Below are 72,089 nucleotides of genomic sequence, written 5' to 3'. Positions count from 1 at the left end.
GTCATTGTAATCTCACCTTCTGTTCAAGTGACAACCATATAACTTTGGATTTCAAGGTAGAAAGGCCGACGTGTCCCCCTCCCATGACCTTTGAACTATATCAGCAGCATAGGTTGCAGGTCTATTCTTGTTTGTGCCCCCCACTTGCTGATGTATCCACAGCTCATCTGCCCAACTCTTGTTCTAGCTCTACCATCTCTGGTGCCCTTTTTAGGAGTGGTCAGTCTCCTCCAATTGAGGGAGGGATACTAACCTAACAATGATTTATACAGTATAAAGCAAGTTTTACCCAAAAATACAGTTTAAATTGAATGTTTTGCTAAGCCCCCCTCCCCATTCCATACTTTCTGACTGGCCTCTCCTTATAATTAACTGACTCACTTGTTACTGGCCAATAGGAAACTGCTGAAGATAGAAATATGCAAACATTAGAGATACTTCCATACTTCCAGAGAAGTGCACAGGATTAGAATCTGCACCATTCCATGTTTATTGTAGATCATCCCACCCTATCCCTTGGGATGGAGATAGATCCAAAATGAATGAGGATGGGTGGGGATGGATGGTGATTGTGTCCTTCTACACACCTTTACATGGCGGGTTTTTTCCTATCAATGATTAAAGCTCTTATTCAAACACAGGAAGGACATTGGCGGTCATCCATAGAGAAGAATAGAGCTTGTCATGAATTCAAGAAAACTCTTCTGGTTTTAAATTAAATGCAGAGTGTTGAGCTATTTTGCAAGATGCAGATCACCACTCATCAGTAATTAAAGGGTTCAAATGACAGTTGCTGCCCTTTAAGTGACCCAGGTAAATGTATGTAGAATACAAAGGGGTGTGTGATGTCTATCATTCAATTAGTGACAGATACTGCTGTACGAATAAATAGCTACTACTTGGTTGCACATCATGTGGTAAAACTCCAATACTCTAATATGGTGTTTTTCAACCAGGGTTCCTCCAGAAGTTGCTACGGGTTCCTTGAGCAATAAGCAATTTTTGCCCCTCAGGTCACTTTAACTGATACCAATGACCTTTGGGGCTTTCTTTTCCCACTGGCCAGCCATGTAAGAGGCATTCTTCCTATTGTTCAACAGACTAATATTTTGTGAGCTGTGGATATGGTATTTATAGCAGGATTTCCCTGAAGCCCCGCAAAGTCGAGAAAAGCTGCCCTAAAAGGTTGAATTAAAGTCAACTGTAGCCAAATTTTTATTTGGAATCATGTAGAATAGTTTATTCTTTTCAGTTTTGTGTTTCTGTTTGAGACTGTGTTGGGAAGATTTTCCCTTTCTCTCACTTTCCCCATGTCACCTGTAAGACAGAGGTGGGGGTCATGTTGTCATACAGACACAAACAGCAACATGTCTTAAAGGTAAGGGAGCAAAGGGCATTCCTCCCCAGGAAGAATAAGACCTCAATGAAAAACTGACCAAGGCTCCAACCCTTTTCTTGACTTTAATCTTTTTTCTTTTTGATTGTGTGAATTGAGTCACATCAAAAAGATTTTTTGAACCTTAGTTCCGATGGGCATTTGTCAATGCCCCACACATCAATTTTTAACAGCTGGACATTCAGGAGCATTAAGTTTTGTTTTTCACCACCATTTGTGCACATTTGTTGAAGATTACTAATAATAACACCAATACAAATTTGCTAAAGAGGTTGGAAGTCTAAAGATGTTGTTTGAGCAACAGACCACAGGCTTCAAAACCACAGGGCAACCACCCCTCCTTCAAACACCAAAAAAGGGAATGGATTACTATTGCTCCTAAAAATTTTCTAAGATAACCATGGCTTTGAATCAGTTGGGGACTGGTTAATACTGGTGAACCGCAGCTACATCTTTGTGAAAAACTCCATCTTAACATAAGCGAAGACAGCCTAAGATACATAGATGCTAAAAATGACTAACAATACACTAACTTAAATGAGTGTTTCTCAACCATGGTTTCCTGGTTATTCCAGAGTTTGCTAGCGGTTCCTTAAGCAATGAGCAATTTGTGTCTTTTGGGTCAGTTTAGGTGACACCAATGATCTTTTTGGCCAACTGTAAGGATTGCAGCCTTCCCGCTGCCCAGCAATGTACAGTAAGAAGCATTTTGCCCACTGACCACCACACTAATATACTGTGAGCTATGGATATTATAGCTGGGGTTCCCTAAAGACCCTTAACTTAAAGAGTTACCCTATGTTAAAAAGACAGAGACAGGTTGCCCTAAACAGTAATGGTGGCTGGAAGTTACTTTATCAATACATTTATCAAACCCCTATCTAGACTTGTTCATACCCAAAGGAACACAGTGCCAATTCCCACCGCGCCACTTTCACTGCTGCTGAAAATATAATTATTCTACATGCGAAATTTCAGGACTATCCAAAAACATGCTGATCCCACTTACCCAAGAGTTTAGGGCTTGTAGGCACAGGCAGATTTTCACTTTTCATCTGGTTTCTGAACTGCTAAAAGAATCATATCTGAAATGACTGTATATGTAATTCAGCAGCTAACCATTTTTTCCACATCAATTTTTTTTCAATCGGTTGTGGATAGATCAGTTGTGTTAGCAAATATCTATTAGGAGTGCACAAATTGTATCATATGTATGAACAATCAATTACATCTAATAGTAATTACTATTGTTTCCATGCAAAAAAAGGATTGGGAGGGTATAACCCTTTACAAATATGTATGCAGTGCTTTGGGGCTTCCTATTGATTAATTCCAAGTTGTGCAAAGATGGCAACGGATCTGCTTTATATGTATTAGACCTTAGCAAACTGACCTTGCAGTTGCAGTCTGTCACTAGATTTGACTCTGTGATCACACTCTGGGGAGTTTAGTGATTGGATGAAAGCAGCCAACTGTTGACATCTCATGTTTCTTGCATTTTATCTGCCCCCTCTAAAGCCCCATTGTCTCTTGCCCCCATGAGACATGACCTTCTTTGGCCTATTGATAGTGTCTAGGCAGTGATTAGATGAGCAGGGAAGTAATCCAAGTATCTGACAATGTATTGGACAGAGTGATTTTTTCCAATAGATGGTGCATTTTGTCTGATTTCGATACTGGCACCCACAGGGTACTTAATGACTGCTAGAGAAAATAGACAGGAGTCAATTTGCATTAAATTGGAGTAATGGAAAAATCAGTCCAGCCTACAAAACTTGAAAAACTTGCTCTGCATTACCGCTGTACTCCTTCAAGCATCCCAGGCAATGTTATTTGCATCCTACCTATCCTGGAAGACGCCATGAGGATATCCCAGCCAACAAGCAGAACAAGGCAATGAGGAGTCATTTCTTTTTATCTTGTAACATAACAAAGCACTGCATAATCTGTGGATGAATGGCTGTGATTGAATTGGTAAACTATTTAGCAGCATGCTAACAAACCTTCTTAATTGCTTTGATGTTTTGTCTATTCTTCATTATGAGGACATCACAATATTAAGGATAGACTTTAATTGTTGTATTAATGGACCTCATTTCATAAAAGCTTATAGTTATAAGAAATATAGCCCTCAATAGCAAACACTTTCCTGGTTCGAGCATTACCTTTAAAGTGAACATCTGGCACTTATCCACAATAATGAAATCCACTGCTTATTTTTATTGATAAACCCAGGATATTTTAAAGATATGACAAAGCATTTAGCCTGTTCCATCACACTGCAGATGTTTATTTCTGTTCATGATTCTGTTCATGAGTCATTTTGTGCTATGATGCAGCCAGATCTGCTTACAAAACAGTTAAAACCCAACATCCAGCAAGAAAGGAAGGGATAAGAAGGGCTAAGAGCTCTGCCAAGGTTTTATGGATATCTGAGTGTCACTGGAACAGTACAAAAATTCTAATATTATTCACTTGCGAACATAAAAACTTGACTACCCCTGGAAAAGTAATATCTGTAGTCCTTTGCACACCATTGTCCCCTGTACTTCTGGAAGTGTATATTTACCCTCTGTGCTGGCCCAACCCTTGTGGCTATCCCCCTGGCTCCTTTGCTTACATTTTATGAAGCTACCTGGGGAAAAACAAAGGGAAATAACATAAGGTGACAGCTCTGAGTGTGATGGAGCTTTTGATATCACATCCAAGGTGGTGGCCAGCACCAGTCTCCAGGCATTCGGATGTCTACAAATGGGAGGCTTTTACATTAAATTAATATGCATAAATTAAATAAACATATCATTTATGGGAGAATGCTTGTTGAAATTAAAGGTCTGGCTGGGTCTCTATAGGTCTTTTGTATTTAGAGGTGGACTCTAAGCATAATGCAAGTCTTCCATTTTTCATGGAAGGTTCACGTTATTGAACTGTGCTGCCAGCATGTGTGCATAAATCTTTGCTTGACAGATGGACTGTGATGGCTTTCATAGGCCAAAATTTGACAATGACCAGTGTGAATCAGAACATATGAACAGACCAATGCACACATAGGTTAACAGCTATAATTATTTAATCAGCCAATGTTACTGTAAGAGTAGCAGCAGAAGGTGGCTTCTTAGGCCTTACGTATTCTTCTGGTCTATCATGGCATAAGCAGCTGCTGTGACACCAATTTCTTCGACAAATGATAATAAAATTAAATTAGCAGATTCAAAGCTTACTCCTTATACAGACAATGAAGCTTGCAAAGCAGATGATCGCTAAGCTAGACCAAACACAGGTCCAGATGGCCAACCATGAGAAAAGGACAGAGACTCCAACTGTTATATGAGGAGCTGGAAACAGATATGTGTCAAAAATGAGGTCATCTTTTGTATACTGAATGCCAGTGAAACCTAGATTACATAAAATGGAATAATGCAATATATATCCCTTAGGTTGTTATTTACTGTTATTAAAACATGGTTCAAAAACAATGGTGTTTTGTAATCTATAACATCCAGATATAGATGAAAATTCTTTGATTTATTGATTGAACTAGAGTTGAATTTTTTTATTTTTTTTTATTTTTTTTTTTTACAAATACTTTAAAGCTGAACTTCAGGCTATTACCCAAATACATGGGTGAGATCTACACTGTCACACAGCACAGTACACAGGGCCAGGGACCTGACTTTTCTTAGCTGCTCTTAAGTAACACATAAGGGTCTTGTCCTTTTCCTAACCGTTGACTGGACAGTAAATGAAGAAGCAATAGAATGTGGGCACACAGCACTGTTCATTCTATGGATAAAAGAGAGGGGTAACTAGTGGCAGGTGCCCTGCTGCGTCCTCCTCCTTGGGATATGGCAGGGGTTGTCCCTGTCTGGATATTTAGTGATCCAACACAGTGCTCAGAAATTGCTGTGCACACACTATATTTCTCCAAATCACAATGGTTCATCTTAGGCAACAATTATCTGTACATAATTATAGGGATAGCCAGAGTAAAGCTGCGTACACACTGCCAATTTTTGTCGTTGGAAAGGATCTTTCACGATCCTTTCCAACGACAAGGGAGTGCAAGATGCATGAACGGTGCTGTACATACAGCACCGTTCATGCTCTATGGAGAGGGGAGGGGGAGAGCGACGGAGCGGCACCCTGCTGCGCGCTCTCCCCTTCACTTTCATTACGATTGGCTGTCGTCCATCGTCCGTGGATCCGGCAGGTCGGTCGTCCGGACGATGGATGACACCGACTGTACACACTGCGATAAAAATCTGACGTGTGTACGTAGCTTAATTGTGCCAAAACTGATTGCAAAATTACCGGTGTTGCCTTTGCATCAATTGTGCAGAAATCAGATTCTAATTTTACCAAATAGATTGCGTAGGGTAAAAAAAATATCACATGGATATGTTTTGATTACATAGCAATGTATTCGTCATGTTGGTGCTGATATGGAGAACAGTGGTTTCTAACCAAAATCAACTAACAACTGCTACTAAATTTATACCTAGAAAGAAAGAAAGTTCATCAAGCAGACAGAACCTAGTTTTAAAATAGACAATTTTAACATATATTTTATGAGAAAGAGAGCATAATGGCAAAAAGTAGGGCAAAAAAGTAAGATAGCAAGAGCAAAATGGCACAGAGAAAACAGAGAGAGATGAACCAAGGTGAGAGAGATGAACCAAGGTGAGAGAGATGTTGTTCAGAAAGAAAATCATGTTCCGAAATGACTCCATTCTGCTTATTTCACCCCTGGGTGTTGTACTTTCCCCCATTGTACTCTCCTCCATCCTGCTATATCTCATTCCCTCTGTCCTGCTAATATCTCCCTCCCAAAACATATTGTCCTGCATTGTGCTAATGCTACCTCCAATGCCTCATCTCCTGCCCCCCACCTTCCCGTGGAGGTCCTGTCCTATACTATCCCCAGCAGGACATACATTATTTGTGTAGTTGTGTCCACCATATCAACTGAAATGCTATGCTTCGTTCACTCCAGAATGACACTCAGCTTATGTGTCAGTATGATATGTTTCTGTAAATGGTCACCTTCCCGAAATGTAACTTTTCCATTCATTTCATGTGTTGTTCAGCATCTATTGATTGGGATATCATTTTACTTGCAATCATTGTAATATAACTCAGAGAATGGATACTGTATCTTTTCACTGCTAAGTAACAAGAGAAGTACATGAGAAATGAGCATAATTGATGACAATAATATGTTCTTTTCTTACTAGTTTGGGTGATCAATGACAAATGCTACCCGTGTTCTGACAAGGAGTTTGCGTAAAAGAGCAGAATACCTCTTTTCACTGGAGTATTCATATTGCAAATCAATAAAGAATGGGATTGAAACCAATGTACAGGAAACACGTCTCACTTGCCTTGTTAAGTGCTAGAACCTTGCCACACCCTGATATTTCTAGTTTATCGGATGGGCGTAATTTCACTTTTCAAAAGCAGGTCATTAATGATTAATGTAAACTGCAACAGTTCATAGGATCTCTCTGAGAAGTGAAAAAACTCTACAATATTATTATTACACAGTATTTATATAGCACCATCATATTACGCAGCCTTTTACAAAGTCTATAGTCATGGCACTGACTGTCCCTCAAAGGGGCTCACAATCTAATGTCCCCACCATAGACATATGTGTTTAATAGAGTCTTAGGTCAATTTTTGGGGGTAAGTCAATTAACCTAACTCCATGTTTTTGGGATGTGAGAAGAAATTGGAGTATTCAGAGGAAACCCACACAGACACGGGGAGAACCTGCAAACTCCATGCAGATAGTGCCTTGGCCGGGATTCAAACCTGGGACCCAGCGCTGCAAAGGCAAGAGTGCTAACCCCTGAGCACCATACATTACCAGCAAGTGTATATATATAGTTTTGCACATAAGATTGTATTCATAATGGGTCTATGCCCACAGAAGGGTGAGTATTTGTCTTCAAGGTCATTTGCAATCATTTGCATGCTTGGAGGTCGGCACATTCAATGTTTGATCTAATAAATAATCTAAAAATAAAACTTAAAGAAAAACCAATAGGTCTCTTCCCTTTATTTTGCTACTCCAGATCAAAAGAACTTAAAATGTATCTCTAGGCAAAACCACTGTTACAGTAGCATGCAATGCACACCCATGGTGATGGTGTGCTGCGTTGATTAAATTTCTTGTGCACTGGGGTGTGCTACCAGTCCATTAAAAATAAATGGGCTGCCTAATGCATTGCACATTAACACACCGCCTGTTAAAACACAGCATAGTGTGTTTGTATTCTAAACAAATTGTGATCCTGAGTTTTTTATGCCCCTGTTGAGGACTACAAGTGGCCATGTCTACACACATTGCACGGGTCCACCTTAACAACGGTCAGTTGGACACAGGCTCTTCCAAGGGTCTGGCCCTTGTTATTGGCTCAATCTGATGAACATGACATTTCCAGTCAAGTGTTCTGATACAATTTGAATAATATTGACCAAAAACATTATAGCTTTAATTGAAAGGATATCAGTACATTTGCATGGTTGTCTTTTAATAGGTTCCCCCACTACAAACTAGTTGAAATATTACAGTTAGATCAAACTCAGCATTCTTCAGTGTGTGGCCCTGTACGTTCTTCCACAAATCACAGGTTGATACTGCACATATGCACCATTAGGAGCCAAGTTCTATATGAGTTCTTGAGGCAACCATTGGTATGGCTTCCCCATAGGAATAAATGGGGCCATGGTGAAAAGTACTGAGTAAGTCCTAATGAGAAGCATTTAAAGTCTAATTTTTTATGGGAAAACTGTACAAAAGTAGAACTGAAAAAACAATTTGTTCAAGGGCCACCCATGTTCTCTTTAAAAAGAAGACTCCATCATTTACTGTACATTACCAGTGGTTAGTTGACCTACGATGCTCTGATTGATGCTCTCCATTTATTCTTACAAAATGGAAACTTTGACCTCCAGTTTGGAATGATGCCTAGGCTGACATGAAGCCATGCGTCCACTACAGAAAGTAAGAAGTGTGTACTGCAGGGATAAGACTGCAACATTTTACTTTTGCCACAATTACAAGGTTAGGGGTTGATCTGTGTTGGACATTTATAAGTACAGCCAATGACTAAAGAGTCATTAAGACATTTGGGTTCCTGTTGTTCCGAAAAACTAGAACAATGCTTACCTTTATCCACAGTCCTGTGGTCTTCCTACCATCATTTTGGTTGGGACACCTTTTCTCCTAAAACTGTTCTTCTTGTTGGTCTGTGACCAGTCTTGTCAACGGCCCTTTAACTAACATCATCATGTACAGTACCAGACCAGTGACCATGGAACTGGAGAGAAGTGAGGTCATTGGTAAGAATGTCCATCCACATAGGATCTAAACTTCTGCTATCACAAGTTAAGGTAAGTGTAACTGTCATCTATACGTTGGGTCATCACTTAGAGGAAATAAGCACTAAATCACCTGGGAAGGAGATGGGTGTGCAATCACAGGCCTTACCTATTACACATGTCTTGTAAAGGCTTATGAACTAGTGTGTGTAACCACAGTGGTCGATTGGAACACGTAGAAGAAGGTTTTCAATCCATAAAATTCATTGTTTGCCAGTAGATTGAAGTCTTTAACTTAACAGTCTTTAATTTAAAGTACTTTTTTAATGGTTCTCAAGTAATCAACTAGCCAAAGTCAAATATCTAACATAGTCAAACTATATAAGTCAAATATCTGTTTCCCCCATTGCACACTTTGGTCTTTTCCACCAGCTTGTATGTCCTGTGATGATGCATGAGCCAGTGGGAGGAACCACTGCATGCAACAGGGTAGCAGGAATTCACATACACCTAATAGTGTTCAATATTTGCAGCAGCTGGGAGCAGCATTGCAGCAGTATTTTAAAACACAGCTGGCCAAAAAGGCAAGTACAGGACCTCTTATTACTGTAGGTATTGCTGTTTGTTGTTTTGACCCTGTAGTAATAGGGCCTCTTTAAAAGGGAAATTGAATGGTAATTTTTCCTCCTTCTTTTTAGTTGAATAAAGGAAGAAAGGCACCTGTTATCTAATTTACTTCTTATAAGTATCTCTTTTGTATCCTGTTCTATGCTCTATTTGTTGCCTATCCCATGAGTAATGAAAAGACCAACGACTTGGCCACCGCCACAAGGCCCTTCTTTTTCATTGGAAGGGCCACCCATGTTCTCTTTAAAAACTTGTTAAAAAGAAGACTCCATCATTTACTGTACATAACTAGTGGTTAGTTGACCTATGATGCTCTGGTTGGGTTGGGTGGGGTTGGGTGCAGTACTGAGTTTTAGAAGTGTTCTCTACTTGAACTCATGAATGGTTTGACAAGCAGCCAACACAAGTTTATATTTAGAGTACTTTACTCCACTCAGGGCAACCTTAGCTTGCCCGTTGGCTTCAAGAGTACCTGTATCTAAAAAGAGGTCTGTATTTCAATTACAGTGGGGATGGCTCCATAAGGCTGGCCTTAAGTTCAGTAAGGCTGACCCCATGAATAAGTAAATAAGCAAGTAAATGATATATGCACCAATACATAAAAAAATCAACAAGCTTTAAAACACAAACACGTAGGTATAAATGGGACCCATATGTTAGAAAGGGCAGGGGGGAGTCTTAGGAATAGAAAGTTATTATGGAAATAGTAGAATAGGTGGCAACTATGACTTATTGTTTATTCTCTTCCAGAACAGTCAAAAAAAAGTGCATGTTTCATCTCATGGAAACACTCTATGTGTATTACGTGTGTTAACCTATTATGGTGCCATTCATCTGGCATCCCAACACACTGAGGCAACACAGCTCTGATGCATATGTTGCACCACAGCATGGTAACGCAATACATTGTGGTGCATTACACACCAAAAAAAGCTGCATGTCCATTTTTTTTTATTTTGTTCTCTTTCATTAGCAGCAAGTTTAAAATGACCTTAATGCATGACACCACACACAGGAAAGAATGTGTATCCAGCCTGGATGTTTGTGTGTAAAGATCAGTGTATCAGTAAGGTTTTCTGCACATTGGTCATTGACTGCTGATTCTGTTATTTATATACGGCAGACAACCACTTCTGTTTCTGCTAAATTTATAGTTTCTAATCCTATTCTTTAATCATTTCCTCCTCAATGTATAGAAATAGCCAGATGGCTTGAGATCCTATAATCTACTAAATCCTGCTTCATTCAAAACTTTTTTTCCGGTTTAGTGATATTCTCAATCCTAGAAAACATAAACAGGTTTAGTGAATGGAAGGAAATAACATTTATGTCAACACAGCCTAAAGCAGTGTTTCTCAAGCTTTTTAACACTGGGGAACCCATTGAAATAACTTTTAGGTCTTAAGGAACCCCTGACAATAATTACTTTATCCCAAGCCTAAAGTATATTAGTGTAGTGGACAGTGTTAAAAATTACTCTTACAATTTTGGCCATTGGGAAAAATGTCACCCTTACAGATAGCCAAAAGACCATTGGTGTTGCTTTAGCTTCTCTAACAGGCACAAATTGCTCATTGCTCAAGAAACCCGTAGTAAACTCTGTAGGAACCCTAGAATTTCATTGAATCCCATTGAGAAACAGCGGGCTAGAGTCACAAAACTATCAAGCTGTACAGAGGGAAATGACTGTGAAGATGCCGGTGCAGATGTGTGCCTGGGAAAGTACAGCACAAATAAAGAATACACATTACTGGTACTGAAAGGAAGCATTGGGGGTCATTTACTAAAGTACATTTCTTATTGAACCAAGTAACCCTGAGATCACTTTAAAAAATTAAAATGCTGATAAATTTGAGACCTAGAATTTCAGTAGCATGTGGTTGGATAATTTTATAGTACGAATGGATATAGAACCATGGTACTTATATAACATCTCTGCACTGTTCTCCATTGCTAAAAGCTAGAAGAGCTCCTGTCTGAGAGTCCCTGTGAAGTCCATGTATACAAAAAAAAAAAAAGAATTGTCAGGGAAAACACTCCTTATCCAATAAAAAATGGAAACTATGACCTCCAGTTTGGGATGTTGCCTAGGCTGACATGAAGCCATGCATATACTACAGAAAGTAAGAAGTGTGTACTGCAGGGATAAGACTGCAACATTTTACCTTTGCCACAATTACAAGGTTAGGGGTTGATCTGTGTTGGATAATTATGAATACAGCCATAGACTAAAGAGTCATTAAGACATTTGGGTTCCTGTTGTTCCGAATAACTAGAACAATGCTTACCTTTATCCATAGATCCGTGGTCTTCCTACCATTATTTTGGTTGGGACACCTTTTCTCCTAAAACTGTTCTTCTTGTTGGTCTGTGACCAGTCTTGTTAATGGCCCTTTCAGTAACATCATCATGTACAGTACCAGACCAGTGACCATGGAACTGGAGAGAAGCAAGGTCATTGGTAGAAATGTCCATCCACATTGAATCCAAACTTCTGCTATCACAAGTTAAGGTAAGTGTAACTGTTATCTCTAAGTCGGGTCATCCCCTAGAAGAAATAAGCACTAAATCACCTGGGAAGGAGGTGGGTATGCAATTACACGCCCTATCTATTTCACGTCCTAAAAAGGCTTATGAACTGGTGTGAACAACCACAGTGGTCGACTGGAACATACACTTGTAGAAGCAGGTTTTCATCCCATAAAATAAAAGGGTATGAAAAATCTACGAATAGCAACACCTACAAAAAGAGAAGAAGCTCTATACTTACCTTTGCAACAGTCTTTGGGCCTGATTTATTAAAGCTTTCCAAGGCTAGAGAGAATGAACTTTCACCAGTGAAGCTAGGTGAGCCAGCAAACCCGGAATTGATTTCTTCAATGTCATTTGCCATTCCAGGTTTGCTGGATCACTCAGCTTCACTGGTGAAAGTGTATTCTCTCCAGCCTTGCAGAGCTTAAATAAATCAGCACCTTTATCTTAAAGTGCTTTTCTAACGCTTCTCAAGTATTCAACTAGCCAGACAAGTCAAATACCTGTTTCCCCCGTTGTACACTTTGGTCTCTTCCACCTGCTTGTATGTCCTGTGATGATGCATGAGCCAGTGGGAGGAACCACTGCATGCAACAGGGTAGCAGGAATTTACATACACTTAATAGTGTTCAATATTTGCAGCAGCTGGGAGCAGCATTGCAGCAGTATTTTTAAACACAGCCTGCCAGAAAGGCAAGTACAGGACCTCTTATTACTGTAGGTATTGCTATTTGTTGTTTTGACCCTGTAGTGACAGGGCCTCTTTAAATGAATGGTAATTTTCCCCCTTCTTTCTATTTGAATAAAGGAAGAAAGACACCTGTTATCTCATTTACTGTTTATAAGTATCTCTTTTGTATCCTGTTCTATGCTCCATTTGTTGCCCATTCCATGAGTAATGAAAAGACCAATGACTCGGGCTGGGCGAACACCACAAGGCCCTTCTTTTTCATTGAAAAGGGATGGGCTTGTGAATGCCTCACTTCTAGCAGACAGAGATCTGTACTTCATCTCTCTGCGTGGAGGCTAGTAGAACCTTCCACTGACACCCCGCGAATTCTCCGACAATGAGCATTATTCCTTACTGCAGCATCCATACAATACTGTGTATCCCATAAAGTGCATAATAAACAATGCATGTGTATTTTTCCGTTTTCATGAACTTCACTGAATTCTTTCTCAGAGAAAGAAAAAAAAATCAACTTTATCCTTTATCACTCTAACAAAGAGCTGATAGACAACCATGTTCTGAAAAGCTGCTGTCTACAAACACAAGTCTATAATACTGTAAATGTTTCTGTGTGAAGGTGAGAGGTAATAGTTTTTTCAAGTTTAGATGTATAAATGGCTTTCCATTTGTGTATTAAACTGCTGAAATGCAGTACATCCTTGGGAGCTATTTGCCATAATGTGCAAGTATGCATAGCATATTCACATATCATGGACTCTTACCTTGTACTCCGGGTTTGGAGTCTTCATCCATCTTGATTGGCTATAATGTAGTTTCTCCCATGCATGCACCTGTAAGCAATTATATTGCGCTAACATGTTACCCAGCACCTTTCCGGGTCACAATCATGTCACTTACTGTTTGAAGGAGCTCACAATCTAGGGTCAATAGTCTAAAACCAATTAACTTTCCGATACATTTTTGTTTTCTTACCCTATTCCAAAACAAATATTATAAAGTGGATCTAAACCATAACTAAATAATACTATCATTGGCTCTGATTCATTGAAGCTCACCAAGACTGAAGAAGATACACTATCACAGGTGAACAAGCAAATATGGAATGGTTCTGGTACAGGATTGAAACAACTTGCCAACTAACAGCAAATTATTTTTTGGAAATCTGTTACAGGTTTTCTGGATCATCCAGATTCTCCTATGATAATTTATCTTCTCCAGACTTGGAGAGCTTTGATAAATCACGCAGTTGTATATCATAAGCAACTGTCATTTTTTTCCAGCTTTGATTTTTGTTTTAGAAGGATATATTCAAAGCTGTTGCTTCATTCTGGCAGCTCTTGCATCCAACAACAGATGAAGCCTTCCTTTGCGCTTCATCCACCATCAAACTTATGTGAAAAATACAAAAATACACCAGGTCCCATGCTGTGTATTGGTAGAAGTCACCAATTTTTGTTTAAAATTGGACATGGACTTTCTGAAGAAATTTGCCCCTGAGTGGGGCTTGACCATAAAATCAAGAGATAACTAAAAATGTGGGTGTATAAATGTGTATACATAGTCAATTTATTGCCTAATGCAGGTACTTTCCCAGTACCAGCATACCTTACCAGGGGGAACACAAAAATTACTGTATTTCAACTTGCCCAAACACATTTTTTTCTCAAAGAACAGTCAAATAATGATCTCTTCAATTAAAAACAAATACAAAGTCTTGGAAAATCTTTGGTTCTCTGCTGTCCCTAAATAGAACAAAGTTGTAACACAGTGTTCCTCTACCTTTTTATGGGGGGGTGGAAACCCTTTAAATAACTTTTAGGGTCTTCAGAGACCCCATTATAAATACTTTGTTCACAGATCACAGTATATAGCATGATGGTCAGTAGGAAGTATGCCCCTACATTGCTGGCCTGTGGGAAGAATTTCGCCCTTACAAATAGCCATAAAGACCACTGGTGTCACCCTAAACTTACCTGATAGATACAAATTGCTCCTTGCTCAAGTAAAACCTAGCAAACTCTGCAGGGACCCTGGTTGAGAAACACTGCTGATATTTGGTTTGCCATCTGCCATTTGGCAGTGCCTGGTTTTGATCCTCCTATGTAAATAAATGTGCTACGCCTCATGCCCTGAGTCTGCTATCATCTCGAAAGTGGACCCAGTATCTATTGTTCCCTATGGGAAATGGCACATGAGCAATAGTGTGCAGTTAGACATCAGGTCATGGTAAATTTCTACATAATGTACATCCTATACAGGGATAGCATTTTTATTAGCAAGTGTGCATGGCTGGATGGGGGGGCAATTGAAATTTATACTTTATAGGTGCAGTTCTTCTAATGAATTAGGTGTGCTGCGGTGGCAAAATATCTAAACACAAATGTAGCAAAGCTCTAGTTTGCTGCAGCTGGGGTTTTTTGAGATGCATTCTTGTTCTACCTGTCTTGGCAGGTATAGGAAGATATTTTTAATATTGGACAGATACAATAACTGCCAATAAAGAATTGTCATGGACAAATATCATGAAATTGTTCAAATTCCCAGTAACATTTCTAAAGAACAGGATACTTTAAGCCCCAGTCCCATTCCAAAAACCAAACCCCAAACCTGGCCACATTTATGTGTCTTTCCATGCTCCTATCAAAAGCAATACTGTAAAATTCTGGACCTTTGGGAGGTGGTGTGCTTAATGAATCTGCCAGGAATCCATTAGCAGTGCAAGTACATCTCTTAACCAGACCACTTTGCCAATGCCGGTGGGAGATCTTAATCATAGACAAAGCAATTATGTGGCATATGAGGGCCCACCATGAAAACAGTCACAATGTCCTCATTACTTCTTAGATAATAAAAAGATTTGGATTAACATTGATGAACAGTATAGGAGAAAGATGACGTGTAAGTCACAAAAGCAGAACTTACTTTTTTGAGATACACAGCCATAGAACTCCAACCATAAAAACCAAGACATCAAAAAATATCAATAGGCCAAAAAATAAATTATAACGTTTACTCCAAGGATTTCCACCCGGAGTCATTTTTTCTGCCATGCCAGCATGATAGCCAGTATCATTTAATTCATTTTTTCTGGCATCAGGTCAACAGAACAGCCTGGAAGAGGACAGACTAGACCAGTGGACTAGAAGCAACACGGTGATGTTCTACTGCTTTCTCTTTTGATCATCATGCTAACATCAACTGATTGGCTCCTTGTTCTGTTTCTATCCTGCTGCCCTCCTGTCCAGAGGCTACAAACGGCTGATACCGAGTCAAACTTAGGTATGACCACTGCTTAATTTTAGGGCTACTACACTTGTACAAAGAAAATGAATTGGATACTCCCAAAAGAAAACATGGTCAGGTTGGCAACCTTTTCCCACTGCACATCAACCCACCCCAGCCTGCTGGGTCTCGTCCAGTCTACTAGTCAACCCAGAGCCAACCTACTGGTCCTTGACAGTTCATTTCCAATGTGATCAGGTCATCACTTACTAGTCCTGTCTGTGTTAGGCTCCGTACACACGCCTCAGGGCTGATATTGGATGAGGATCTGGCATGCGTACAGCGTTTGTCGTCCAGAAGACCGCCCTGACAGATCTAAGGACAACGGATGAGGAACAATCGTAATGAGAGTGAAGGAGGGAGAGCACAGTGGGGTGCCACTCCGTAGTTTACCCCTCTCCATAGAGCAGAACAGCACTGTATGTACTGCACTCGTTAATGCATCATGCAGTCTTTTCTCGTTAGAAAGGATCATAAAAGATCCTTTCCAAAGACAATTTTTGCACGTGTGTATGTAGCCTTAGACTGAAAGCACTGTGTAGTACCATATGATTGATTTTTAAAGCTGACTTCCACTTCTCTGAGCCTTGTTGTGACAGCTAAACGAAAGATAGAAAAATTGGATGTTTTAAAATGTTTGTTTTATTTCCCATTCTGGACTACTTCTTTACTTTTCACAATCAGAAACATGCACCTCTAAATGATCTGAGTATGTGTCTTTATAGAAAACCTAAAGTCTAATTAATGTCTGTGTGCAGCTAAAGAGGTAAAAGGGTTGTTCTATATATATATATATATATATATATATATATATATATATATATATATATAGCCTAAAATAAAAACTATCTGATACACGAAAATCATGTAATAAAGAAGTGAAAAATGAAAGATGACCTCTAATTGGTTGTCATGGTCTGCATTTTGTTTGTCCTTCTTTGCCTCAATAATTAAGCTTAAATGATTTAAAGTACCGGTATGCTATTCATTTACATGGGCACATTTTTACTTGCCAATGTCTGAAAGTAATGTGCTTCCAATTACTTGCTCAACTTGCCCTTTAGATGAAAAAAAAATTCAATAAAAAAACTGGAATCAATAAAGAAAGCAAAGAAAATGAAAAGCAAACAGATTTATAAAATACATCAGACTTTATGGAAGTAATAATGCATTTTTACATGTTAATACTAATATTTAATAGTCAGGGTTGTTTCTTGGCAGGTAGCAGGTATTCATCAATGAACATGGGTCCAGGTGTGCACAGCTGCGATAAAGGGGGAGTTTTGTACATCTGGTGCAAGGTATTACAGAGGGGGCCAGGAATTTATATTTCCGAAAAAAAGGTGGTGGAGTTTCTTTGTCAGAATGTGGAAAACACATCACGAGGGAGAGTCAGCATGTTGGGTTTTATCATTAAGATCATTCAGTATACTGAGTGACTTTGGAATCTTTGGAATGGCTAAATGAATGTTTTATAATTATATAACAGCTACATAAGAACACAAATAAGGCAGGACATGGACATGGGTGGACAGTCAGGTTTGTGATTGTTTTAAGGTGGAATCTAGCATCTGTGCCGTGGTCCTCCAACATCATATAGTGAGTTCTGGTTGGATTCCTGGTGGATTACCCCATCCCAACTCCCCCCACCTTCTAGATTGTTAGCTCTTCGGGGCAGTGTTCTCTCCTCCTAATAATAATAATTAGGAAACAACTGTGAAGAGTGACACAGTTGGACACCTCCTGCTCTTTCACCTTTCTTCCCTATAGAACCCCATTCATTCCTAGGGCCCTTTCAGACCCACTGTGTCTAACTTCATGGTTGACAGCTCCCAGACGCACAGCAAAGTGCTCATGTGCAGCCAAGTGGGGCAAACACATTCACAGGCAACTAAGGCTATGGTACAGGTCTTATTAACAACTAGGAACCGCACCACCATTTGCTGCAGCCATGTGCCAAAAATGGTTCTCAATTGCTCCTATTCACATGGACTTGGAAAGATTGGGCCTGTGGTTGATCCTGCCGCAGACCACAGTGGCTCATCACAGATCTGAAATAGCCCCTTCTGTCTCTGGAGATGTTTGTTTGAAGCAACAATAAGAATCTTTAAGTGGAGACAAATGCCATTGTACAGATTTTTCTTCTGAATTCTTTCTCAAGATCATTCTTGCATTAAATAATGTAAAATATGTTTGCTCTTTTTAGGGAAGGCCCAAAGTCCCAGAATACCTCCTACCCCTTAATACTTCTTGCTGAGTTTGATGAATCTAAATAATTTGCCTTCAACAATCTAATGGCTGATGGAAGAGCTGGTATACTCCTCCCCATTTAGGATGAAGCCTCAATGGGACATTCTAGGAGAACACAGTACTGGCATACTGGGAGGGTACAGATATCCGACACTCTGGGAAGTGTCATATGTTATGGAGTCTGACAGTGGCTACAGTTCTACAATGAACGGAAGGCAGGGGACCTGGCTGACCAGAGAGTATAAAAAATCTTCTGTGCCAGCTTTGGTTGCACATTCTTGCTCTGGATACAGTTTCTGACCATGCATTGTGTGTTGCAAGACCACTTGTAGTCTCCATATGGGACAGGGTGACAATGCAGGAACAGAACTGAGAGACAGTTGTCACCTCTATTGCCCAAATGAGGATCTTCATCTTTTAATTTATGATGCATGTTGCATAGTTATGAAGATTAAAAACAGCTTTTGAAATGACATGTACCTACTAAAGCTTACTTAGGATTAGGGGCAGACATAAAAAAGTGCATGAGGGCCCCATACCCTCCCCAACCCAACAGGGGCCCCAATTCAGTTTGACAGGGGGCCTTAAGTTAGTTCTGCACAGGGACCCACTGTTGGCTATGTCTGCCACTACTTAGGATTTTAGGTCTACTTTAGCAAAGTCTCTAATTGGCCCCTAAAATGTATTTTATCTGGAAGCAAGCCACCAGTAGGTACACTTTCCTCCACTGGCAGCTACAGTCAGAATCCACAGGTAGATTGTGTCAGTCATTTATGTTTGACTCCTGCTAAAACTGATATGCCTTGGGCAGGGCATGGGTGGGTTGGATTGCTCACTTCTTGCTCCAGTGACAAGAACCCATCTCTGCAATTTGGCCTGCCCATTATTAGCCATATTACTTCTATGGACTGATCAATGGGTGGGCACGACCCTATAATTCCCCTTTCAATGACCTCATCATTTGCGTGATATTGACAATTGTATATTAGATAGTACTGAAGGTACTGGGCAATCCATCACGTGGTCCCACTTTTTGGAGGATTTGGCCACTGATGGCCCTTTAATGCTGTGTACAGTTTGCATTGCTGTGAAGGCAAATTTTCTGTTCGGAATAGCAAGCGGAAAATAACATCCTTCATGCTATTGTTCCACCGCCGCATTCCAGATTCAGCCCATGTACAGAGATACAGTGATGACTTTGTATTGCCTCCCTGAATGCATCCCATTCTTCTATCTGCTCAGCAAGTCCACAGCTTATCCAAATATAAAAGGTCCATTTTCAATCACTCTAAATATTTTCGCTGTTATACGGATTTGACATTTGCGTCTACATTTGGGGTTTGATTGAGCCAATGGCATGAGAAGGGTATTGTTGTTTGAAACCAATATCTTCAGTTTAACATCCGTGACTGGCAGACGTACAAGACACTAATTATAGAGAATCTTGATTATCAGTTGAATCATTGACTTTTAATTCATGTACAGATTTGATTTGTCTTTATATGCGGTTTGTACTTCAGGCAAGAGATGTAGCTTTATTACTGAGATAAAATAAAGCATTGGATATGTCGCTTTCAACGTAAGCATTATTGACTTGAGAAAATCTATAAATTATCAATAGACGCTGAACAGTCTGGCTGGAGTTCTCCTTTGGAACCCATATAGGTGACAACAAACCTTCTTCCATTATGGTTATCCATAGACTAGCCATAGATGAGCGGATGTTTACCCAAAAGTCCTACATGGTTATGCTAGGCATACTACGTTATTTTTAATTGATTGCTACCACTTGCAACCAATAAACTTTAGCTGGCTGGTGTGCAGCCTTTTGTTCCTATTTGTGCCAGATGTGGGTAGCTGATGTGGATTGTAGTCAAGCCTGCGTCTGCTACTGGATGGTGGAGCGATTCAATTGTTATGTCACTAGATATATTAGTGAATATTGGTACAATGCAAGAGACAGTAAAGAATACAAAAATTCAATATTAAACATGAAAAATTGAAATAATTGTGAGCAAGCAGGTTCTTTTATCTTGCAGAAGGAACAGGTGATGTCTTTACCTGACAGATCGGCAACAACATCTTCACCCCTTTCCTAAGTTTGGGATCTTCAGCTATCTTGATTGGCCAGGCTGGAATGACGTAACTCTTGCACATGTGTGTGAGAGTTTATATGCTATGTTGCTGCACATGTGCAGCTCAGTGTACAATATAGAGGAGATTGCAATCAGGCAGGTATTTTTGCAGAACTGACATCGCCTGTCCCTTCTGCAAGAAACAACGTGCCTGCTCAGATTTTTAGATTTGGAAATACAAGTGTAATATCAAATAGAAAAATACCATGGAGAGGATATCACATGTGTAATGTGAGCAGTATACTGGGAATATACACAGAGGTCAGAGGTGTAATCTTCCTCCACTCAGGCTGCTTCATTAGCACTGCCTCTTGTTTCTTCCTTTCCCACTGTTATAAGCAAAGGCCAAGAGGTCACAGGAGCCTGTGATCTACATAACAGATTGCACCTACTCATTCAGCCCCTGCTGTTCTCTAGGGGTGGTCTTTATCTTATTAGGTAAAAGGTAGACACATCAGTAAACACAGGGAGGCCACTCTACAGATCACCATGAATAACATCTTCCATTATTAGCATAATCAAATGAGCATCTGCTTCCCCATCCTCACCAATGTGCTGCAGATGAATGGGAAGTGTAGCCATTCATTGCTATGCGCTGTTAACTGCAGCACAATAAAGTGCCATTTGAGAGGTGGAGGGTTTCCTTCAAAGTGGAAGTGGTATAGAGACTGATTTATTGACGCTCTCCAAGAGAGAAGAAGATAGACTATCATGGGTGAACTTGGTTGATCCAGCAAATCCGGAATGTATCTGTTCCAGGATTGAAAATATTTGCTAATAGCAATTTGTTTTTAAGAAATCCATTCTAGGTTTGCTGGATCACCCAGGTTCTTTCATCAGTCTCCAAAGTTCCAGCAGTGTTCTCCCCAGCCCCATTTAGCTGGGCGCACCACCTGGCTCTTTTCAGTTTCTGATGAGAGGTTACAGATGAGTTCAGTCACAATACAAGGGGCCACCACCCGCCTACAATTTTGTCCCACTCAGCCTAAAAATTTCTGGGTTGAGCACTGGTTCCAGGATGAAAAATTGGGAGCCGGCAGGATTTCTTTTTCGATGTCCTTTCAGCAATAAAACATTCTTACTTGCCTGCTCAAATAGTACACTGAGCTGTGCATGGGTATTACAGCATCTCTCTGACCAATCAATATGGCCAAGAGAGCCTGGAAGAAGACCGGATGAACATGGTGGCTTCCATGATGGGTATGTTTCTTTTTTTGACAGAAAAGACGTCACCTGTCCCTTCTGCAATAATGGACCTGCCTGGTCACCATTGTTTTTTTAAAGTTTACATCCATTGTAAAGAATTGGATCTGTCTCTCCATGCAATATTTCACTTTGCATCATCATTATTATTACCATTAAAACAAATGGTAACTCTTGGGCTACGTTCAGATGGCATTTGCCAATCTTATGGTTAACCATAGGGATGAGCGAGAATGCCTTTGACATTCTTGTGAAAATTTCCCTGAACTTCCGATGGGTCAGTGAATATTCAGCAAACTGATTTTGCAAATTCCATTTAAGTGCAGGTTCCCACGCTCCCTGGGTTGATAAGTACAGCCTGGGGAGCGTGGGAACCTGCGGTCATAGCTGATTGGAGGCACATGAGTGCTTCCAATCAACTGTAACTCCAGATGAACTCTGAATGGAGTTACTCTATTGAGAGTTCATCTGAGTTTAGTTCCCACGGTCACTGGGCTGTACTTATAAATGATTAGTACAGCCCGGGGAACAGGGGAAACACGGTCACAGCTGATTGGGTGCACGCGATTGCATTCAATCAGCTGTGACTGCAGTCGAACTCCAGATGAACTCTCAATGGAGTTTCTTCATTGGGAGTTAATCTGAGTTCAGTTCCCACGGTTACCGTGGCTGATAAGTACAGTGAGTACTTCCAATCAGCTGTGACTCCAGATGAACTCTCAATGGAGTTTCTCTATTGAGAGTTCAGTTTCCACGGTCACCGGGCTGTACTTATTATTGATAAGTACAGCCCGGGGAACGTGGGAGCCTGCGGTCACAGCTGATTGGAGGCACGCGAGTGCTTCCAATCAGCTGTGACTGCAGGTGAACTTTTTCTCTATTGAGAGTTCATCTGAGTTTCGTGAGAACACGCCCTTGTGGCGAATCACAAGGCCGTTCTCGCTTACATGTTGTGTAAGCGAGAAAGGCTTATTTGCCGCAAGATCGAAATTAAAAATTTTGCTTGCTTATCCCTAATAACCACTTCCAGGCGCTCACTTACTGCTAAGCAGCTGGGAGCCTTCACTAGCAGTTTTGATCATTGTGTTTGCTGTAGTTGATGACGGCAGTTGCGACTTCTTGCGCTGGTTGCAATTCATCATAGGGTATCTGCTCTCTTGCTGTTGTATTCCAGACTGCTTGGAAACACTTTGCAACTGCTTATAAAGCTAAGTTCAGATGAAGGCGAGTTGTGGTGCGGTTACTCTTGCCTTTGGCCACCCATTGTGAATGAATAGGGGCAGTTTATCAAGAAACGGCATAGTGATTGGGGTGGCCAAGGCAAGTTGCCCACCTCTGGTAGCCCCCTGGGAACACCTGTTGCCTGTCTAAAATAAAGCCTCATACAGACGTCCAATGAAAGTCAGAGGATTGTTGCTGGAAATGATCTTTTATGATCATTTCCAGTGTAAGATGAACAAATGAGCATTATGCACACAGAACCATTCTGTTCTACCGAGTGGGCAGGGGAGGATAAGGACAAGCAGCACCCTTCTGTGCTCCCTCCATAGAGGGTGAATGGTGGTCATTCCTGATCAGTCGGAATAAATGAGGTTGGCAGGACCACTGTACACGTCAGATTTTTGCCTGAGGCATGGTGAAACAGGTTTCAATCGCTCCAATTCCTTTCTCTGATAACCTGCAGTCAAACAATTCCCATCTGAACTTCTCACCAAACTGTGCAATATTTTAGGTTGATTACATGAAAAATGTCAAACTTTTGTCAAACTTGGGGGCAAAATGCTTATCAAATATTGTTTGGACAGGGCTACTAATATATCTTATTGGTATCTACTTATAAAACAGTGAATCTGCCATACATTGAAACATTCCCTGGCAGAGAATCATCAAAGGTCCATGTGTCCCCCAAGAATGTTTCTGTGAATGCCAGATTCACCCTTTTGTGTCATGATTCCTTTTCAATTACAATGAGGAATATGATAAATCGATCACAAATCAATCAAAAAGATCACAATTATTATATTTCCAATAAGTTTTTGAGTACAGACGTCCAATGAAAGTCAGAGGATTGTTGCTGGAAATGATCTTTTATGATCATTTCCAGTGTAAGATGAACAAATGAGCATTATGCACACAGAACCATTCTGTTCTACGGAGTGGGCAGGGGAGGATAAGGACAAGCAGCACCCTTCTGTGCTCCCTCCATAGAGGGTGAATGGTGGTCATTCCTGATCAGTCGGAATAAATGAGGTTGGCAGGACCACTGTACACGTCAGATTTTTGCCTGAGGCATGGTGAAACAGGTTTCAATCGCACCAATTCCTTTTTCTGATAACCTGCAGTCAAACAATTCCCATCTGAACTTCTCACCAAACTGTGCAATATTTTAGGTTGATTACATGAAAAATGTCAAACTTTTGTCAAACTTGGGGGCAAAATGCTTATCAAATATTGTTTGGACAGGGCTACTAATATATCTTATTGGTATCTATTTATAAAACAGTGAATCTGCCATACATTGAAACATTCCCTGGCAGAGAATCATCAAAGGTCCATGTGTCCCCCAAGAATGTTTCTGTGAATGCCAGATTCACCCTTTTGTGTCATGATTCCTTTTCAATTACAATGAGGAATATGATAAATCGATCACAAATCAATCAAAAAGATCACAATTATTATATTTCCAATAAGTTTTTGAGAAGAATGTTGATTAAAAATAGTAGATTGTGAACTCTTTGGGGCAGGGTCCTCTCCTCCTCCTGTGTCACTGTCTGTATCTGTCTGTCATTTGCAACCCCTATTTATTGTACAGCGCTGCGTAATATGTTGGCACTATATAAATCCTGTTTATTATTATAAATAATATAAATAATCGATCAGGCATTTTTTAAAATTTGTTAACCCCACAATGATTATTCAGATGTATTGTTCAATATTATTGAATATCCCTGAAGTGGATGGTGCATGGAATCCAACAGTGTAGCTGACTGCAAGGATTGATTTGAATGGATCAAATGTATTATTACTATTATTATTATTAATAATAATATTAATAATAATAATATTAATAATAAACAGTATTTATTTAGCACCAACATATTATGCAGCAATGTATGGTTGTGATATTGTTTGCATAGAACATAGAAAGGAAATCTCCAAATGCATGGCCAGCATTGGATGGTGAATATACAGAACAACTATTTATTTATTTAATAAAATATTATTATTATTATTATTAATAATAAACAGGATTAATATAGCACCAACATATTATGCAGCACTGTACATTAAATAGGGTGCAAATGACAGACAAATACAGACAGTGATACAGGAGGAGGAGAGGAACGTGCCATGTTTACTCAGGACTGTGTTACATAATCCCCAGATGTGTCTTTTTTATTTTTTAACTCAGCGTGTTTTAATTATAGGTCTTCAGATCGGCATTGTTAGATTCTCCGCCTGACACGGATAAGGCTGCCAGTAAATGATAGTAATGCGTTTGTGTCTAAAAACAAACACTCGCCAGATCAGATCAGGGATTGCATCAAATGTAACGAGATTTGGAATGATGACGTTACCTGACACCGTTATGTTTCAAGCCACGCACACACGTCAGACAAAAGTCCCCTATTTAATGTACAGCGCTGTGTAATATGTTGGCGCTATTCAAAATACTATTTATTATTAATAATAATAATTATCCTAGAATGGAAAATCACTTGCTGACTGTACACAGCTATACATGAACAGATCGTTATATATGATTATAAAACGATGGGTTGTCATCTTTTGTGCATTGGTCGTTTTCAATGACAATCACCTGTCGTGTGAATGAGGCTTAACTCTTCCCATCTAAAGGGAATGTTTCAGGGTTTTGGTTAAAGAGACCCTGTCACCAACTTGCAGGAAAGGATTTTAGTGATCATCTGCAGTGTTTTTAATTTCCATAAATTATTTTTATTTACTTGCAGGAGTACTTCTTATTACTGCCCCCTCCCTCCTTGCATTACATAGTCCTGGGTGTGACTGTGCTGGCCCAGGCCCTCTGTCCCTCCATCCCTATATAACTTTTTTTGTGTAATACTATACATCATTGTTTCTGAACCAGGGTTCCTCCAGGGGTTGCTAGGGGTTCCTTGAGCAATTTGCACCTCTCTGGTCAGTTTAAGTGACTCCAGTGATGTTTTTGGCTATCTGTAAGGGTGACATCTGTAAGGGTGGCATTCTTTCCACTGGCCAGCAATGTAAGAGACATTCATCCTACTGACCCCATGCTAATGTACTGGGAGCTGTGGATATAATAATTATAGCAGGGGTTCCTGAAGGCCTGAAAGTTATTTCAAGTGTTCCCCCATATTAAAATAATTGAGAAAGGCTGCTAAACCCCCGCTTATATCCAATATGGTGGTGCACAGCAGCAGTCTTAGGGGTCTATTTATAAAGCAGTGAATCTGACACTCTCAGGTGGAGAATTTACTGGGTCCATATGTTTCAACAGCACTAATTGATGTTTCAGGGAATGTCAGATTCACTGCTTTATAACCAAGGCCCTATGTATCATCCAGGACTACAGAGTGACAACGCAATATCACTGCACAACAGCAACATTGTCACTGCTAAAGGAAGTGCAAAGAGAATGGATCGATCACATGGCCGGAGGTAACATGTCGCTTCCAGGGACCGAATCACAACATCAGTGCAACTGGGGGCAAATAATGATTAAATGGGAGTGGTTGGTAGAGCAATTGGGGTGATGTGGCCATGCGGTAAATCACTTGAGGTTTCCATTTACTTTACACAAAAGAATAATAAAAACGTAACCTGATCGCCATGCAGCGTCACATTCTTATTATATATTATTATTAATAAACCGTATTTATATAGCGCCAACATATTATGCAGCGCTGTACATTAAATAGGGGTTGCAAATGACAGATGAATACAGACAGTGACACAGGAGGAGAGGACCCTGCCCCGAAGAGCTTACAATCTAGTATCACATGTGATAAAGATGCCTTTCACACACGCTCCCCCTATACCAGCAATCACCGCCCCCCCTATTCCCAGCACCCATTTTACACAAACAATATTTTATTATATTGAAACTGTGCAATACGCTGCAAACAACAACAATACAAATTAACACAACCCGGCTCAATTCAAATGGCTATAACACCATCCCAGGGTGAGCTATTTTTTAGCCATGTGACCATAACACTGATCAGGGCAGCAGGGTGGCTCAGGGGTTAGCACTCTGGCCTTTGCAGCCCCAGGTTTGAATCTCAGCCAGGACATGATCTGCATGGAGTTTGTACATTCTCTCCGTGTTTGTGTAGGTTTTCACCCACATTGCAAAAACATGAAGTTTGTTAATTGGCCTTCTCCTTACACCAGGGGTGGGCAAACTTTTTTATTCAGGGGCCACAATCTGAAATAAAATTTGACAGAGGGGCAGGGCCGATGGGAGAGTGGGCGGGGTTATGCCATCATGATGCTACTGAACGTGATGTCATGATGGCATAACCCCGCCCATTCTCACATCACAGGATCAGATGCAGAGTATATGTTCCGCAGCTCTGGCCAGTGCGCCACCCCCCGCGGGGTCCTTTTCCTGACCATGCTCGGGGTGGCACCGGCCAGAGCCGCGAATCACCCAAAGGGCCAGGCAAACATCCCTATTGGGCCGTATATGGCCCGCGGGTCGTAGTTTGCCCATGCCTGCCTTGGACTGTATTAATGACATATGACATTAGATTGTGACCCCCTTTGAGGGACAGTAAGTGACATGACTATGGACTTTGTACAGCACTGCCTAATATGTTGGTGCTATATAAATACTGTGTAATAATAATACATTTTATTGAACACAACTAAAAACAACACTTTTTTATTTAACTATAGATATTTATGTTTTCATTCTGCATGGAGGTTAAAATCAAAGAAAAAACACACAGGTGCAAAGGGCAAAAAAAAAATTCAGGATAAAAATAGAACTGCCCCTTTAAGAGCTTCCATCCCTTTTACTCTATGTTTACATAACAGTATGGACGCTACCATTGCGCGCTCCTCCGGAGGGGGGGACGCTACTTTATAATAAGGGGCTATTATTACCATATGAGTGATAAGATAGTACCGGATGATTTAAGGCCATCGGGTGACGTTTTGAAGCTCCCGGGTTTGTCTAATAAAAACGATAGGGGAGTTAGTAAGAAGGAGACGTTTTGTTAAACCACGCCTCTTCCCCCCCGGGGGTTAATCTGGTGGTCTGTTGCCACGGCACTTGGAGAGCAGCGGGGTTCCATTTGTTGTCTGGAGGGGGAGGAGGAAGGAGCTCGGTCTGGCGAGTCATTGGCAGCCTCGGAAGGGGAGGGGGTGAAGCGGCATCTCTGAGCTGCCTGTATCTGAGGGAAAGCTGCGGCGAGCGGGAGGCGCTAGCTTGGACGGACGCCGCCGCCTCGTGCCTCGGCCATTACCGGAGAGCTGCGCCACGGAGCGGCCATTGGAGGAGCAGGGAGCTCTATGACGGAGGCTGAGGGGATGCCCTAGCGGCTGTGGAGGGGATTGGAGAAGGAGGACCGGGGGGGATAAACGTTCTCCATGTTTTCCCCGAGTCAGGAGGAGCATTGTGCCCCCACTAAGGAGCCCATCAAGTATGGGGAGCTGGTGGTGCTGGGGTAAGTCCATGGCATTGTATGAATCAGCTGACCCTTCCTTGTACCTCACCCCCTCCCCCCATTCCTTCCAATCTGGGGTTCCCAGAGATCCACAGCCAACGGTGCCCATTGCCAAGCATGGTGGTGAGGTCAGCAAGCTCCCCTTTAAATCCTGTTGCTGCCGTGCCGGTCACATGTTGGGTACCGGGCACCCCATATGCATAGGTGTGCCATATAAATGTCCTAGCTTAACTTTTTGGATTGCTGTAACTAACCCCCCCACCCCCACCTAGGTCATTTACCTACAAAAGGAAAAAGTTGTGATGTAACTAGCCAATCACAAGCAAGGAAACTTTATAACATTTTTGGGAGTTTTTAAAGCAGGGCGATCAATTGTGTTGGTAGGTGACTGGCTTCACAAATCAACCTCACCGTGTCCTCCAATGCAGATCTTTCTGCAAAAATCGAAACATGCCGATTGGGTAAATCCATCAACCAGGAAGGATTATCATGGTGGTGTGCCAATCCTCCAATCAGATCAGGAATTTGGTAAACATGGCCTGGTTTAATAAAGAAGGGGGGGACCTAAAAGTTGCAAACTTTTTAGAATGAGCTTAACTTCCAACAAATGGATCTGTTGATTGGCATTTGTGGTATCGCTTTCGGGCTTTGATCTGTGTCTGGGTTCCAATAACAGTAAAACCCATTTTTGGATGGAAATTGATATTTAATGTTGGGCCCTGGGCTGCTGCTTTTTGTTAAAGGCACCTCATCCTTTGACTGTAGGTAGGGCCACCAAAGTGGATTTTTGTAGCTGGCCCCAAAAATGCAGAATTTTTACACACGGTACAGAAATCTCTAGGATTCCAGCTGCGTAGATTTTTTCCTGTTCCTCCATAGATTGGTCGATGCATCTGATTGGCTGTGAAGGTTATTACTGTGCAATCCCTACATAGGAGGGATGAGGAGCAGCATGTGACCACGCAGGGCTCCTGTCCCTTCTCTGTATGTAATCCCTTATTAGATAGAGGAAGAATATACCAATATCTGGCGTCCAATCCCGGCTGTGTGTGTAGGTACCTTGAGCCTATCTGTAGCTCGATATTCCCCTGAATCCCGTGCAGCCCATAGATGCTCCAGCTGCTGTGCTAATACATTGTATGAAAGGTATCCTGAATGTCATGTGGTTACTTGGATATTGGCTGTGGTAGCTCTGGTTTCTGTACTTGTCAAGTGAATCATAACTTTTCTTACCGCACACTGAAGAAAGTTTCCATGCTTAATGCAGTGTTATTGAACCAGGAATCCTGGGGGTCCCTTGAGCAATTTGTGACTCAAATCAGTCACCACCGATACCAATGATCTTTTTGGGAAGGGTGACACTTTTGTCACCGGCCACCAAACTAATATACTGTAAGCTGTGGATATAGAAATTATAGAAGGGGTTCCCTGAAGACCTGAAAAGTTATTTCAGGGGTTCCCCCATGTTAAAGTCTAGAAAAGCTAGCATAATGCTTATGCACATTTTTACAAAAAGGTTACTTTTTGCTGTGGTTGGCGAGATTTTCCCTCACCTTCTGTCCTAAGATACTGGAGGAAATCTCTCGAAGTGCACAGAATTTTTATCTCCGATAGTTGTCATCGGAGCCAAGGGATAGAGAAATTCGTACAATGTACGCAACTAAAATGTTGTGTTTACCCATTTCTAATATAGGGACACTGATCACTGGGACAAGTAAAGGGTTTTTTATTCTCCCTAGCAGCACAGACAACAATAAAAAGTCAACAAAGGGTTTAACTTTTCTGTTATTTAAAACTTCGGGTGCGTGCATTGAAATCTGTGGGATCTCATGTGAAAAGTTGCAGCAAACAAATAATTCAGGCTCGTAACCGGTATTACAGTCTCGCATATAATCGTCATAGTTCCAACTTTAGATTTGCAGAATGCTGTTATATCGCTACCTACTTATCAGAACCCAGTCACCAGGCCCTTGCTCTATAGGTATTGGTAGATATGAAGAAGATTGTGGGGTCACGTTGTAACATGCTTGTGTAGTAAGCTTTGGGAATTGTGGTGCCACTTTAATGGTTGTATTGGTGGCACTTTAGTGGGCAAGTTTATAGAAACCGAAATTTTGTTAGTGCTGATCTGCTTATACATCATATGTCATATCTTATAGTAAATCTTTCATGTCCCCCCCCCACCCCATTTCTAATCCATACAATGTGTGTATCTCCTGTGCAGCTTCTATTTTTGCTTACCACGTTGGGTGGGTACTAAGTGTGTGGTTGTCTTGCATCACCAGACAGGACATTGGCTGTGTTCGAGCTTATCTTTCCCTGCCATATCCCCTTCATTATGAATATCTCCTGCTTTGGTGATCTCATTACAGAACAGTTTGACACAAGTATGTGAGATCTTGTCATTTACAGCTGTGAAAGTCCTGCAGCCCCGTGGGGTTATAATGGCAGAGACGTCAGAATGTCCGGACGTTGGAGAAGGAAGTTCTGTGTGTGACCGAGCACAGCAGCTCATAATTTGGGCAGCCTTCCCACTGCTCCCATAGCCTAGGGTTGGGTTTTTTAACTCTGGCGTATCTAGCAATGTTGACGCGCTTTGCTTTTAGTTCACTCGGGTTCAGCAGTGTTAATGGGTTTGGAAACGGAACATATTTTTCTGTTTATGGAACAAGAATAAAGATTCAGTGTTGTCAGTTTTCTGGGCTTGTCCTGCCGGCCCGGGAACTAGGCAGAGAGGCCCTGTGTACATTACCAAGGATTCATCTCCTCCTCCTTATTGATTGGAAGCTGAGCTTTGCTTTGTGGGATCTATAGACATCTGGCTTCTGCTTTTTTTTTGTTTTGGAAATGTTAATCTTTTGATGGGATCTAAGGCCTATGGTTTCTTTGATCCTTCAAGTGAACCTCGACCCCATCTTTTTATTATTACCAAGTATTTATAGCACCAACATTTTATGCTGCACTTTGCAGTTCTATCTGTTTCTCAAAGGAGCTCACAATCTAATCTCCTTACTATGGCTTGAGGCCATATAACCTACCGGCATGTTTTTGGGAGAATGTACAAACTCAATGCATATAGTGTCCTGTCTAAGATTTAGTCCTGGGACCCCAGTGTTGCAAAGTCAAAGTGCTAGCTACCGTTCATCCCAAACATCACTGGCCATCTTGGCCTCCAGTAATAAGGTTTTTGCTGATCAGAGTTACTCATTGCATGGTCGAATGTCATTTGGCCTGAGCCTGACTCCATCTATGAGTTATGGATAGTTAGCCCTCAGTGAAACTAAATCAAATGGGTGCACAGAATTTTGCAGTTACAATTAAAGTTTATTGTTTTTTCTGCTCCTGGTTTCTTATAATTCCTTCCTCATCAACTTCTTAAATCCGTTCAGTTATTACCCAATATTTTAGACCCAATGACATCATCATCACATGACATCCTCTGTACTTCTCTATGCCATTCAGGCAGATCTTGGCCGGTGGGAAGGCAGGCAGGGTGCTGGACATGGCCTCAGTACTCTTCTCCCCTGGTATATACAGTGGAATTGTTCTTGGCAGCAGTCATGTAAAATATCAAAGTCAGTATTCAGCCCACAAGTTCTTTAGGCCTGGTGGAAAGAGTTTGTAGGCAGGTGGCAGCTCTTGTATTGTGACCCAACTCTTTAATAACCTCCCAAAAACAGCCGGGCAGTTACTGGAAAGTTCAGGGTGGTGCGCCCAGCTAAAAGGGGCGAACACTGAAAACTCCTTCATGGTTGGAGATCAGTCTGCATGGGTGGGCATTCCTAGGTAGAATACATTAGCCAGGGCAATGCCCACATATGATGCCAAACATGAAATAATTGAGTTATGATGAATGCAAGTCGTGGGTCAGGGCCATTCAGCCTGTGGATTAAAGAACTAAATGAGGCTGGATCTCTGCCACCAAAGGTGGGCTGTGTTTGGCTTGATGCAGCTTCTAAGGCACACTATAAACAGCTGAGTAAGCTGTTTTAGTATAGGAGATGAACCTGTACAGCTGTGCAAGACTTAGCCCTGTAGCATAGTTCTTCTTTAAACACATATGCTCCAAAAGTCTATGCTGTGTGGCCACTGTCGTGTTATCATTTGTGTACAGAGGACTAAATGGCATTGCTAAGACCAAAGATACACATTTCCTTTTTATATATATTCGTACATCAAGCAGGAAAGGGTTGGGGCCTAAACTGTTTTTTTGTTGTTTGTGATCTTTGTCACTTTTTGTGCTTCTAAAAGTATGGCGTCCAATAGGTCTCAGAAAATGTTTCAATTGGTTGTTGGGGTATCTGGCAGGGGATGAGGTCCTGTTTCCTTGCTGCACGTGTTTCTAAATGAGTGCAGCTGTGTTGCCATTTACTCTTAATGGCACCCAATTGCACTTTAGCAACACTCCACAACTGTACAGTGCTTGTGTTGCGTTTTTAAAAAAGTGCAGCATGCACAAATGCCCTGCATTGCAATAGTGAGACCTGAAATCTCTCAGACGGCTTAAAGTAAAAAGTTTGGTCAGAGTTGGACTTTTACTGTTCTTATTCCATGAAACAATTGGTTTATAATGTCTGATGAGGGATGGGTCATCATTACAGAATGTACTTTTTGGAAACTGTGATACAAGTACTGGCAGATTCATTCAGTCTCATGATTGTTATAATGTCACGGCTTAATGGTCTTATTTGTTTGCCTTTTTTTTTTCTGAAAACCTGGAGTAAACAAACGATGGAATATGAAACTGGCAGGATGTAAACCTAACAAACCTTTTACATAAAAAGTCTGCTTGATGCCAATGTTCCCAGACCTGGTCAGGAAACAAGATCTTACAGTTGTGTAATGTTTTATGCAGCGTGTTTTCTTCAATTACTGGTCAGGAAATCTTTATATTTTATTATAAAGCCTCTGTGTAGCAAAGGGCTCTGGCATAACATTACTTTTTAGGTGGACATCAGAAGACGCCTGCATGTATAGTGGGGCCCTTTGCGGAACTGACTTGGAGGGTCTCGGGACCTTGTGATGTAGCACACTTTGCACTTCTGTGTTTGCTAGATTACAATGTATCCAACAAACACCCAAAGTATAGGATTGCTGCCTCTAAAGGGTGTGCTCTACAGGGAAAAAAGAAAAACTTCAAGTTTGACAGCTAGTGGACTGGGTTGGAGGAAGAAGTTGGTATTAAATAAATTAACTGGAACTAGAAAGTACTTCTAGTATTGAACAGCTTCCTGCTGTCACCCGCTGTGCTATGGGTGAATGGTTGGTAGCTGGGACTATGCCAGAGACTTCTAGCGTGTGGTTGTAGGACACCAGACAGGATGTTGGAGGCTGCAGACAGAGCGTACGTCCTAAATATTGCAGCCGCAGGTGGCTTCACTGGTTTTCCACCAAGACACTTCCTATCCCATCTAGGCAGCTGGGTGGTGCACCCAGGGGAGAGGGCATGGGGATACTACGTTTGCAAATGTTTAAGAAATTTTATATTTTCAATAGAAAATAAAAATTAGGAAACTTTAGGTATCTTTGACCTGTAGTCATGTGAAATATAGATTGTGGAGTTGAAACGTAAAAAAACGCAAAATGTAAACGCAATAGCTCTTCTGTTACTCTTCGATCTCTGCACTTGGTGGCCTCACTGTCACCTAATATGAGGCTCCTGTTTGGGGTACAGCTATTGCCCACCTGTAAATGCTGATTAGCACCCTGACATTGAAGTTTAATGGCCCAGAATTAAGCTTTAGCTACCATTAAGGTCATTTGGAAAAGTAGGTGGTAGTAAGAGCTCCTGGGCTCATTACTATTTACTCCAAGGGAGTCATTCTAAAGCTACGTACACACTTCCAATTATTATCGTTGGAAAACGAACGACGAATGACGTTCGTAGATATTGTACACACAATAGATACGATCGTTTGAGCGATAGAGGGAGTGACGTGCACGAGGAAGTGAACGTTCGTTCGTCACGCATGCTCAGACCATGGACGATCAACGAACGATCGTACACACGAACGATGGTCAACGATCGTCGTCCAATCCGATCCGCCGGTCCGGTCGTTCGATTTTTGCCCAATCGATCGTTCGTCGTTCGTTCGTCGTTCATTTTGAACGATAAAAATTGGAAGTGTGTACGCACCTTAAGTACAGAGGCCAGTGCTCAACCCAGAATTTTTTTTAAGCTGGGTGGGAAGAAATTTTAGGTGGGTGGCAGCCCCTGTATTGTGACCAAACACTTTGGTAACCACCCAAAAACAGCCGGGTGGCTGCTCAAAAGTGCCGGGTGGTGCGCCCAGCTAAAAGTGCCTGGGGAGAACCCTGGAGGCACTGAAGAGGGTTCCAGTTATGTATATCTACCTTTTTAATGCTAAATTCAAATTTTTATTTTAGGCAACATTGATTCTGTAAGGTGGATACTTTTTGCTACATGTGGCAACAAACAGTTTATTTCCTGCTTAATAGTTAAGTCCATTTTTCCCCCTTTATTGTAAGAGCTGTCCTCTAAGACACTTCTGTGCTCTAGATTTTTTTTTTTTTTTTTTTTTTTTAACATGTCGGGGTCAACAGTTTTTGGATACTCATGGCACAGGCCCATTGCAAAAACCTATTTTGAAAATGTTATGAGCTTTGACACAGAGATTCCTGCTGGCCTGACATTTTATCTATTTCAGCTCAGTACATTTTGGTTACTTTCTGGCCCCACAGCCTGTGATTGGCTGGAGAAGCAGGCTAATAAGTTCATCTCTTTGCTGCACAGTCTGATTGGACGCTACACAGCCAACTTCAGATACTTCCAACTTTTGAATAAAGTCTCAGGAAGGTTTGTGGTTTATAAAGATGTGGTAGGAAGCACAGCACACAAAGTGCAGGCTGTTTTGAACCAGCTTAAGGCAGAACTAAACACTGTTATACCTACATCTCCCAATTCTGTTGCATGGTGCTGCCATCTTCCTTTTTCTCCTCCTTGCAATCATCGGCCATATTGATCGTATCTCCCGCACTGGCTTGTGGGAGTTCATTCTGTGCCATTTTTGACAGCTTGAGTGAGGCATCAGGCAGGTAAAAATGCTTAGTGCAGATGGGACCTTGCTGGTCCCTGTCTGAATAAAGCCCAGAGAGCAAAATTTATTTTTCATTTTTTTTTTTTTTTTTTTTTTTTATGAATTTTTAGTTCCCCTTTAATACAGGGACAGCTGAATCAGTAAGAAAAGAATCTTTAACTTGACCAATTTCTTTATCCGCCTTAGACTTGCTGATTTATATTTTTCAACAGTTTCACAAAGACACCTAATTTATAGTAGCTGGTTTGAGAAAATGCCATAATGTCTAACGCTTTATTTAGCCTGACCTTATTTTATTCTCTCTGAGTTTTGTATGTAGGACTTAAATCTGTGAACAGAAGTGTTACATTGTGGCTTCTGTGATGACCAAATATAGTGCTGGGTGTCTGCTGCATAGTGTGGTGGGTATAATCAACTGCTTGGCACTGCTACCCCTGCTATATCCAGCCTTGTTTATAAAAGTATGTTTAAAAATAACGCCAAGCAATGTTCCCAGATCTGTTGCTTGTCATAAAAATAAGGCCGTGGATGGTTGCTTTGTTCACTTCCACAGTTGTAGAAATGTTTTGGAGAGGAGTGTAAGTCACACCCTTACTGTTCCCAGTGTCTGCCTGGCAGTCAGGGCTCAACATCACAGATGATTAGTAAAGGGCAACTTAAAAAGTAAGAAAAACTAACTGTGAGCAGGCAGTTTCTTCATTGCTATGGTCCTGCAATAAAAACAAACTTGCCTGCTTGTTTTCATTCTTGTATGTAATGTACATTGATCTGCAGTTATGTGTATGATTCCTGGCATAGCTGCTTGCTGGGAATTAACAAACTTCTATGTGCATGCGCAGTAGTTATGTCTGACCAATGAAGGTGGCTGAAAATCCCAAACTTAGACTTGGGCCAGGTGAAGATAGTGGTATCCTGGACAGAGAATAAAGCTGAAGTACATATGACTTTTATTAATGTTGGATCAGGCAGGGCATGTTTGCAGAAAGGGACAGGCAATGTCCCTTCTACCTGCTTGATCACTATGGAGAACTGTCAAACCTGTACATGTGCAGCTCTACATTTGTTGCCAGGATATCTGGCAATCCTGGCTTCCCCTGTGCTTTCTGAGACTAAGTAAACTCCCACAAAAGGGCCACCATCCTGGATCAGCCACTTAATTGGCTAAAGACTGCAAGAAGGCAGAGAAGATGGCAGCACCCTGTGATGGAATTGGGACAGGTGAGTATAGGGAGGTTTAGTCCCTATTTTAAGTTTTGTTTTATTTCAGAAGGAACATTACCTGCCACTTTTGCAATAAGGAACCTGCAATTTTTTAACTTTTGTTTAGTTTTACACAAAACTAAATTCGAGCAACTTTCTAAAAATGCAAATGAATTCCAGTTATTGAAGTTTTTATCTGTCTGAGGATTTGTGTTTCTGTCGTCTTAGATTTACAGATCTAACTGTTGGGTAATATACCACAAGCTGTAATGGTACAGAAAAAAGAGTTGTCCATGTATTGATAGCAGATTTGACTAGCCACAATGTGCACCTTTCATACCCAAAGTAAGACCTTGATAATTTGTCACCATACACATATGGACAAATCCACCGGGACCTAACTTGTAGAAGTTTAGTTTTATTTGAGCAAGGGGTAGTACCATGTTAACAGCACCAGGGATTTGTCTAGAGCTCTTTAATAAAAGACAAAAGAAATCAATTTTCACCGTCTGTACGTAATTATACCACATCTAATATTGTAAGTGAGAGCTAAAGAAATCAAAACCTACGAAACCTTCAAGACATTCAGTTTCCAGCAGGATAATCATATTCTCGGAGGATTAAGGTAATTGACTTTGTTTTATGGCCCAGAAGTATCATAGTAATTGAGCATGATGTTGGGCCAATTTTATAATTATCAGTGTAAATAATACAGTTGGGAGCTAATAAGACTCCAGATTGTACCTTGGAGAGACATGTTAACAGCTTCATTGCTAAAGAAACTGGTCTGGGTAAGTTAATGGGTTTTATGACACAGGATTTGCTGTATGAATGGGTTTTACTGGCTCGATGGAAGAAAAGCTGATGCAGCTCTGTGATTCAATAGTCCTTTTTTTTATTTGTTATGATAGATACTTCATATGTTTTCTGTGCTCTCATATCTCTGTGTAAGAGATATGATTTCTAATGTGTTGCCTGAAAGTGTAACTCTAACAGATAACATAGTTATGTGTTTAGTAAAATGAATTGAATATGCTGATTGTTTGCAGAAGAACAAATATCTCTACCTGTCCTAAAGCAGAACTAAAGCCTTCTATACCCAACTGTCACCATTCCGCTGCCGAGCACTGCCATCTTCATCATCATGTTCCAAGCTTTAGCCTTTTGGTTGACTGGGCCTGCATGACACAACTCCCGTACAGGTTCATTCCATTCTGGTAAGTGCAGGGGAAGCCAGGGTATCCTGGAAATCCTTGACAGTTCCACAGAGCAATCAGGCAGGCAAGTATGCTTATTGCAGAAGGAACATTCCCTTTCTGCAATAAACCTGTGCCTGATCTTAAAATTCTAAAGTAAAATGTTTATTTTGGTATAATATTCCTATCAATAAGAAGTACTCGCACTGACACTCTGAGCCAGGTTAGTGCTGCTGCTTTGAGCAGCGCTGTCTGTCGAATCTGGCGTGTACAGCGCCCGCCGTCCATTCTCCAAATGACCGTCCTGGCGGATCCATGGACGATAAACGATCGTAATGAAAGAGAAGGGAAGAGAGCGCAGCAGAGTGCCACTTCGTCGTTCTCCCCCCCCTCCTCTACATTGAGCACAACGGTACTGTGTGTACAGCTCTCGTTCATGTATCGTGCAGTCCTTTGTCGTTGGAAAGGATCTTTCACAATCCTTTCCAGCACTTAATATTGCACGTGTGTATGTAGCTTTAGACACCCTTTGTGGGTGGAATCCCTGTCCACATTTCCCCTCATTGCCCAAAGATAAACCCCTCTGGCCAATAAAGATATATTCTGTGAGGGATAAAAATTAGATAGGCTTTGCTTCATGAAGGGACACCAATGGTTCTTCTGGCTAACAGGAATATCTGACCCTTTTGCCCTATTTATTTTTTTTCCTAGCACGTTGACCTTAATTCTTTATGCTGGTCCTACTTTAAACAAATATAGGAACCCAGATAAGGCAGTTCTACTAATGTTGATGAAGGGGACCTTGATTTTGAAAACAATCTTCCTGCTCACTTTTGTCTGAAGCAGACAGTATTTTAATGGAATCCTAATATTATTTTTGGATCATTGTAATCGTAATCCAATATGGTCTTTATTTCCCATCTGTGTTTCCATTGTAAGGACCAGAATTTACCAGATCAGTCTATTAGGCACAGATTGTTGGACATCTGCAGTCAGCCCGGAGGTCCACACATACATTTTTTTTTTCTCCTCTCTGAGCTCTGTAATAGAAAGACAAACCTATTACTAGCACTGTTAGCTCTTTGCTGACGCATAGGAGTTCAATAGCAGGTCAGTTTGCTATTCTAAACTTCTGTACAAATATATACATTAGAAAAACGCCAACCTTTGTTGTATTTTCTTTTTACCCCTACAAAAATGTGTATTTTAAAACGTAACATAATTCTGACTTTTGGTCTGGATCAAAACGCTGACAGTACTGACCTTGCAACGTTTGCTCTTGAGCAGCCAATCACTTCACCTGACAGCTAATAAGTAGCATTGGGTAATGCATGCATATCGCCATCTAAGGTTCTATGTATAAAATATGACTTCTGGACTGATTTATTCCCATCCTGCATAGGGAAGCCGGGATTGCTGCATGTTCTGGCAACCAAAGCTGAAGCTGCTCCGCTCAGCTTTTTTGATACTCGGAGCAATCAGGAAGGTAGCAGCGATTATTACAGGAGGGACATCGCCTATCCCATTCTGCAATAATGACCTGCATGATCATGGATATTTTAAAGTAGTTCTTCTTTACTTGTGTTTAATATAGTCAGATACGCTACTTGATATAATATCTATGGTTGATTGGGGGTTGATTCTATTTCAAATTGCCAGCCTTGGTTGGGTTTTCTCTCATTTGTTTGTTAATGAACCCAAATGCACATAACTTATCATATACCAATGTTCAACCCCAAATTTTTTTTATGCCGGCTGGGCACAAAATTTAACTCTTCAGTAAAACAGCCGGGTGGTTACTGAAATGTGCCAGGTGGTGCGCCCGGCTAAAAGGGTCTGGGGAGAACACTGATCTACTGACTTCTGATATGTGACCTAGAAAATTCTTTTGGTTAGTTATCATTTATTATATAAATACCTTAACAGCTTTCTTTTTGAATTTTGTAGCATTTTTATCTAGCTGTGCTGGATGAGGATGTTGATGATCATTTCAGTACAAAAATATTTCTCTCTGTTCCTTGATAATTGGGATGTGCGTAAACTTGAAACACAGGTAGGAAGAGGGGCAGACTAGGTGGGCCAAGGAGTTTGCATTGTGCAGCAAAATTCTAGGTTTCTATGGAAACAAAGGTTTGGATTAGAAACAGTCATGCCAGGACAACTCCGACACCTACCTGCATGCTCATGTTTAATCACAACATTAAATAACCCCATCAAAGTGCACTTAACTGAATGCAGGGGGTTATAGAAGTTTGATTTTATATTTTCATGAAATGTTTGCTGAACTTAAAAAAAACGAATGGTTCCAGTACTGCATTCATATGTCGAGTGTATATTATTTATTGTTATGTGAGCTGTTTAATTACTAGAATGTGACTTGGTATCAGCCCCCTGCAGCCGCTGTACAACAGAGCTACGGTGGATTATGAAGAAGCCGCACAAGGAGCCTGTTCATGTGCTGCTGTGTTCTCCTCTTGCTCTTTTAGCTAGATGTATCGAGCATAATTTTGCAGAACTATTTGCAATAAATACCAGGCTCTCAAGGGTCTCGGTGGACTCTTTTCCTTTGGTTGGTGGTTGTTAGGTAGTGGCTGGCCTTATGTATGTGGGGAACATGCTCCTAATGCTGTTAGAACGAAAAGGCACAGAGATGGGCTCATCACTGTGCTGCCTCTCCTTTCACTGTCTTGTGTCAGGTTGGGACGACCTCCGAAGACCTTGGCTTTAGATGTGGTGCGTCGTATGGTTCTGGTAATCAAACACCTAGTTTCAGAAAAATAAAAGTACTGCAAATCTCTATTGAATCTGTATTTTGCAGTGTGCGTACACTTTTAATAGATGATTTGTATCATGTTTGCACGATCCTTTCCAATGACAAACGACTGCAGGATGCATGAACGAGCGCTGTACATACAGCACCGACTCTATGAAGAGGGGAGGGGGAGCACGATGGAACTGCACGCCGCTATGCTCTCCCCCCCCTTCACTTCTATTATGATCATTTGTGGTCCATGGATCAGCCAGGACGGTTGGTAACGGATGACGAGCACTGTACACACACCAATTATCAGACGAGAGCCATTGCATGTGTGTACCTAGCCTATTCTGGTGCTGACACATTTTTGGGAATCCATACGTTCGCCAGAATTGTCCCTCATAGGACTTCTGTGCACGTCCGATTTATTTTTTACCTCTAGTGGGGATCATCTGATGTGTATGTGTACTTAGAATCCTTCAGGTGTAGGGATTTTATCTATCTTCTGGTGCAGGATTTATGGAATTAGGAGCAATTATTGTGTACCTGAAACTAGAGTTGCCCAAATTTTACTGTCTCCAGCTTAGACTCGAATTTGCAAAGTTTTGCGTAAATTGGGGATATGCAGAATGTGTTAAGCTAGGAGTTTGAAAACTTTCAATTCAGATCTGCAAAGGGTAATTTCGGGGGTAATCTAGCTTAATACCTAGTTGAAATGCTTATTGTGCCAATTTACCTGCTGTAGAATTTGTCAATCTGTCTCTGCGTAGTCACGCAGACTTTACTTGGGGAATACAAGATCGCTCACCACACATTACACACCCATATTAAACAGCCCTTAGGTTTGATGGTAGTTAAATAACACAGTGCATTGATTATTTTTTTTTTTTTTTTCTTTTCTTCCTTTAGTTGGGAGAAGTACAGAATTTGTATGTCTTACACAAATGCAAATGGACTTTTCTTTCCGCTGAAAGGCTGTGTTTAAGCAGATCTCCTGCACCTGCTCTGTAGTCTGACAAACGACTTGTTGAAAGCTTTTGGGAAGTGTGGGATGTTTTACATTATTCTCTTTTAAAATGCCCATGACTAGCTACTAGATGGCAACGAGGCGTTTTGGGTTTTTGCAGAATCCCCGCAAAACCAAACACAGGAGAGGCATTCATTCCGTAGTTATGCCGTTTACTCAGGTTGGGGTCACAGCTTCCGTGTTTTTGGGTGTTATTTATGCACATTGATGCAAATTTGTGTCCTTTTTTTTAGCATGTTGACACAACGTAAAGAGGATGTGAATTTTGTACGCCAATGCATTTCTCATATATGTGAACTAGAACTATTTTACTGTCTACGTCTCTGCACTGGTGTGTGGTGAAACATTTTATATATATATAATTAGATTACATTTATTTTTTTCTGCACAGATCATATCAATTTTTTTATCATGATTATGGTTTAAGTTCTCATTGGCAAAGAGGTTGCAGTATGGGTTTTGTTTTTTCCCCAGGGCAGTTCTATAGAGAATGTATTGTAGTGCCAGTGAGTGGTGCAGTTTTCACGTGTGGGAACGCTCTATCCGAAGCAGGTCTGACCGACCATAAAGCTGGGTTATGAGAAGATAACCTACCACCATTCTACTGCTACCTGCTGAAAAATACAACTCTACCAGCATTTCCCTCTATAAGATCTGATAGACACTGCGCTCTGTAGATGTAGATAAAACGTAGTCAGTCAGCAATGGACAACTATCATACAATGTCTGCGGGAAAAGTGCTGCTGCCAGGTGGGCTCATAATACGGGTGTTCCAGACTCTGAAGAAGCCGTTGAGTGAAAGATAACTTGTCTTTAGTCGTTCTAGCAGATGTGGCTTGACGGATATGTTTCCAGAAGAAAAGTGACCATAAATACCATTCAAATGAGAACATAAACATTGCTAATTCTTGTTTCTCTTTTCCAAGATCACTTTTGTTGGAACAGACATGCCTTGCCTTTGATCTCTGTGAATTTAGCTAGAATATAATACAGAGTCATCTTGTTTTCCATAGTTGCTCTTACATTCAGCTATATATGTTATTCATTGATATGGAAATCTGTTAATATCTATTTACACTAAAGCTTCATAGCGATGTCTGTCCTTGTTAAACAGCTTTCGCTGTACACTACATGTGACATATAGTGCTGGGTAATGACAAGGATCTTGTGATCCAAGATTCACAAATGCTGTAAGCAAAGGACACACAACAGTCCTGTAAAAAGTTTACTCTAAGGTGCTCATATGTTATTGTCCCAGTTATCCCCCTGCAGCTCCATAAAAGAATCCATTATTAATATTATAGTTGGTCCACTATGGTCCCCATCTCTGGTTTAGAGAAGCCCTCAAGGTTACCAATGCCTTGCACACATTAGGTTAAGCCCCCATGGGCTGTTGATGTCACAGGTAAAAGAGATTTGATGCCAGCCTGCTGGATTTCCTATTGGCTGGTTACCGGGGAGGGCAGTGCCACCAACTGAAATTCTATATATAAGAATTATGTTCTTTAACTAGCAAAGGGTTTTAAAAAATTGCATAACTATCCTAGCAACGCCACCTGGGTCTAGTTATGAGTTGCTCATGCCCCTGTTACATCATAGAATGGGTATTCTTAACATGATCCTTAGGGATAAAACGCTGCTCAGCGCATGCCTGGGGTTATATAATTCATACTCCCATTCATCAGTTCCAAAATGTTTTTTGCCCCATCTTTACTTTTAATTATTATTTGCCCATTCCGGAAAATTGAAATTTGAAAAACGTTCCACACTTGTAACACCTGTTTGTTGCAGGCTTTTATTTTTGACAGTGATGTGGCTCACACATCATTGCATGCTAAAAGAATGGCAAACAGGAAAATGATGTGAACAAAAACCTCCCTGTTAATTAACATTGCATGCATAATCTCCATAGAGCCAACTTGATATCTAGCATGTGCTTAATCCACTTATCCTGAAACATGCTGAAAAGATTTTGGCTTCAGTTCCTTTGACAATCCAGTTAATGGCAATGTTAAAGTATTGCCAGGCATTCTGGCAGAGTCTGTATTAAATAGTTATGCTGGGTTATTGAAAAACACCAGCATGTAATATATCCGCTGTAGTGGCATGTTAGAACTTGTGATCTCCCAGCTGTGAAAGAACAGTATAGACTTTATCACCTAGAAACGGCTATACAGAACATGCAGCCCACAACATCTGCAGTTATTAACTCTGTACCCCTTATTCCATGGGATATACATAGTGACTAAAAGAATAAGGTTTGACAGATGTTAGGTTTTGGGTTCCTTCACAGGAACCTGTTGGCCTTCCTTTCTGTGATAATGTGAAGAGTTTATCATTTGCATTAACCTGTACATGTTTCGTTCTTGGGATATTTCCCCTGGGTTACTGTACGTCAACAAAAGGGGAAATCCTAGGATGGTACGTCAGATGGATTTATTGTCTTGCAGGATCCCCTTTCAATTCTTCATTTTAGAGCTGGAGTCTTCTACATGGTACAAAATAAGGGTCCTTGGTTAGAAACAAATCAAGAAAGACCGGTCAAATCTGTAAATAACATTGGGACTTTTGCTACTTTGTGTACTTCTCTCTGCTTAAGTCAATAGTAATCCATGTAACTGTTACGTAGAGCATAAATGGCTCAATATATAGATAACACAGAAACCGTTAATGCCATATCGCTTGTACCTTCTTTCCATCAATATTAACCATGGTAGCAGCTGTCTTTCTCATAAACAAAACATTACCTTAGACATCATGTTGCATAAAAAGGTCCTGGTAAGGAAATTATTAAACTTGCTTGTCATATGGGATGGGTATTTTTATTTAGCAGTTTAGAAACTTTCAAATACATGTGGCTACAAAATGAAACCTCTGAGGTGAACAGGAACGCTATATTGCATGACATCCTTGATTTAAAGTCCCCAGCATGGAGAGCTAGATTCGGCTCTGAAGAGACATCAGTGTCACTTGAAATCGCAGGAAACTAGATGGTGAATACAGTACCTTGGATCTCACACAACCGAGACTTGGGCTCTGCATTTTCTTACAGTTTTCAAGCTGTCCTAAAACTTTTCTGTTGTGGCTGAATCTTCTTGCTTGCCATGAGTTTTGCTCCCTTAAGTCTCAACTACTGAAGAAATGCTGAGGACCTCATGGCAGAGTATTAGGAAGGTGATATATTGGTGCCTCTAACAGCCAGCTCACAAATCCTGGAAATATGTGGCTGGACCTTTTACAAAGAGACGTGCCATCAAAGCCAATCTCAAAGGTTACTGCACTGTGAAGCTACGTACACACGTCCCCCTAACAGTTCTCGCCCTATACTTGGCTCAGGGCCAATATCGGGCGAGAATCTAGCATGTGTACAGTGTCAGTCGTCCATCGTCCGAATGACCGTCCTGGCGGATCCACGGACGATGGATGACCAACAATCCTAATGAAAGTGCAGGAGGGAGAGGGCAGCGGGGAAGCCGCTCCATCGTTCTCCCCTCTCCATAGAGCAGAACCGTAGGTACAGCACTCGTTCATGCATCGTGCTGTGCTGGTTGTTAGAAAGGATCGTGAAAGATCGTTTTCAAAGACTTATTGCACATGTGTATGCAGCTTTAATGGCAGTTTGTGGTGCTATTAAAAAAAAAGTACAGGAAGTTATGCAGTGTTCAACCCAGAATTTTTTTTGTTAGGTTGGTGGCAGCCCCTGTATTGTGACCCAACTCTTCAGTATCCACCTGGCTGTTTTTGGGTGGTTACTGAAGTGCCAGATGGTGCACCAGCTACAAAAGGCTGGAAGAACACTTCTGGTATGTGATAAAAAAAAAAAAACAATAGCCTTGTTCTCCAAAATCTTACCTACATGCAGTGTAAGGTAAAGGGTTCAAAATTCAATTGACAAACTGGAAATAGTCCGGATTGGAAGAGTTGCCCTTTAAAGAAAATTTGTGTTGGTACAAATGAAGTGAGAACAGAGCTCTTCTCTCATCCGGCACCATGAATAAGTTTATAGGGTTTTGTAGAAAGGCAGGGAGTGGTTCAGCGCTGGTATATTTGTGGGTAAACGGTTAAAGGTTAATTGGTTTCCTCTATAATGCAGCTGTTCATTTGAATGCAGTTTGTGAGGAAGTCTTCCCAGTGACATGCTCATGTGCAGCCTTTTATGTGTGTGATCAGCCTGAAGATGTGACTCAAGGATGAAGCATTCACTGATATCAATGGCTTCCTTTGTACGTGTGCTTCAGGTCTTCCTTTGTCAGAACACGCTTTGTTTTATTGTAGCGGTTAGACTGTGTGTGGCAAAGGAATTCCCAAAATGTGTGTTTAGACTAAATTCTTCCACATTGGAAATGGAGAACAGTTGACAATTATTCTCATCCTTCCATCTATGTCACGGATCATTAACTGTAAAGCACCGCACTGCTATGCCTTGTCTCTTTACTCTTCAAATTAAACAAGTCTTATCCGCTCCCACCTGAAGAATAGACGTGGGTGTATCGAGCAGATAGCGGGCTCTATAGGAGTTTTCAGCTATATAAAAAAAAATGTCATAAACTGTACCTATTTTATCTATTGCCTGTTCTGCTGGCGTGATAAACCTAGGGGGGCCTTTACATCATTTTGAGATACCTCTGATATCATTCAGAACTGACAGGTTCATTTAACGTGTAGTTGTCCTCGTTCTGACCTGCATTCCACCTGCTTCAAGGGGTTCTGCATTTCTGTAGACCTGATATGGGAGTGCAAAATCTCCTTTGAAGCATAACCATATTGAGGACATGCATCCGGTACAGCTTCATGAGTCTTGGGGAATGTGTGGTGATCAAACCTTTTAGACAGTTGGTGCTAATTTTAATATATTAAGTTGGTACCAACTTGGTCTCCCAAACTGCCCTAGCAAAGAGAAAAGAAATTAGCTGGTCGGTTACTTAAAGGGCATTTAAAACTGTTTCATATTAAAAACCTTCTTACATTAGGATTTTTGTGATTGGGTTGTTCTCCTAGCCCCAACCATGTCTTTTGACCCCATCACATGCAGAGGAGACTTAATGGAAGGTTTGAGTAAGAAAGCAAGCAGAAAATGAAAATTAACAGGCTGGAAGAAAAATCATACAAAGTACATAGTGTACACTTGGATAGCATCCAAGTTCAAGCAACTATTTTGTTTCTTTCCATGATTTGTAGACATGCATATTATGGTTTTCAAAGGTGTTGGCATTTTTTTTTTTTTTTTTTTTTTTTTTTTTTTTTTTTTTTTTTACGTGTAGCTGAAATTTTATGTGCATAAATTAAAAACAAAAAAATAACTATATCATTGTGTTTTTTATAGGTACAATGGCTGCCTTCCTAATGGAGACAGAGGGAGACGGAAAAGTAGATTTGCACTTTTTAAACGGCCTAAATCGAATGGTGTCAGAGCCAGCTCAGTCCATGTGGTTTCAACTCCCCAGGCTACTAAGGTAGGTTATGGTATAAAAGTGGAAAGATTCAATGTAAGTGTTAAAAAATTGTAAATCTATAACCCAATTCTCCTCTGGTAAGGTAATTCTGACCAGCGGTGTGGTGTTTTTTGCTGTCACAAGTATCTCCGATAAAAGTTCCTAGTGGCCAAGAGTTGGTTGAACAGCAACACATAGTTTAGGTTACATTATTGTGAAAGGAAAGTAAATAGTTGTATTGTTTAGACTGTCCTTCTGTGGAAGGTGGCTAAAGATTAATTGGCTTTTGAGAGTAGTTGCCAGACTCTGTTATCTTGGGGTAACACACTTCTCCTCTTTCTGCCTGCAAGTTGATGTACTGTGTGGTTTATCTAGAAGTATAGTCAGAAAACAGACTGGGCATATCTATTGTGCTTTCTGACTTTTTGCAAGAATAATTGTGTAATTTGATGCTAAAAATCAGTGGAAACTTTAAAAAAAGATTTTTTTTTTGTATGCAGACCGTAATGATTATTTCACCATCAGCAACAGTGGCTTGCGTTTAGTGTAACTTTTTTGCCCGTATAGTGAAAGGAGGGGGGGAGAAAAAAAACGTTAATTTAACGGCTGCCTTTTTGAGCCGCACATATTAAATCGTTTGCTCCCCCACTTGCCCTGTTGTCTTCAGGAGAAATAAAAGTATGTTTAGTATGACAAGCATTTCAGTGTTGGTGCTTGCTGTATCATGCCAAAAAGGAAGGCGAGTTAGTTAGATCCATAAATATTTGGACAGAAACGCCTTTTTTCTAATTTTGGTTCTGTGCATTACCATAACTTAATTTTAAATGAAATAACTCAGATGCAGTTGAACTGCAGACTTTCAGCTTTAATTCAGTGGGTTGAACAAAAAGATTGTATAAAAATGTGAGGAACTTAAGCCTACTAAACTAATTGGACAAATTAAAAAGCTGAACATAAAATGTTCGTTTTTAATACTTGGTTGAAAATCCTTTACTTGCAATGTCCTGTGTCACATCATGGATAAACACTAGTGTCCCAGTGCCACTGGCAGCCATGCACGCCCAAGCCATCACACTGCCTCCGCCATGTTTTACAGGTGATGTGCTATGCTTTGGATCATGAGCTGTTCCACGCCTTCTCCATACTTTTTTCTTGTCATCATTCTGGTAAAGGTTGATCTTTGTTTCATCTGTCCAAAGAATGTTTTTCCAGAACTGTGCTGGCTTTTTTAGATGTTTTTGAGCAAAGTCCAATCTAGCCTTTCTATTCTTGAGGCTTATGAGTGGCTTACACCTTGCAGGGCACCCTCTGTATTTACTTTCATGCAGTCTTCTCTTTATGGTAGACTTGGATATCGATACGCCTACTTCCTGGAGAGTGTTGTTCACTTGGTTGGCTGTTGTGAAGGGGTTTCTCTTCACCATGGAAATGATTCTGCCATCATCCACCACTGTTATCTTCCGTGGACGTCTAGGTCTTTTGGCGTTGCTGAGTCCACCAGAGCTTTGTTTCTTTCTCATGATGTACCAAACTGTAGATTTTGCCACTCCTAATATTGTAGCAATTTCTCGGATGGGTTTTTTTCTGTTTTTGCAGCTTGAGGATGGCTTCTTTCACCTGCATGGAGACCTCCTTTGACCGCATGTTGTCTGTTCACAGCAAAATCTTCCACATACAAGCGCACCCCCTCCCAAATCTACTCCAGGCCTTTTATCTGTTTAATTGTTAATGACATAATGAAGGAATTGCCCACACCAGCCCATGAAATAGCCTTTGAGTCAATTGTCTAATTACTTCTGAGCCCCTGAAATGAAGTGATTTAGTTCCTCACATTTGTATGCAATCTTTTTGTTCAACCCACTGAATTAAAGCAGAAAGTCTGCAGTTCAACTGCATCTGAGTTGTTTCATTTAATTACTCAATTACTGGTAATATACAGAACCAAGATTAGAAAAAAAGTTGTCTCTGTCAATATATTTATGGACCTAACTGTATACTGTATTTTTGCTTAGCTTTACATAGACAAAGCACCTCTTTTAGATTAGTTTATATTTCATTTCTTTTACTTGTAAATGCACCTGCAGCTTCGTCATTGGTTATAAATGTACTACATCCCCAAAACATTAAGCATATTTAGACTAAAAAGTATAAAAGCTTTGACATTTTGGCTTACCCTAGGCTAAACCCTTATCTCCATTTCCCCATCCTACCACTTCCCTGACTTCTGATGTATGTACAGAGCAGTGACTTAAACAGCCACAGGAAGTAGACTTTTAAATGGCAGCTTGCTGAAAAAGATTAAAGATGGGGAAAAAACTTTGTGGGCAAACTGGATCCGTATTTTTATTTTTTATTTTGAATTTTGGGGTTAATGCGCTTCATAGTTATTTGTAAGCTCACTAGATCAAATTTTGTAGTTTTAGTAAACCTTTTGAATGGGTTACTATATAATGACCGCTCAAGACAGTCACCACAACAGCTTGACCTATAAATACATTACAGCTGGGTTGGGCTAGCTGTGGATATTTTGGGTCCACTCACTGCAGCATTTTTTTTTCTCTCATAGCCTCCAATTTACTTAGATTGTTAGTGTGTGTAACCTATAGCATATATATTTATATTAAGGTATATTGTTTATATCCTACTTTTTATCTGTAATTATGTTATGAAACCTGGAGCTGTATGGATCTGGATGTGCACAACAGTGTTTTCATATACTCACCGCTTTTAGCTATCCATCTGCTGTAGCTTTTGTCAGTTTTCCTTTTTAGGCCCGCTGCTGTACAAAGCAAAGCCTGGCTGGATTGTCTAAATATTGTAACTGTGCAGAGCTATTGTTTAAAAAGCTTGTAATGGAAACTAAGGCTCTGCCAGTTTTGTACATTATTCAGTGTAATAGAATGGAGCCATGTTTTATTTCTGTTACAGCAAACCTGCACTTGTGTAATATATAAATATATATATATATATATATATATATATCAAACAATCAAATGTACAATTTAGAAGGCTTCTGCAGCATCCTGAAAGCAGGCCATGGAATTACACAATATCAGTACATGGTGACAAGCTTTCCAACGCTCCGTCCTGCACCTAGCTCCTGACTTTATCACTAAGTGCCCGGTCCTAAACATTAGGGAGGAACTGAAAGAAAGCTGACTCTTGGAACTAAAGTTATGATTTGCATAACTCTGTAGCCTTCCTCATGCTTCTAGGAAAGGTTTGAAAGTGGATCAGGATTCCACCTGCACTTATTTCCTGCTTGTTTATTTGCAGTAGTCCAGCAGAAAAACACCTCAAGACTAATTGTTGTTGGGGATGATAGAGTTAAAAAAACCATGAATGTGTATATGAACTTGTAGCTTTTGCCTTACCAACATCTCTTTTATATCTTAGAGTGCTTTGACAGGAAAGAAGTAAAAGAATGAAGATTTCTGCCCTTTACTTAGGACAAACTTTTAGCAGCTTTCATCCTTCTAAATGGCCATGTAGACTTCATAGCAGGCAAATACAGAGGACATGTTCATGCTGAGTTTTCTTCCATATCACCTCAAGACCCCCAAGGTGATGCTTACTATTGACCATTAAACTAATAACACGGATGTTGCTATACATTGCTGCAGCATGGCCCAGCTTTTGGGTGTGGAAGAGTTAGTAAAACTTTTCTTGTACAGGTTTTTTTGAATGCCTACTTTTTAAACCAGCAGCTTTAGCGTCTCCTATACACATACCAATAAAAAGAAATTGCAGCAGGGGATTGTGGTCTGCACTAGTTCAGGTGTTGGCTGTCTCCTACATGTACAAGAAACCTAAATCCTCAGGTCTGGTGCTTGTGGCCATTTCTCTTTATCGGACGGACCTCACTGGCTCTATTCAGGTAATAACACTGAAAACAGCATGGCTGGATGTTCTTGTGGTTTGAGACAAGACGCAGAAGCGGTTCATGCTTGTTTCTGTATTTGTCCCAGAAAGTACATGAACATTGTGTTCCAGCTGTGTGTTGCTATTTATGGAATGTGATGTGAGCACTTGCACATGTGAATTCCACCCAAACATCTGTGGATGCTGCAAGGAAATTCATGTCTTCCCTATTGACATGATATTTGAGAATACAGGAACCTGCAATACATTTTTATTAATAGGCGCTCATAAAGTAGAACTCCAACCTTAGACATCTTGTCCAATCTATTTCAGTTGTTCCCCCCCCCCCCCCTCCAATGGATCAAATCTATTACATAGTGTATGGCTGGCTTCATCCATAGCACTGAATGTGGCTACAGGGGCCAAAACCTTGCTGGATCGGGAAAGGAGATATTTAATCTCATGTTTAGGAAGGGCAACTTCATTAAAGGTGAGGTTGTCCTTTTACGTTGATAAGATTTATAGTAAGTCTAATTTGCTAGGCAAATTGTTCAGTCCCTCTTCTCATTTAATATTAAGTAAGATACTCATTTCATGTTTAGCACTGATCACTATGGGAATCCTGTGTAAGAAAGGGAGTGTTACATTTCCACAATTAGATGTCAATAGGTGTATTCTGCAGAATGAGAATTCTGCTATCATTTGGGGGCAGAGGGCTTAGTTTTGACTTTGGTAAGAGCTGAAACCTCTGTCAGGATGTTGTCCCCATTGAACATCCAGCCTTTCCCCAAATGTACATGTTGGGAAGTCATGTTCGTTTGGGCAAAAAAACATTGCAGTCCCAGCTGTTAAGTGGATCGCACCGAGCAGCCAGTAAAGTGCAAGCTTGAGATGTGGGATGAGATTATATGCAATCTGCTCTTTCTGTGTTTTCCCTCCTTGGAGCCTGTAAGTGATGTTCATTTCTCGAAGCTCCGGTTTATTACCTAGTCCCTGCAAGCATTCCCAATATTTGTTAGACAAAATTATTTTACCAACAGCCAGTCATGTTCTTTATTAACCACAGATCACTGTAAGGGTGTAAGTTAAGAGGGGCAATGGGGGCAGACTTTCCTGGGCATCTCCCGGCTCTTTGGTACCTTGCTAGCTGATTGGCTGCTCCGACTTTCCTTACAGCAGAGCTCAGACTAGAAAAGGAAGATGCAGAAGGATTCATACACATGTGTTCATAACAAACATGGTGATAAGAGAAGAGCAGAATCTGAGCGATGATTTCTTCAGTGTGCTGCTTCTCGTTCACTAGGCTCGGTTCCTAAGAAAGACCTAGTCGTACCAAACTGTAGTAGAGAATAGTTAGGGTACCACTATAGTCTTGTACAATTGTTTTAAAATGGATGCACTGCCTACACGTAAAGCTGTTATCTATGTATTATATATTTGTGTACTAGATTGAGCTACTATGGTTCTACCATTCAAGAGAATAGGAGCAGGTGAAAGGTAAATTAAAAAAAATAAAATAAATCTGTGAGAATACACTATGCAAAATATTGGCTATCTAGGCAAAACCTCTTTACATTTTGAATAAAGTGGAGATTTCCTCCAGTTTCCGTTTGGTTAGGAGGTGAAAGAAATTTTTGGCAATATTGCACATTCTGTAAACTGTCAGATATTAACTCTCCCCTATTCCATTTAAAACAAAAAGGTTTTGGGTAGATATAGCCTAAAGGCTGGAGTTAGAGCTTGTTCATTTGTATTGTCCCATATTCACCCCTAATGGATCAAAACTTTTTCTGCCTATATAATCTACCTATTCTCTGTATTTGGAAAATGAAGACATTTTGGATAGTATCACACTGCAGCTGTGATTAATTGTTTCTTGATTTTATTTTCCAGGCCATGACTACACAATTAGGCTGCAGAGTTAGCTTGGGATGGCTGTTTTGTGACTTAGAAATGATAAAAAATGAAATGATTTCTTGCCGGTTCTAATTGTCATGTTGTAGCAAATATCTTGCGTTGAGTTCACGGCCCAGCATTTGCTGCAGGCTTAGCTGTTTGCGAAGTGATGCATGATAAAACGAGAACCTGGAGGGATCCGACACTCCCAAATGTGTTAAATTTCCTGGCGACAATCTGGCTAAATTTTTCTTTGTTTTATATAAAACAGATTTGTTTCTGGGATTCAATCTGGTCTTGTTTTCATTGTACAAGATTTAGCGCTGTTTGCCTCTTCTAAACAAACTTGTATTGTTACACGATTCTCAGCCAAAGTAGGGAACATGAGTCGGAGTTCTCCCAACTGCCTGCATAATTTCCCCCACTTGTAAAGCTCTGCACACAGTCATCTGTGTTCCCAGGAGAACACACGCCCTGTTCTTAACCTTTCTTAGAACCCAAGACTTTAAAAGCCTCTGCAGCTTTACATAATACCCTCTGAAAGGTGTGTTCTACCATAGGTATTATGATCAAAGCAGATTATAACTGATCCCTGCTATGTAAGGTATCCTTCTCTCCTGCTCACATGGAACGGTAAATGCCTCCCTTTTCAAGCAGCTGTATTTCACTTTGTTAGGAGTCTGCTTTCTTAAATTATTCATCTTTGAGGTAATGAACAAGAAAAAAGGTATAGGAAATTGGGTGGTATTAAAAATAATTACTACTATACATCAAGAATACCCCTCTTCCCCCAACTCTTCTTGTCTCCAATGTCTCTGGGATACTGTTGGTGAGATGTAGAGTAGTATGTGTCTGTGCTTGTCTGCTCATTTTTTTCCCCCCTATTTTAATGTACAGTGCTGCGTAATATGTTGGCGCTATATAAATCCCGTTTAATAATAATTATTTTGCTTTTTTACATTTTACAACTCCCACCATGGTAGTATGACACCATCATTCTTGTTATGGCTACTGAACCTGTACATAGTAGCAGTTTGTGATTGTTTTAGGCATGATCAATCACACACAAGACGTTTCACACACGACTCCATATACGTCATATTTGAAGGAATTCCATAGCTGGTGGACGCTGTAAAATAATTAATCAACAGCTCTCAGAATTCAGGAATTTTTTTTTCCTCGATTGATTGGTTTGAACTATAGTGATAACACCTTTTTAGAGTAATAAGACAACATGTGAATCAATTTTTGGGGCAACAACTTGGTCTAAAGCTGGCCACATGTAACCGTCTGATTCTACAGTATCCTTTTAGATCTAGGTTTTTACAGCATACTTACACTTATTTTAAGGGTTCCCCCTTGCTTACAAAATCAAAGTATTGTGTTGCCCCTTCTATAATTACTATATCCACTGTTCTCAGTATATTCGCATGGTGGTCAGTAAGAAGAATGCCTCCTGCATTGCTGGCTAATTGGAAGAATGTCACCCTTACAAATAGCCAAAGAAACAATATTGATTACCTGAGGGTTACAAATTGCTTAAAGACACCCTAGCAACCCTTGGTGGAAACCTGGTTGAGAAACCCTGCCCTAGGTTGATTGGATCGTTCAAGCAGACTTTTGCACATGTTTTTTTTGGGTAAAGCGGAATTCGGATTCAGACATTTAAAACGGGGACTGCTCGGTGTGAGCTGTTATTTTTCTAGCCAGAAATCGCCTCCGTGTTCCCTACTTTAATTATGAATTGGAATAGCCCCATTCAGGTCTAAGCCATACCAACCTGGCAGCAAACTATTCAATAAAAGCACTTGTACTGGGCTCTCTGCCACTAATATTGGATAAGGGGGTCTGGTTGGCAAAGTTTAGTCCCAAAGTCGAGCCACAGAATGTACTGATTTTATGTAGACCATGTTTCATGGCAGTATCTGCTTTGATAATGTATGAAGGTGAATATCCGGTGATGTGAAATCTTCAACTGATTCTCCTTCGTGATCCAGAAGTTCTCAGATGTCACAACAAATTGGTGGCTGTGGTCACCACTTATGGCCAGGCCTTGGGTTGGACCCATGAATTTATTGTGAGGCGCTGTGTTTTTACACACATCACTAATAATCCTAATATCCGCATTCCTAATAAATACTGGGAACCAATCAGAATAAATCATGACACTTTTTGTGTGTTAATAATAATAAGGGAGGATTTTTGGGAAATGGTATACTAATAAAAATGTTGTATGCACTTATCAGTATGTAAAAACATTTTAAGTTTGCCGTGCTAGTTGAAATTTAACAAGTGGGCTCTGGAATTAAATTTTGACTGGGTGTCTAGGCTTCAATGAACTTGTTAAGTTAGTGTATAATAATGAATCAACCATGGCACTATATGGCTGGGTACCAATTAGGCATTGAAATTGAAAGTTCCCCCCCCATCTTTTGGACACTGTGTGCGCTTTGTAGTAATTCAGCTGCATATCAGGTTGCGATATCCTGGGAACATTGTGCTTAATTTATTTACCTCCATCTCTCATGTAACAGTTTAATACAAAAAGATCAGAGCTGCTCTGTTAATTCTTCCCATATGTCTATAATGTAAACTAAATCTGTCATTTCTATTATCACTTCCAAACAATAGGGTCTGCACATTTGCATGGTTGTTTGCACGCATGTCAAGCAGACCTTTTTATATGTGTTTTTTTTGTTGTCTTAGACCATTTTTTTAGCTTGTTCAAAGGTGGACTGTTGGCTTTGTGGTCATTGCACTGCTCATGGTGCAAGGTATCAAATCTATTAGCAAAAATCATGAAAATCCAAATCAATAACGCGTTAATTGGAGGCTAGGTAGTAATTTTGATAAAACAGTGAATGGTGAAAGTAACAATTCACAATGGTTATCATTCACTACAATTTAACACGTGCCAGGAAGAAGCCCCAAACTATTTACCGCTTACTTTTGCCACCTCGGGAGTCGCTACATTAGCTTCTCCCTGCAGCAGCCCCATAGAAAACGAATGGGGGCAGCAATGAGTGGTACCAGTACTGCTCTCTGCTGCTAGCTGTCAATGTGTGAAAGACCAACCACCTTGCAAGCTACCAGGAGCCACACAAGATCGCTCAATCCCGAGGAAGGTCTGAACCTGCCCTAAGAATACACATGCTTGTTATGTTTAAACAATATTTGCTTCCTTCTAAGGTGTACTTTGGCTCTGATTCCCCTACAAAGTCATTCTCTTCTGTTCATCAAACATAAATCTGAACGCTGTTTCCTAGGGCTTTTTTAGTCGATCGAAAACCAGCCAAAAACGCATACATCTGGTTCCCTGGTGGATTCTGTAGAATTTCTGCACACCATAATGCTTTTGATAAGTGGTTTTTCACCATTGTTATCATAGTAATCCTTAGCAACGCATCTTTATTATGCCAGCTGTAAAAAAAATACTTGAAATGCTAGCATTAAAGGACCACTAGAAAAAATAAAAGAATATTAACTGTATGCAGTTAATATATTGATGGCATTCAGTGTGTGTACAGTGGTGAATTGGGACAAATTATATGCTGCTAAGGACGCCCTAATTATAACAATTACTATGTTTACCTATTTAATAATTCTTTGTCTTGCATGCCATGGACAACCTACATACAGTTTAATAGTCATTTAGTCCTAAGCACATTCAATCTGAAAGCCAGGCAAATGATTGTATACATTTTATATAATTTACAGGAAAAAAAGCTTGCAGTTTTGATCAGCATGTCTTGTGATATAGACAACCCTGCCGCAGAGCACATTCAGGTTAGTGACCTCACTTTTCTCTACTGCTGTAAAGCAATACAACTTGGTCAAGCCCCATCCCATCTCCATACATCCTCCAAGAGGATTCATCTTTGGGGCTAAATCATGATGAGCGAAGTGTATATATGGCAGGCAAATGTATTATTAATATTAAACAGGATTTATATAGCGCCAACATACTACGCGGTGCTGTACATTAAATAGTGGTTGTAAATGCCACACAGATACAGACAGTGACACAGGAGGAGCAGAGGACCCTGCTCCGAAGAGCTTACAATCTAGGAGGTGGGAGAAGTAACACAATAGGAGGGGAGATAATATCATTAGGTACTGACCCTGCTGACTTCTGATTCCAGAAGCTGACCTTGCAAGAATTGTACATGTCTGCTTAGGTCAAGGGGGTCGGGGTTTTAAAATCTGTTTTTTTTTTTTTTTTTTGTTTTTAAATATTTAAAAAATACTGCTAGGACTTGACCCAGAGGAGTTGTTGGTTGCATTTGGGTCATGCGTGGGGATAAGCTTTAAAGCCTCCTACATCCCTAAAATACAGAGCACATTCCTGCTTTTGTAATTTGTTTACTGTACATTTTACAAGCCAGCAATTGATCCTGCGCTGACATATAATCCATCTGAAACGCTCCTCGTGCAGCCATGCATTTTGTTCAGGGCTTTGCTTTGAAAGGTGAGGTTGCAACTCTGCTAATGAATATGACAATACGTCACACAAATGCTGTACGGTGGCTGAGCCTTAGGTCAGTAATCGCAATCTTTTAACCTATTCAGAAACTTGTTTTTGATGTTCTTCTTGCCCAGTTCACAAAGGATAACCAATACCCATAAAAATAATATAGGGCATCAATAAACTGTGTTTACCGGGGTCTGGTTGTAAAGGATCATCTACAGGTGCAATTTTGCTTTTGAGCTAGTATAATGGTATATACATAGGTAAAGGAATGATAAATGGATATCTCTCCTCCATATATAAAAATATATTTACTTGACAGAGGGTCAGGTCCCCCTGGATAATGAATTGAGCCCGATAGTCCAGTCTTGGATACTTGTAATATCTCCCGGCCACAATCGTCTCTCGGCACACTGCAGTTGGTTGGCCTTTACTTTGCACTAGTTATCTAGCGTGATGGGCAAGTTTAGTAATCCATTATCCTCATCCTTTCACAAAGTGACCCATCTCCTCCTGTTGCATTCACTTAAGCAAAAAACCCAATTAGACCAAGGATATGTTAGCCGCAGCAGGTGTAACTACATAGGAACAGGTATCTCGCCATTTGAAAAATATTAGTCCCCACCAAAGGATCGAACTGTCATCTACTTTATATTTTAGTGCACTGTGACCCCTTTAGGGAATTGGAATCCATTAGGGTCCATTCTTAGTGTGTTGCAGAAGCGTGTCCGTTAACACCTAGCACAGCAGAAGTGTTTGTGCGCTGGGTTGCTTTTAATTGCACCTCAATTGCACCTTAGTAACATAGGCAGAGCATACGTTGATTTGCAGAATGTACTTCTAAATGCATCTGATGGCAACATGCATACGCTTAGAAAAATTCACTGCTTCCATATAGTGGGAATGAGCCTTTATAGAGCTCTTTCTTTTGTATTTTTCCTTTTCAATCCTTAATACGGACTGTTGAGAGGAAATTGCTCTGCTGTCATTTACTGAAATTTCCTTCCCTGTCATGCTGCCAGCCAAGATACAATACCAAGCTGTCCATGAGCAGTGATCTAATCATCTGCAACCAAAGGATCAGACTAATGTCCCAGAATAGCAAATCAAACCGGAATCTGTCTCATCGGTTGCCATACAGAGGCCCTTCCACTGTGATTGAAAGCCAATTCTTAGATCGATGATTGTGTGATCTTTTCTTCTTTTCTGTCCTGCAACATTCTTTCTGTGGTCCATGTATGACCAGGAGGTCCATGTTGAAATCCTCAAAGTAGTAGCTGCCATCTGTTAACAAACAAGGCCATTAAGATTGTGTAAAGGTACAGAGGGCTCTATAAGGAGGTCAAGGCTCTGTTTTCAGTCTTTGATAACCTAACATCACCATGTCAAAGAGAAACAAATCTGTTCAGAACAAACCTGTACAGATTCTTTTCACAGCCTTCCAGAGATGAAGAAATCGTAAATTGTTCTTACCCTGGCAACTACTAATGTTTCTACAAATACAGAATAGCCTATGTTTGTCAGGCTAAATAAAATGTTTAATTTGTAAATTTTCTTTAAGTTGTTCTGCTGCGTCTGGATTGCCGCTGCGATCGATCTCCTTCCATTGCTGTGTATTAATTAATTCTCCATGGTGGGTTTGAGCGGATGGTACATAATTTATGAAGGAATCGGTTACACACCATAGTTTAGTCATAAACCATACTACCTTAGCTCTTCAGACGTTTCATTTGCTTCATTTAATCAGGACTTGCTTGTCTCATCTGAAAGCACAGATGTTACATATTTTGTAAAAATCCCAACTACTTTCTATTATATAAAGAAATTTCCTATTTGGATGAATTGTCCCTGAAATACAATGGCACACTTGATACGTTTTGTATATTTGGGTAAAATGAAATGTGGGTATGGTGGGAATTGACTGATGGCAACATTTGAGGAAGTTTAGCAAACATTGGGCAAATGAGCACCTTGATGTCCCTACAGAACTCTGCAGTGTCGGTGTGCATCACATTACGTACAGATATTAAGCTTTATTTGGCACAGGTGAATCTTGCTCACATTTCTTCATTATAGGTTGGCAAATTAATAAAGAATGTATATACACCCCCCAAATATGATTATAAACAATAATAATCTTTTTCAGACATTCTAATGCTTTGGCTGTATCTAGTTTTACATGGGAGAGCCAAACTGAACTTTGCACTTAACATTGTTAGATTGGCTCTCTGAATGTAACCTCATTAGAGAAGAGATTACAATTTGGCAGCAGAACCTACATTGTGATAGGAGATATACAAGGATTGATTCATTATAAAATAAGTGCCAAAACCTAAATGTACTCCATAAATAGATGCAGTAACCCACCCTGCCGCCACAAAGATTTCGGTGACAAGGGAAATAGTCTTCAGTATTGCACTGTTGTATAGGCTTTCCTGTACTGCATTTGCTTATTCAGATTTCACTGCACACTATGAGCTTATCACAGAGTGCAGTAGAATCTGCACTAAGTCTGGCAGTTTCATTGCCTAGCTGAAGGCTGACATTCTGCTTTAAGCTTTACTGGAGAGATTAAAACTTTAACATTCACATATTTGCTGCTATATCCTAGCTCACCTGTTTAATATATAATAAATAAAAGGTGCAAATCAGGTCTATTTATAAATTATAATTTTTTTTTAATTATCAAAAGGAAGAGATGTGTTAAAGCTGTCAAGGGCTTATCCATAAACTGCTATGCTCTCCTCTTCTTTCTCTCCCTGAAGGAGTTTTATTAGAAAGCTAATTCAGGAAATCATGGCATTTACCGTGGAAGAGCCTCATTAAGTTCCTGTGATCAATGAAAACTTTTATATTTTTTTTTTTTTTTCTTTGCAGGCATTCAGCAGTAGAGGTCAACACAGCATCTCCTACACATTATCCCGAAGCCAGACAGTTGTTGTGGAATATTCTCATGATAAAGACACAGATATGTTTCAGGTACAAATGATTTTACTGCTTAGCCATTAAAGGATGGTATCTGATAATAACTTAAGGCCTAGTGAGGTTTTTTCTTTTTCTTTCTGGGTTTTTGACTCCCTAGATTTAGGATCAATATTTATAGGAATTCTGACTTCACTTGCTGTGTCTGGCTCAGTAATGCACAGTATTGGGTTGGACACTCAACTAGCATTTCTAAAAGTACAAAATACAAACCCAGTATTTCTCTCCTGTAGCTTTGACTAAAATATTCATGAAAGCTCATGCGCAGGGGCGTGATCGGTTTAGCCTGCTGCAACTGTAAAAAAAAAAAATTCAATCTTACTGCGCATGAGTAAAATTGGGCATGCGCAGAAAGAGCATCCAGAAGCCTCGTGGGATATCCACATTGTGTATCGCTGTGTATCTGGATGCTCTCTACGCTCCCATTCAGTCTTTACCACCGATGTCGTAAAGACAGATGGGAGGGGCTTCCCCCGAAAAAAAAAAATTGGATTCGGGAAAAAGCTAAATTTTCTTTCATATAGAAGGGGGTTATAAACCTTTTTATATAAAGTAAACATTTTGGCGATGGGTCTAATTTAACTCTGCAGTAAACAAAAATCCGTATATATTGATTTATCATTTATGTTCTACCTATCTCATGCAATATTTAAGGCATACCTTTGATGACCGTCACAATTGCCTTGTTAGCTCTCAATCTCTATGAAATGGTAGATGGTATACGTGCAGCACCATGCTGTATGTAGATCTAAAATAAAAATTATGACATTTCATGAAGGTGGTAATAATGCATATTACTTTTTCATCTGGGGAAATACTATGTCTGTCGTAAGGACCTACAAGCACATGGACTGATATTCCCCTGGTCTGGTCTGGTAATATTTACTATATGAGCCTTTGTCATTGCAAACAAATCATATGTTATATTTTCTCTACAGATTGGAAGGTCAACAGAAAGTCCTATAGATTTTGTAGTGACGGACACAATTTCTGGTAACCAGAACGATGAAGCTCAGATCACACAAAGTACCATTTCCAGGTTCGCTTGCCGGATAGTCTGCGATAGGAATCCGCCATTTACAGCAAGAATTTATGCCGCAGGATTTGATTCCTCAAAAAATATCTTTCTCGGTGTAAGTGTCAGTGGAGTTTTTATTTTTTTTTTTTTTTTTTTTTACATGGTAATATTTTTGATTGTGCAATGAATGTATAAAAGTAATTGATAGAACATTTCTGTGATGTCTGGGTGGAACAGTATATTTAAAATGCTATACACTTGAGACAAATGGAAGTCGGCCTCTACTCTCATGACTCGTTAGACTACAGGAGAATACAAGCACAGCAAAGAAATCCCTATCTAAGTGTGTGTATGTATATATGTATAGAGCCAAACGCTCTAATGGCCTTTGGTACCTAGACCACCAGAAATGCAGCAGATGTCTTTGGTAGATCCATATGTCATGAGTGATAGCTGTGGTCACCCTGACAGTCCCCATACCTTATAGCTGTAAGTGCACTGCCACTCAAATTTCCCTTGGTGCTCTGAGATATCTGTGAATATGAGTGCTCAGTGGCAAACTAATCTTTTATCTTCTAGAATATCTATTCTCAATAAGGGTTCAATGGAACCCCAGGTTTCCTCCAGAGATTGCTATGGGTTTCCTGAACTGTGGCCAGTTTACCTCATTTGATGATGCCTGCGTAGTTCTGGGGCCAAAACCACATGGAAGAACCAGCAGCCTTACACTACTGATCTTTTCAAATTGTCTATAAGGGTGGAATTCCAGCCACAACTGTAAAGGGGCATTCTGTCCAAGGCCCAAATTTAATAGCCCCCCAAACCCCCAATAAATTGGTTTTAGCAGAATATACATGACACTTGAATGGAATTTCAAAGGTTTCCCAGGGTGGTAACAAGGTTGTTCTAGAACATGCCTCTAAATGCAAAAGTGATGTCTATACTTCTCTTTAATTTTTTAGGAGAAAGCAGCTAAATGGAAGAATCCTGATGGCCACATGGACGGACTAACCACCAATGGTGTTCTTGTAATGCATCCAAAAGGAGGTTTCACTGAGGAATCAAAGCCTGGTGTATGGAGGGAAATTTCAGTCTGCGGTGACGTGTACACACTCAGAGAAACCAGATCAGCTCAGCAAAGAGGAAAACTTGTAAGGCTTTTGGTTTTAACTACTCTCAAACCTTTATAACTTCTGTGTAAACTTGTTTTTCATAATTGTGCCATGACTTAAGAATACAAAGTGATACACTGATATAAAAACACAAAGGGGAAGACATTAAGACTTTCCAGGGTTAAGGTGTTAATTATACATATTTAAATTGTTTTATTTATTCTGCATATGCATAAATAGTTACTCAATGACATTTGCAAACACTCTCATTTTACATAGGAGTAGCGGCATTTTCACAGCTGCTCCGGTTAGGTGATACATGGCAAATTCCCATCTATAATTTTGATATAATTTGGTGGCGATAGAAGGAATGCTGATTGCAGGAAATGAACCCTAGATAACTTGCTGACAATTTTAAGGATGTATTTCTTAAATTAAATTCTCGGAAAATTAAAACATGCAATTCTTTTGTTTATTAAAATAGAAAGTAGTTTTCAGGACCTTTTTTAAAGGATTTAATTTTCCTCCTTCCTACTCTTCAACATCCAGAACTATTTGACATCAAAAAGCTATTATATTTGCCTCTGTGTTGTAATGGGAGGTCCTTATCCAAAATATTCTACGAGCACTTAAATTGGTATTGGATAAAATGGTCCTTGCCAAGAACTGCATTATACCTGGCAAGGTTTGTGAAATGGTAGGCTGTGAGCTGGGCAAGCAGTGATCACAATTACACAGGGGGGATTCAGAGTTATCAGATCTATAAATGTTTGCAGCCAATCACATTTGCATCTTTATTCTCCAGCTGTGTCGGGTTTAAATCTAATTAGTCCGCAACCCAAGCTGCAAGGTTACTTTCTCAGAAAGGTTTATGAAAAGCTCTGTTGGGAATGACAAATTTCTGGAGTTGGAAATCTCATGCATTTTTTTTTTCTTTACAGGTGGAAAATGAAACCAACATTCTTCAGGATGGTTCTCTTATTGACTTATGTGGAGCTACCTTACTCTGGAGAACAGCAGATGGCTTGTTTCATGCACCAACTCAAAAACACATCGAAGCCTTGAGACAGGAAATAAATGCTGCCAGACCTCAGTGTCCTGTTGGATTAAACACTCTAGCTTTTCCTAGTATGAACCGCAAGGATGTAGTGGAAGAGAAACAACCTTGGGCTTACCTTACCTGTGGCCACGTGCATGGATATCACAACTGGGGTCATAGAAGTGACGCAGAGGCTAACGAGAGGGAATGTCCTATGTGTCGAACAATTGGACCCTACGTGCCTCTGTGGCTTGGCTGTGAAGCTGGCTTTTATGTAGATGCTGGTCCTCCTACACATGCTTTCAGCCCTTGTGGACACGTGTGTTCAGAGAAGACTGCCAAATACTGGTCTCAGATCCCGCTTCCTCATGGTACTCACGCATTTCACGCTGCTTGCCCATTCTGTGCAACACAGTTGACTGGCGAGGAAAGCTGTGTTAAACTCATTTTCCAGGGACCCATTGACTGATGCTATTTATAACAAACAATAATTTTTTGTTAATAAAAAATAAAACAAAAAAGCAAAAAAATACTGTGAAATTTTTCACCACTAATGCTAGATTTTACCTTTTTATAATTTTATTAAAGGGGATCAAACTGAAATTACTGAATTTTTTTTTCTGTGTTCTCAGATTGGTCAGATGTCAATATTTTGGCATGCATACCAGCAGCTTAAACATTGATTTTTTTTTTTTTTGGTTCAGATTGTTATATTTGTAAATCAATTTTAATACAGACTCTCTGTTTGAAAGGTAATTGTTTTGCAGTTATTTTACTTGCCGTTCTGTTAAGCTGACGCTCATGTTTTCATCTATGAGCTGTGGCACTGAAACCGTTCTTGAGAAATTAAGTACAATATAGGGGATTGCGTTGTGTGACCAGCATGTTAAGAAGACTTGAGGAAAATGAGCTGCAACCCTGCATGCCACAATGGCATACAACTTCTATGCAGCCTGCTTCAGGGAAAGCAGCCATTCTTGTATCATTTTCCCATATGATTATTTCCAATAGGGTATTCCCCTTAATAAAGTGATTCACTATGATGTATTGAAAACCAATGTTTCTTCATTCCCTTTTGTAACAGGTGGACCAGGTCAACCTTAGTCTGCCTCTTAGACTGGAGAAAAGGGAATAGCCCCCCTTCCCCTTGCACATGTGTCCCAAAGAAAGATAACTTAAAATTCTTAAAATATTATAATATTTTACCTTTTGAATCCTATATATTACAGTAAAGTCTTCCATTACCATTAAACGAATGTAGAAGAAACATGGAGGTTGCTGTTTCTGACCCATTCATTTGCCTGGCTTTTATCCTAGAGATCCTCTGAAGGTTGCTGGGGTTCCTTAAGTTATAAGTGGTCTGTGCCTCTTAGGTCAGTTTAGGTGACACCAATGATTTGGGTATCTGTAAGGGTGACAGTCTTCCCAATGACCACTGAACTAATGTACTGTGATTGGTGGACATAGAAGTTATAGCAGGGGCTCCCTGATGACCTTGTTATTTCAAGGTTTTCCCCATGACGACAATGTTGAGAAAATCTTGTGTTGAGGGTGATCTTGTTCTTCCCTTTTAACTCTGGGGAACCCAGCCCTTCAAGCAGCTTCCAATCACACTAAAACAAACCCTAAATACTTAAAGGACAATTCATTTTTCTACAGGCAGATGTCAGGTCTAAATAAGCAAAGCTATGCCATGGTCATGATTAAATAGTTTGTGTTCCAATTGGCTAAAGAGGCAGCCTATCACAATTATGTGGCAAGCCCCATCACTACAAGACATGCATAGCCTTTTCAGAATTGGGCATAAGCCGCTTCAATTTTGAGACATGCTGCAGTTATGTAATGGCACCTAATCTCTTCTAAAAACATACTAGAAACATACTTCTATAGGAAAGAACCCTGAACTGTGACTAAACTCATCAGTAACCAACCAAACACAGCTGGGTGGTTGCTGAAAAGTACCAAGTGGTGCGCCCAGCTAAAAGGGCATGGGGAGAACTCTGTATTTGTGTAAGTGATATGATGCTGCAGAATACAAATATTTCAATTCACTAAAGGGGGAAAAAGTCAGTCTTCTGCAAACACGCCTGTAAACTTTATTTCTGTATAAATGTCATATACATTGGAAACTTTTTTTTTTTTTTTTTATTAATCCAATTCCAACTTAAACTTAAACTGGTTGGATAGTTATGGATATTTTAATGCAGCACACATACAACTATTATATATGTGCAAACCTTTGGCGTATGTAAAAAGATTGCAAGATTACATACACTAGCCATTCCATTGACTGTCATAGACATAATGTAGAAATGTACAGTCACATTACATACTTTACAATTATTTATACTGGAAACAATTTCCGCCTTTCCAGTTTTATTGGCTTGAAACGTGTAATACTTGGATATTTTAATTTTTGCAAAGTTCCACCTGTAGCAATCTGATTGCAAGATCTGTCATCAACTTTAGGCTAAAACTATGGGCACATGCTTTATAATTGTCACTGAGCTGAATGATGTGCAACAGTCATCCAACATTGTTTAGCAATCCGCCATTGCAGTCATTTGATGTTTAATGACCGAGTGGGGATGACCACTGTTGGCTCGTCTAGAGGAGGATGCAGAGCGGTGCCTCCTGTTTATTCGCCCTCTCCATAGAACAGACACTGTACATTGTCCATTTTACTGGCACTGGAAGGAATCAAGAAAGATTGTTTCCAGGGTAAGAAATGTAATGTCTATGCATAGCCTAAGTTCAGATTAGCTATTTAAAACCTACTGATGCCCAGGATCAGTAACAAGAGGTAACCACTCATCATTTGCTTATAGTTAGGATTTTTGTGTCTTGTTTTAATCTGGTATGGAAATATGTCATCAATGGGAACCAGTTGGAGTGGTAAGCACTTGGACCCTGCATGTAGCTACGTGCAGCAATGCTGTCGCAAGTGAATGCCCGAAAAAGAAGACGGGAAACACATTCCTTCCACTACAAAAAAGGATGGAAAATGCTGTTAACTGCAGCAGTACTGTAAGATAAAACGCTATTCTAAACTTTGCCCTTACACAAATGTACATAATTATAACAGAGCAGATACCACCACCATGTTTGCTTCACTCAGAGTAATTTGTAAATTAAAGTGTTGAGGTTTTGTGTGTTTGTAAGAATGCTCTCAGTGTCATGGCTCCTGTGGATTTTTAAAAGGAAGTGCTTAAAAAGAAATGCAACTAAAACAGTAAAAAAAAAAAAAAAATTAACACAATGAAAGCAAACCCTAAGAAAAGGAGGGGTGTCCTGGCCCAGGGCTCGTATTCGTTACATCTGGAGGGTCTTCAGTGGTCCAAATGACTTTCTACGATTACAAATGGACATCAGTCAATACATTTAATTTCTCTGCTCTTATTGCTAATCAATAAAATAAGCAGTTGTACATATGATCATCATTCTGGTAACACAAAGGGGAGAAAAGTCTTACAACAAAGGAAACAAGTAGTACTGCAGTCAAAGCAAAACTCTCCCAAGCTTGCATAAGAATAAATGGTACAAGTCAAAGTCTCTTACCAGACCAGTTTCTATTTATTACATTTAAGAGGATGTTGTTTTTTTTTAAACTTTGGTGTGAAATGTATCTCTAGTCAAACTTTTGGTATTTCAGTGGATAGAGCGGGTGACTGGTACTTTGCTAAACAGTCCAAAGAGCAGAACAAATGCTCCTGCGGTGCAGTGACTGAAAGCCATTCTCGCTGTTCTCAGGCAGCATTTTAATGCAGATTTTAACTACTGACATTCACATATATACATTGTTCATAAGTAGTAGATAAACTCCTACTGACCTCTGTAGCTGCAGACATCGTTGAATTTATTCATCTACGGTTAAAAGCACAAAACTCCTTCCCTCCAGAGGTGAACAAAGGGTCTTCTAATCTCTAATTCACCTTTTCAACCTTTTTCGTTCTGAGGAACCCCTAAAATACTACCACATTTATTAGTGGCCAGTAGAAAAAAATGCCCCCTCCTACAGTGGTGCCTAGAATAACACCTTTATAGACACATAAAATCATTATTAGTCATGCAACTGGGACTTCAAAGTAGTTTGGCCCCAGAACTATGCAGGCATAATCAAATTAGAGATGAATCAGCCACAGTTTAAGTAACTCCTTACAACCACTGGAGGAACTTTGGGGTTTCATGGAACCCTGGTTGAGAATGGCTGCTCCAATATAAGGATGGGGAATGAGCTCTTAGAGGTGCAAAATGTACCAAGACTGGACTAGCAAGACTTCACTCTCTTTTTTGCTATAATTGAGGATGAATTGATCCACAGTGTCTGTAGCTATAAACATTAGCTAGCTTGTTTTAAAGCTCTTTTGCTATGCTAACAGTATAATTGCATGCTGGTCTTTGGGAAGAATGTCAAGACAAAAAGATGACTGGTTTCTCTTAAACTGACCTAAGAGAACACATTTCTCAAGGAACCCCCAGCAACCACTGGAGGTACCCTGGTTGAGAAATGGTCTACACATCCCTCCCCAGGGTACTCCTGGTTTTGTTCCTGAATTCTCCTTCATTGCAACTCAAAGTGGTCATCAGTCTCATTCCTCCTGAGCTAGTTTCACTTCTTTATTACAGACATGGAAGTTTTGCCATTGTTATACATAAGTCATACCCAGCCTGAATTCCGAAATAAATTAGCGACAAAAACAAACATGACGTGACACCTTATTTCCCCCTCCCCAGCAATTCAATTACCTCCCAGATGTTCATTACTGACTAATATGATCTATTATGATCACTTTACATTTGCTAATAAACAAGTGAAGCCTCCTCTTTGTAACATGTATTGAGCTGGAAGACAGCTTGAGATACATAGCAATAGAAAACAGCTCATTTGAATGCAGTCTGTGATCCTGTGATATGATTATGTTGTCTTAATATTATTCAGAAAAGGGATGTGAGAACTACAATCATTTTGCCACACTGTAAAAATAGGAGCATTCAATGGCAATGGGAATCAGAGGGGAGCAAGCTGGCGGTATATCTGTCATTGTGATTGTGTTTGCTATATTGTGCTGCGACTTTTATCTCAGTTTTATGCAGTTTGTGTAATATCCAGTAGTTTAACTTGGAGTTAGAAAATGTATATATTTTACTGTAATCTGCATTACCTTAAAGGGCGATCACTCATCTCCAAGCTATTGTTCATAAATGACTTTTAAAGTAAAGCTTTGAGGAAAGAAATCCCGATTCTGAGCATTTCACTCACCAGGGACAAGTATGCAGCCAGGGACATAAGAGGGGCAATCCCTGCTGGTCAGGAAACATTCTCATGGGACAGTGAAATAGTGCCAATAACATTAGGTGCATTGTAAGCATAAATTGTAATATTTATTTATGTACTTGTATTTATATAGCGCCGACATATTACGTAGTCCTGTACAAAGTCATTAGGGGTTCACAATTTAATATCCTTACCATAGTCATATGTCATGAACATAGTCTAAGGACAATTTTGAGGGGAAGCCAATTAATCTAACTATGTTTGATTAATGTATGCATGTTTTTAGGATGTGGGAGGACACTGGAGTTTCCTCCACACAAATACGGGGAGAACCTACAAACTCTTTAGGAAACCCCTCCAATTCCTGTTCAAGACAACTACAAACAAAAAAATATTGCCCCTATAGTCCTTTTCAATTGATTTGATGATACCAGGTAAACACCTATACTAGCCACCTGTAATTGCTTGCAGACTCCTAGCAGTTGAAATTAGGCATTTAGTAAGCACCAACAGCAACATGACCAGCTAAGTTATTAAGCCGTAAGCTGCATAAAATAAACATGTAAAATATATTTGTAAAGCACCACAACACCTGAACGTTTTTTCTTTTTAGTGTAGAATGGGAAAAGTGCTGTCAGGTTGTAGTTGTAAAAAAGATGTCATCTTTCCTAATGCTGGGTATAGTGCTTGTGTTCATATGGGCTGTGCACATCCATTGTAAAACACCAGCTTTCCTGTTCCAAGCTGACATTGTCCTTCCCAGTATGATGTGTTTATTCCTCAGATGGAATCTAGCATTGTGGTATGTGGACTTGTCCAGGGCAATAAAATTGTACCAAATCTTGTCATGAATGGTGTACAGCCCAGCCTGAATGGCCCAGCCTGAATTTCTGATATGGATTTTTTTTTTTACTACCATGTCCCTGTTTTGGAGACTTCCCCTTCACTTCCTTTCCTGATCGCATAATTATCACCACAACCAGGATATTAGCAGAAATCCCACAACAGTAAAAAAGTAATAAAACAATAAAAAGCTGCCACTGTATTATTTTTTTCTCTCTCCTAGCTAATGGAGACTACAAGTGGCCATACTGATGTGTATTACACAGAAATGAAATATAGTTAGTATTATTATTACTATTATCATCCGGTATTTATATAGAGCCAACATTTTACGCAGCTTTACAGTCTATAGACATGTCCCTAGCTGTCCCTCAAAAGAACTCACAATCTAATGTCCCTACCATAGTCATATGTCATTACCACAGTATAAAGTCAATTTTGGGGAAAGCAAATTAACCTAACTGCATGTTTTTGGAATGTGGGAGGAAACCTGAGTACCTGAAGGAAACCCACACAAACACGGGGAGAACCTGCAAACTCCATGTATATGGAAACATGGAACCTGAAAAAAAAATATATATACAAGGTAGGGGAGCTCTGTCCCTTTTTTTACCATTGGGGAAAGAGGCCATGGGTGAACCATTAACATGGAGTTGGGATTAAAGTGGTTTTGATCACTGTAAAATGTGCACAAATCTCAGCAATTTTGCAATAATTACACTTTAGAGGTGCATGGGACAGAAACACACTCTGGGGCAAAGGGGGAACCTGATTAACCCTGACCAAATGTATATTGAATGTGATAATTTAGGAAAACATTTATTTAAACGTATCAGTCAGATAATATCTTGTTACGAGTCATTTATTATTTGTATATAAGCAAACATAATCCGTCAGGGGGACCTGTGGAAAAATGGAGCAAGAGACAATAAATTAAAATGAAATAATGTCATTAAACAAATCATCTTATGGACGCCTTTACTGTCTAATACATCTCTTTGGAAAAATCATTTAGCACACAGAATAGTATAACAATTTTTTTTATGAGAATTTGTTTAACCAAGCTGCTCTGGTATTGGCTGTACAGAGAAATGGAGGTCAGACTTGGGGCCAGTGCAATGAGTTGTAGGGCCCATTCAGACACTAGCAGCCCATTGTATTAAAGTGGTTCATAAAATGTGTATAGGCTGATTTCAGGACAGAAATGTAAACTTTATTTGCAGCGCTGGGTCCCTGGTTCAAAGCCCAGCCAGGGCTCTATCTGTATAGAGTTTGCAGGTTCTCCCCGTGTTTGCATGGGTTTCCTCCCACATTCCAAAAACATGCAGTTAGGTTAAATGGCTTCCCCTCCAAAAAATTGACCTTAGACTGTACTAATGACATATAACGATGGTAGGGACAATAAATTGTGAGCTCCTTCGAGGGACAGTAAGGTACATGACTTTGGACTTTGTGTAGCACTGTGCAATATGTCCACGCTATATAAATACTGTATAATAATAATGGCAAAGAACACTTTAAAAAATGTCTATAGCCATGATCATACAATTAATTCCTATTATGTATTGTTCTTATTATTCATTACTACTAAAATGATCAAAATAAATTAAACAAAACATCCTCCATCTGATCTATTTAGTTTGAGCTCTTAATTGATTTAACTTTTCCAAGATTTTTTTGGCTGTAGTTGAATTTTGCTGACCACTTCTGATAAATTGATCATACTAATGCCTGCACGTACTTGGAGAATTCATGTTGGTTAAGTGATATTTTAAAAGATTGTATATATTTATAACTAAGGGATTATATTTTCAATCAATAGTATAGCAAAGTCCATAACAATGCTGTGTGTTGCATTGTTCAATATTTTAATTGATGAAGAATCTCTTTTGACCATTTAAATAACAAAAAAAATCCTGCTCGCATGGTCACCTTTACTTATAACAAGCCCATCTACCCTTCTTCAAGCTTCAGTATTGGGATGGATCCCATTTGCACGCGCCATGATATTTACAAATAGTGTTGTCCATCCTATTCATAATATATTTAAATAAATACAAAAAAAAAATATATATATATATATATATATATATATATGTATGTATATTTGATTTTTCCCACCATCTATTGAACAGAACAAAAAAAATACATTTTTGAAACCACCTGGATGCCCGAGGATTAAAAAAATCCCTTTTGTGACATGAAAATTGCTGGAGGGTTTCACAGAGAAGATGTATCTTACTTGTTTCAGACAGTACAGGAAATGCCCGAGGCATGAACACTCTTCATAATTTTTTCCTATGTAGAGATGGAGACTATATACAAACACCTGAGATTGTGTTGTTATGATGAAAGGAAGGTAGGGTCATTTATCTGTATTTTCTGGTTCACATACATTGTGGGTCACATATATAGATTATAAACTTCAGAATTTGGTCTTTTAAGCAGATTGTGTGGAAGAAACCTTAAAGTCTTAATAAAAAATGAATATAACGTTGGTTATCTTCTCCAATTTTTGAACCACTGTCAACTTAAGTTGTATAGAAAAAAAACAAACTTAACTGGACACTTTCTTTTAGAGGGTGGCTACATTCACCGACATGATTTGCAAGGGTCTGTAATGTAGCCACTCTTCTCCATGTGTTAGAACTGAAAAGTTACATATCTATGTACTCATTGTGGGCACATAAATCATATGAGGGTCCATGCATCACCCACCAAGGGCAATTTATATATATATATTTAAAAACCCACACTTTTTATTTTTGTACTACCATAACAAGCCATAAAAAAACAGATGCACAAGGAAAA

General features: G+C 40.0%; 1 protein-coding gene across 2 annotated transcripts; it reads left to right on the top strand.

Moving 5' to 3' along the window:
* The first annotated feature begins 27,739 nt into the window (after positions 1-27,739).
* On the top strand, positions 27,740-63,763 carry PELI2 (pellino E3 ubiquitin protein ligase family member 2). 2 transcript variants are annotated; one of them, XM_072427557.1, is made up of 7 exons: positions 27,740-28,116; positions 46,676-46,805; positions 56,259-56,327; positions 59,887-59,988; positions 60,930-61,124; positions 61,972-62,160; positions 63,063-63,763. In XM_072427557.1, the coding sequence occupies exons 1-7, from the start codon at positions 28,040-28,042 to the stop codon at positions 63,627-63,629; spliced, it is 1,329 nt and encodes a 442-aa protein (XP_072283658.1). In that variant the 5' UTR covers positions 27,740-28,039; the 3' UTR covers positions 63,630-63,763. The 2 variants fall into 2 exon arrangements, with proteins under 2 accessions (XP_072283658.1, XP_072283659.1); XM_072427558.1 differs by lacking the exon at positions 56,259-56,327.
* Positions 63,764-72,089: the final 8,326 nt, after the last annotated feature.

The sequence above is a fragment of the Pyxicephalus adspersus genome, chromosome 12 (assembly GCF_032062135.1).
Source record: "Pyxicephalus adspersus chromosome 12, UCB_Pads_2.0, whole genome shotgun sequence".
Taxonomy (NCBI): domain Eukaryota; kingdom Metazoa; phylum Chordata; class Amphibia; order Anura; family Pyxicephalidae; genus Pyxicephalus; species Pyxicephalus adspersus.
This window is presented reverse-complemented; position numbering and strand designations above follow the sequence as displayed.

Coding starts and splice junctions, on each gene's coding strand:
- PELI2 (XM_072427557.1), top strand. CDS start 28,040: ATGTTTTCCCCGAGTCAGGAGGAGCATTGTGCCCCCACTAAGGAGCCC. Junction 56,328..59,886: donor CTGCCGCAGAGCACATTCAG/GTTAGTGACCTC, acceptor TTTTCTTTGCAG/GCATTCAGCAGTAGAGGTCA. Junction 62,161..63,062: donor CTCAGCAAAGAGGAAAACTT/GTAAGGCTTTTG, acceptor TTTTCTTTACAG/GTGGAAAATGAAACCAACAT.